The sequence below is a fragment of the Heterodontus francisci genome, chromosome 29 (genome assembly GCF_036365525.1).
Source record: "Heterodontus francisci isolate sHetFra1 chromosome 29, sHetFra1.hap1, whole genome shotgun sequence".
NCBI classification, from domain to species: domain Eukaryota; kingdom Metazoa; phylum Chordata; class Chondrichthyes; order Heterodontiformes; family Heterodontidae; genus Heterodontus; species Heterodontus francisci.
This window is the reverse complement of record NC_090399.1, coordinates 10,470,313-10,531,260: the sequence shown is the minus strand read 5'-3', so window position 1 is coordinate 10,531,260 and position 60,948 is coordinate 10,470,313. Positions and strand designations below refer to the sequence as shown.

Here is a 60,948-nt window from a genome sequence, read left to right as displayed (position 1 = left end):
CAGGAGTAGGCCATTCAGCCCATCGAGCCTGCTCTGCCATTCAATACGATCATGGCTGATCATCCACGTCAATGCCCTTTTCCCACACTATCCCCATATTCCTTTATGTCATTGGTATTTAGAAATCTGTCAATCTCTGCTTTAAATGATTCACAACCCTCTGAGTAAACAAATTTCTCCTCATTTCAGTTCTAAGTGGCTTCCCACTTATTTTGAAATTGTGTACCCTGGTTCTTGACTCCCCAACATCTTAGCTTCATCTAACTTGTCTATCCCCTTAAGTATTTTATAGGTTTCAATTAATTCACCTCTCATTGTTCAAAACTCTAGAGAATACAGGCCCAGTTTCCCCAATCTCTCTTCATAGGATAGTCTCGCCATCCCAGGAACAAGTCTGGTGAACCTTCGTTGAACTTCCTCTATGGCAATAATATCCTTCCTAAGGTAAGGGGACCAAAACTCCAGGTGCGGCTAACCAAGGTTCTATACAATTGAAGCAAGACTTCACTACTCCTGTACTCAAATCCTCTTGTGATAAAGGCTAACATACCATTAGCCTTCCTAATTGCTTGCTGCACCTGCATGTCAGCTTTCAGTGACTTATTGACGAGGACACCCAGGTACCTTTGTACAGCTACACTTTGTAATCTCTTACCATTTAAAAAATACTCTACACATCTATTCCTCCTACTAAAGTGCCTAACCTTACGTTTTTCCACATTATATTCCATCTGTCACATTCTTGCTCACTCACTAAGTCTGTCAATCTGTCCAAATCCTCTTAAAGCCACTTTGCATTTTCCTCACAACACACATTCCCACCTAGTTTTGTGTCACTGGCGAACTTGGAAATACTACATTTGGTCCCCACATCCAAATCATTGATATATATTGTGAACAGCTGGGGCCCAAGAACTGATCCCTGCCGTACCTTACTAGTCACAGCCTGCCAACGCGAGGATGACCTGTTTATTCCTACTCTCTGCTTTTTGCCTGTTAACCAATCCTTAATCCATGTCAGTATATTACCTCCTATCCCATGTGCTTCAATTTTGCGAACCAACCTCCTGTGGGGGATTTTATCAAAAGCCTTCTGAAAATCCAAGTATACTACATCCATCAACTCAATTTCTGTTAGTAACATTCACAAAAAACTCCAACAAGTTCGTCAAGCATGATTTCCCATTCATAAATCCATGTTTACTATGCCCAAACAGTTCATTATTATCCAAGTATCCATTTATCACATTCTTGAGAATAGATTCTAGCATTTTCCCTACTACTGATGTAAGGCTAACAGATCTGTAGTTCTCTGTTTTCTCTCTCCCTCCCTTCTAAATAGTGGGGTGACATTTGCGACCTTCCAATCTGCAGGAACCATTCCAGAATCTATAGAATTTTGGAAGATGATCACCAATGCATTCACTATCTCCATAGCTACCTCTTTCAACACTCTGGGATGTAGAATATCAGGTCCTGGTGACTTATTAACCTTCAGCCTCATTAATTTCTCCAATACAACCTTCTTACTAATACTAATTTCCTTCAATTCACCATTCTTCTCAGTCCTTTGGATCTCTAATTCTGGGGGATTTCTTGTATCTTCTTCACTGAAGACAGACACAAAGTAACCATTTAGCTTCTCTGTCATTTCTCTATTCCCCATTATAAGTTCTCCTGACTTTGCCTGTAATGGACCTACATTTGTCTTAGTCAAACGTTTCCTTTTTATGTACCTGTAGAAGCTTTTACAATCCATTTTTATGTATTGTGCTAGTTTACATTCATAGTGTATTCTCACTTTTTTTTTATCAGTTTCTTGGTCCTCCTTTGTTGCATTCTAAAATCCTCCTGATCCTCAGGTTGAGTGAGTGTGCAGAAATTGTTGCCTTTGGCGGGAAGAATATAAAAGCAGAGTATTACTTAAACTGCAGAGTCCCGAGGTGCAGAGGGATCTAGGTGTTCTAGTGCATGAGTCAAAAAATTAGTATGCAGGTACAGCAAGTAATAAAGAAGGCTAATGGAATGCTATCCTTTATTACGAGAGGAATAGAAAATAAAAGTAAGGATGTTATACTTCAATTATACAGGGCATTGGTGAGACCACATCTCGAATATTGTGTGCAGTTTTGGTCTCCCCCTTTAAGGAAGGATGTAAATGCCTTGGAGGCGGGTCAGAGGAGGTTTATTAAATCGATACCTGGAATGAGCGGGTTGCCTTATGAGGAAAGGTTGGATAGACTGGGCTTGTTTTCACTGACGTTTAGAAGAGTGAGAGGAGACTTGATAGATGTTTATAAGATTCTGAACGGTCTTGACAAGGTGGATGTGGAAAGGATATTTCCTCTTGTGGGTGAGTCCAAACCTAGGGGGCATTGTCTTGAAATTTGAGGTCGGCCTTTTAGGATAGAGATGAGGAGAATTTTTTTCTGTCAAGGGATTGTGCGACTTTGGAACTCTCTGCCTCAGAAAGTGGTGGAGGTGGGGTCATTGAATATATTTAAGGCGGAGGTAGATAGATTCTTGTTAGGCAAGGGAATCAAAGGTTATCGGGGTAGATGGGAGTGTGGAATTCAAGACACAAACAGATCAGCCGTGATCTTATTGAATGATGGAGCAGGCTAGTGGGGCTGAATGGACTACTTCTGCTCCTAATTCATATGTTCATATGTTTACTACTATTTCTGGAATCTTTCTGGACCTTTTCTTTTAATCTTATGCAATCCTTAACTTCCTTTGTTATCCACGGTTGGCTGCCTTTACTTTTGGGGTTTTTGCGCCTTGAAGGAATGTAGAATTGCTGTTAACTAGGCAATAATTCTTTAAAGACTATCCGTTGCCTCTGTACTGTCATACTTTTTCATGTATTTTTCCAATCCAACCTCAGCCAATTTGCCCCTCATACCTTCATAATTAACTTTGTTCAAATTTAATATCCTGGCTTCAGATTGAACTACCTTTCAAACATAATATAAAATTCTATCAAATTATGGTCACTTATCCCTAAAGGATCTTTTACAACAAGATTATAATTAACCCTTTCTTATTACATAATACTAGATCTAAAATAGCCTGTTCTTTAGCTGGTTCCTCAACATACTGCTCTAGAAAATCATCCCAAACACACTCTAGAAATTTGTCCTCCACAGCATTAGTGCTCATTCGGTTAACCCAGTCTATATGCAAATTGAAGTCACCCATGATTACTATATTACCCATGCTACATGCGTCTCTAATCTCCTGATTAATACCAGGCCCCCACTACCACTACTGTTTGGTGGTCTATAAACAACTGCCAATGTTTGATGTCCCTTGCTCTTTTTTAGTTCTACCCAAATAGATTCCACATTTTGTTCTTACGATCTGGGATCCTCCCTTACTAATGTACTGATCCCATCCCTTATTATTAGCACAACACCACCTCCTTTTCCTTTTTGCCTGTCCTTCCTAAATATCGAACCACCTTGACTATTCAGTTCCCAGTCTTGGTCACCCTGTAGCCATGTTTCCGTCATGGCAATTAGATCACACCCATTTACCTCTATTTGTGCCTTTAAATCATCTACCATGTTGCGAATGCTGTGTGCATTCAGTAGAGTGCCCTTACCCTTGTTGTCTTGATATTATTTTGCAGTCTAAGCCTAGTTGATGCTCGCCTTTGTTTCGCCTGCCTTCTAATGTCACTTGCTACTTTTCTACTTCCTGTTTCCAGCTTTACTTCCTTCCAATTTGAGCTACCCCTCAGGTTCCTACCCCCCGACAAGCTAGTTTAAACCTTAGTTCCAGTCCTGTTAAGGTATAGCCCATCCATATTGTACAGGCCCCACCTTCCCAGAACCGGTCCCAATGTCTCAGAAATCTGATGCCCTCCTTTCTACATCAATTCTCCAGCTAAGTGTTCCCACGATCAATCCTCCTATTCCTATGCTTACTAGTATGTGGCACTGGGAGTAATCCTGAGATTACTGCTCTTGAGGTCCTGCTTTTTAATTTCCTTCCTAACTCCCTAAAATCTGCTTTCAGGACCTCTTCCCTCTTCCTACCTATGTCACTGGTACCAATGTGGACCACGACCTCTGGCTGTTCACCTTCCCCCAGAAGGATGTCCTGCAGCCGCTCCGTGACATCCTTGACCCTGGCACCAGGGAGGCAACAAACCTTCCTGCAGTCATGTTTACTTCTGCAGAAACATTTTTCTGATCCCCTATCAAATCTCTATCACTATTGCTCTTCCGCTCTTCTTCCTCACCTCCTGTGCAGTTGACCCAACTGTGGTGTCACGGACTTCGCTCTGGCTGCACTCCCCTGAGGAACCATCACCCTCATCAGTATCCAAAATGGAAAACCGATTAGCCAGCAAGATAGACTCAGGGGGCTCTCGTACTACCTGCCTGGTTCTCTTAGACTGCCTAGCGGTCTCCCATTCCCTCTCTGCCTGCATGCTCCGATCCTGCGGTGTGAACACCCCCCTAAACGTGTTATCCATATAGTCCTCCATAGAGGCCTGCTACCCGACCCGAACCCGACGGGACCCGACGACATGTATCGGGTTCGGGCCGGGTCGGGCCCATCTTCCGGAGCCGGCTTTCAGGCTCGGGTTGAGTCGGGCCGAGTCCAGATCGAGTCGGGTCGGGCCGGACACACACGGTAAGTACTCTGCTGGTAGGTATTAAAAATAAAAAAACTTACCTGAGCTGGCAGTCCGGGATGAAACTGAGTCTGCGCAGTGAGCGAGTGACGTCACTATGACGTAATCGCGCATGCGCTGCAGCTTCTTACAGGTTCGATGTCAGGAACATAAGTAAAGTGATGGTCGTGTCGGGCCGACTAATAGCGGGTTCAGGTCGGGTCGGGCACGGGGCAAAATCAGAGGGACTCGGGCCGGGTTGGGCCGGGCTCAGGCCCTCAGTGGTTCGGTCGGGTTCTTTTTCCTGACCTAGTCCTCCACCTCACGGATGCACAACAGTGACTCCAATCACCACTCGGGTTCTGAAACACAGAGCACAAGCTTCTGCAGCTGGTACTCATTAAATACTCTAGCCTTGTCTTGCACTCCCATGGTGCGTGTTGTCTTTATCCCTCATGGGCCCCACTCTGCCTCTCACTACCTGTTTACTATTTACATGCCAGTAGAAGATTTTTGAGTTCCCTTTTATGTTGCTGCCATTCTATTTTCATATTCTTTCTTTTCCAGTCCTATTTTCCTCTTCACTTCCCTCTCAACTTATAGTATTTGACCTGTTTCTCGTTTGAAGAATTCACCTGACTTGCATCATACACCAAATTTTTTTTTTGTTTCATCATATTCTCTATCTCCCTTGTCATCCAATGAGCCCGGCTTTGATTCCGCTACATTTCGCCTGTTGAAGTATACCTAGCCTGTACCTGAAGCATCTCCTCCTTAAAAATCACCCATTGTTCCATTACAATTTGTCCTGTCAATCTTTGGTTCCATTTTACACTGGCTATTTCCCTCTCATCCCATTGAAGTTAGCCCCCTTTTAATTTAGATGTTCTACTTTAAATTGTCGCTTGCTCTTCTCCATTACTAGTCCAAACCTTATGACACAATGATCATTCTTGCCCAAGGGTTCCCCCATAGCACTTGGTCCTCTTGGTCCACCTCATTTCCCAGCACTAGATCCAGCAATGCCTCTTTCCGAGTTGGACCAAGGACATACTAATCAAGGAAGTTCACCTGAACATTTTTCAGGAATTCATCCCCCTCCTTACCTTTTACTTTAATACTATCCCAATCAATATTTGGATAATGAAAGTCCACCAGTATCACCACTCTATAGTTCTTGCAGATCTCTGCGATTTCCCTGCAGATTTGCTCCTCCAGCTCGCTCGCATTTTGGAGGCCTATAGAATACCCCAGTAGTGTGATCATCCGCTTTTTTGCTTCTGAACGCTAAGCAAATGGATTCTTGCCCCCTCAAGAACATCTGCTCTTTCCAACACCACAACCCTGATCAGCACTGCCACCCTACCTCCCTTTTTTCCTTCCCTATCTTTTCTGAAAACTCTGTATCCTTGAATATCAAGTGCCGAGTCCTCATCAGCTTTAAGCCACATTTCCATTATTGCCACTACATCATATTCCAACATGGCTATTTGTGCTTGCAGCTCACCAACTTCATTCACTACACTTTGTGCATTTACATGCATTGTAAACCTGTCTTTGTGTTCTTCGAAGTCCTTCTTAGTCTGCTCCTGTCTAATATGGTACAACTCACTTCTCTAATGCTATTCAACACACTCACTTTGTTATTCACTTATTCCTCTTTTCTACTGTATTCTGGTGCCCATCCCCCCTGCCAATCTAGTTTTAGTTGAGTATTTTTGAAAAATCACGTTTACATTTTTAAAAATTCTTTCATGGGATGTCATTGTTGCTGGCTCGGTCAGCATTTGCTGCCTATCACTAACTGCGCTTGGCAACTGAATGGCTTGCTCGGCCATTTCAGAGGGCAGTTAAGAGTCAACCACATTGCAGCAGGTCTGGCGTCATATGTAGGCCAGACCAGGTAAGGACGGCAGATTTCCTTTATTAAAAGACATCAGTGAATCAGATGTTTTTTTTAATGACAATTGATGATAGTTTCTTGGCACCATTACTGAGACTAGCTTTCAATTCCAAGTTTTTTTTTAATTTAAATCTGTCATGGTGGGATTTGCACCCATATCCCCAGGGAATTAGCACAAGCCTCGGGTTAGTTGTCCAGTGACATTACCATGACGCCACCACCTCCCCAAATGAAAAATATCTGGAAAGGATCCAGTCAAGCTGATTAGAGTTGGACTTTCAGAGCTTGTTTTGTGCTGATGGTGTACTTCATGCAGCACTGAAAGTGGTTCAGGCAACCACAACCAAGATTTGCTGTGATAATGTTACAGATTTAATTGCAATAGGCATTGCATCAGCCCTTAAGTTGTCTTCTTGATCACGGAGTATAATGCATTCACAGTAACTGAATTTAAACTACCCTAGCATCATTAAAAAGCTCCATTTATACAGGTATAATAGCACAGCACTAGCTGCAATGAACTTTGTTACGGCATTATAAGGTTAACGTCTGCATGCGTCTCAAGATGACAACCACAACCATCAACATTAATTCCACAATTAAGATGGCCTTGCGATACATATTTAGACTTCAACTGCTACAGCAATTCAATTCAGATATAGTTCAGGGTTTTGCATGCACTGATTGACCCACTGGTGACGTGTAGCTTGGACTGAGGTCCCAGTTATTACATTAATGCCTCAATGGTAGCAGCCTCTCTTTCAGCTGTCTCCATCAATAGGTGCACCTCTCCATCCAGTGTGCTCGCTTCGTTCTTGTGTTGATCTTCAGCCGTAAGTTGCTGACTTCCTCAGCATCTCGTGGTTTCATGCAGCTTTCGCCAGATGTTATCCCTCCACTTCTCACTGCAATATCACCTTTCCTCACTCTAATTTCTTCCCTATCCCATTCATTCTTCTAATTCGATCACCTCACTCTGATTTCCACAAATGCTACTTCAAGCCTGCTGTATCTGCCCAATGATATGCAAAAATCCATCTTTTTAAGTTGATCAGATCCAATTAATTTGGGAATGCTGCTGACCGCCACTCGGCTGATGTTATCTCTGCTAGGAGATACCTGATTGTTGGTGAATGGGGAGTATTGGGAGGCGGGCATACTGAGTTGCAACATGATTGAATGAACAGACTGAATGAGCAGCCGTTCCTTTTCTCTATGTCCTTTTTATGTGCGTGTGAATAGAAACTGGGTTTCCTGTTGTTGCCCATCAACCTATAACATGATTTAACAAAAGATCGAGGGTTTTCCCTTAGCCACCCATACCCCTTCCTTCCTTATATCCATTATTTATTATACTGGGTGATCCAATGAGTGGAGGAGTCCAGTTCCTCAATAATTACAATTTTCAGCAATCATGTAAATCAGGCAATATGGGATCACCTGTTATATACACCTCGCCTCGCCTGATATTTCTCCCACTGATGGCCGATCCGATATTGTCTGTCTTACTCCATCGCCGTAAGTTGACATTGTGCCCAGCCTGGTGTAATAGTGTCATGAACAAATGCAGAAGGTCCCTCCTCCATTCACTGCTGAGGTCAGGGCCCATGGGTTGCTGTGGGTCAGTGCACACACGAGAAGCGGAAGTGATAAGCAAGGCAATATGAATATGAACGACCACTTACGCAGAAGCACAACTTGGGCCACCTACTATAGGCCCCAGCTGGTATTCAATTCTGTTAAAGTGAACGTACTGAAATGAAGCGGGACATACAATAAGCTGCCATTTGAATGCTGCCTGTTTTGCACTGCAGCCGAAGCTGCATTCCTGTCCCATTAATACTTCCCCCCCACATCGCTGCCATGGCCAGCATTTGTTGTCCATCCCTAATTGCACTTGATAACTGAGTGGCTTGCTAGGCCATTTCAGAGGGCAGTTAAGAATCAATCACATTGCTGTGGGTCTGGAGTCATATGTAGGCCAGACCAGGTAAGGACAGCAGATTTCCTTCCCTAAAGGACATTAGTGAACCAAAAGGGTTTTTACCACAATCGATGATAGTTTCATGGCACTGTTACTGAGACAAGCTTTCAATTCCAGATTTTTATTAATTAATTTAAATTCCACCAGCTGCTATGGTGGGATTTGAACCCATATCCCCAGGGCATTAGCCGATGCCTTTGGATTACTAGTTCAGTGACATTACCACTATGCCACCATCGCTGAGAGACAGGAGGTTGTGCGTGCAGTATTACTGGAACTACTGGACTTAACAAGCAAAATCCATAATTAAGCTGAATATTAGTTGATTAAACAGGTCCGACCTGTGATGAATGTTTTTTTTATTATCTTTAAAAGATATACAAGACCAGAACCTGTAACTGGTCTGTGGTGAGACTGTGATGGTGTTATTTGATGTAAAGGCATTCCTCTCAGATATCATTATGGGTTATCGATTCCTCTAATCTCCCAGGTCGAATGCTTTCTCACTCCTGCAACCAATGCCCAAGAAAGCCTCACAGCTCCAGCGACCCGGGTTTGGTTCCGGGTACTGCCTGTGCGGAGTTTGCAAGTTCTCCCTGTGACCGCGTGGGTTTCTGCCGGGTGCTCTGGTTTCCTCCCACCTCCAAAAGACTTGCAGGTTGATAGGTAAATTGGCCATTGTAAATTACCCCTAGTGTAGGTAGGTGGTAGGAGAATGGTGGGATGTGGTAGGGAATATGGGATTAATGTAGGATTAGTATAAATGGGTGGTTGATGGTCGACACAGACTCGGTGGGCCAAAGGGCCTGTTTCAATGCTGTATCTCTCTATGACTCTAAACTGCCTGCGCCTTTCATGAAGATTCTGTCCTTGCCCAAGCGTTAAATGGAGAGCAAAGCATCACTGATCGCAGCAGATCGTGGCTGCACTTGGCAGCTTGCACCTTGAACAAATTAAAGGGAGTCACCTATAACCAACTGTGTGGAAATCCCATGGGATCGAGTGGAATGCCAGTCTTAATCCTCACCCAATACTGATCTCCGTTAACTTCAACGGAGAATAAAAATCAGGCGTATTTATTAGACAGTAGAGTTGTGCAATTAGATTACAATCCGAGCACCGTGTGCAATCCTGGGAAGATACAAGAACAGAGCAAAGGGCGGCTTCAGAAGTTACCTGGGCTTCCATTTAACTTGAAAAATTGAGACAATATTTTTAAATACAACTGGGAAGCTTAAAATAGAACTGAAAGATATCTTGCACACTATAAGGCGCTACGAAAGTGGGAGGAGTTACTTTCAACGGGCAGCATAACGCAAGCCAAAAGAGCATAAACTTAACACATCGGTGCGTAAAGCAGAGTCAGATTGGGCATTGTCTGTCACAACCCTCAAGAAGACAAGAAATAGGAGCAGGAGTAAACCATGTGGTATATCGAGTAAGCTCCGTCATTCAATACGATCATAGCTGATTTTAGGCAACGTTAAGCCAAATGTTCTTTTAAAAGGGAATTAGGATAGCTGCTTCAAAAAGATGGATATTATAGTATGTGAAAGGAGAGGGTATGAGATGAAGATTAGTCTAGGGTATCACGAAGAAAGACACCAGCACAGACACGGAGGGTGAAATCGGACAAGGGTGGTAATGCAGAACAATTTCGCATTCATTGCCTGTTACACATCCTGCCCAATATTCAGCCTCACGATTTCAGTAGGGCAGAATATTGGGCATGTAGTACAACTGGCAGCAAAAGCCCTTCCGCCTGCTTTGCCTTCTCCCTCCTGTATCCAATTTCAACACCCGATGAGCCAAATGGTCCATTTCCGGGCTGTACAATTCCTTGACTTAATGAAAGGATGAGAGGGTAAAGAAAACCTGAAGGGGAGCCTTAAAGATCATTGGGATTGAGCTTCTCGGCATTAGTGAAATTTGGATTGGCAGATTTTCAGTGGTTCTGAGTTTTCCCCGTGCCCACTCAAACACGGACTGAAGAAAGGGTAAAGTTTTTCAGTGAAAAGGTCGGTGAAAGTGTGAAGATGGGTCATGTTGTCCGCATTGTAAAAGGACACCTGCCCTCCTTCGTAGTCCAGGTACACCCCGATCTTCCGAGGCCTCACACTCGGCCTGAGGCGGGTGCGAGGCAGAGAACCAGCCTTGTAATCATTGCCGTTTCTCAGCCACACTATCCAATATCCAGCCTGCGGAATGGCCGTGATATCCCCTTTCCTGTTAATGGACTCTTTCACCACTCCCACGTCCCACTCGGCGCTCTCTCCCACCGCCACCTCCCAATAATGCCTCCCCGAAGCGAATCCTTGAGACCCCAGTACACAGAGGGAGGGATTGAACCTCTCCGGGGTGTCGGGGAGCTGTTGCTGCTTGTTTGCATATCTGACACTGGTCAGGTCTTCTGATATGATGAGCCAGGAGTGGGCTGTCTTAGGGTTCAGGGTCACCGAAGCTGGAACTGGCAGAGAGAGAAAAACAAAAGAAACAAGAGAAAGTAAGAGGTTCGTACAGTTACACCTCAATTTATCCAAACTCTAAATGGTTTTACTTGTTAAAAGATTACATTTCACTTTATAACAAAAGCAAAATATTGCAGATGCTGGAAATCTGAAATAGAACAAAAGAAACAAATTGTCAGAAATGTTCAGCAGGTCAGGCAACATCTGTGGGCAGAGAAAGAGTTAACATTTCAGGTCAATAACCTTTCATCAGAACTGGGAAATAGTTGAAGATGTAACAGGTTTTATGCAAGTACAGAGGCATTGAAAAGGGAGGGAGCAGGAGAAGAACAAAAGGGAAGGCAGGAGAGACTAAATGACAAAAGGGATGATGGTGTAAGGCAAAAGGAGATGGTGAGAAAAGAAGGAACAGATGGATCTAGAGGAGGTGTAAATGGCAATAGCAAAACCATTCACATCATCAGTACATTCTGTTCTATAACTAGCTGGCCAGTCCTGGAGGCACCACTTTCATGGAACTCTCTCCAAATTTATGAACTACAAGACCCGAGTGTAAAAATTGTCATGACTGGGAAAAGATCAGCCATGACCTTATTGAATGGCAGAGCAGGCTCGAGGGGCCGGACGGCCTACTCCTGCTCCTAGTTCTTATGATCTTTATGACCTGAGTGTAAAAATTGTCACGACTGGGACTTTTTCATTTCTAGAAAAAATTTTCAACAATGACATATATAAATTTTTCAAATTTTGCATCACATATTCACCCACACGCCAAAAATGTTTTAGTACCGCATGGTTACTACACTGGGACACTCCTACAACACGGTCCATTGGGTACCTATCTCAACAGTATGTTATAGGCGAGACTGCATTCTAATGAGGTTCATTCAAAAGTGCCAAACCAGTAGCCAGAATAATGCACAACTACTGATAAACAGCTTCATAAACTGATAAACCATCTGATCTGATGTAAACAAATAAAATTAAGACAATTCAAATAAATAACATTTTATGAAATGTAAATATACATGTACAATTGAACACCAGGCAGCCATTCAAGGAATGGATTGACGTGATGAAGAAATCAGAAATTTTTAACTGCTCACATTTATTCCTGGCTTCTGCCTTTGCAAGATGTAGGATCACAGAATAATACAGCGCAGTAGAGGCCCTTCGGCCCATCGAGTCTGCACCGATGCATTAAAACACCTGACCTGTCTACCTAATCCCATTTGCCAGCACTTGGCCCATAGCCTTGAATGTTAGGATGTTCTGAAGTTATGTCACACTTGGAGCAGTTGATTTTTTTTTGTTGGCTTCTAACCTTTTTTTAAATTCTTTCAAGGAATGTGGGTGTCGCTGGCCAGGCCAGCATTTGTTGCTCATCCCTAATTGCCTTTGAGAAGGTGGTGGTGAGCTTTCTTCCTGAACCGCTGCAGTCCATGTAGGGTAGGTACACCCACAGTGCTGTTAGGAAGGGAGTTCCTGGATTTTGACCCAGCAACAGTGAAGGAACGGCGATATAGTTCCATGTCAGGATGGTGTGTGGCTTGGAGGGTTACTTGCAGGTGGTGGTGTTCCCATGCGTCTGCTGCCCTTGTCCTTCGAGGTGATAGAGGTCATAGGTTTGGAAGGTGCTGTCGAAGGAGCCTTGATGAGTTGCTGCAGTGCATCTTCTAGATGGTACACACTAAAGGCTGGCTCGCATCTGCAAATGAAACCCGACCCGAGCCCGACAGAACCACATCCGACCCCGAGCCCAACCCGGCCCAAGTCCTTTCATTTTATCCCGCACCCGACCCGACCATCAGTTAACCTACCTTCCATTTTTCACTTTGTTGCTTATCTGCACAAGCTTAAAAAAACTGTAACAAAACCACCTTTCAAGTCCAAAAAGTACATTAACATTGGAGCCACTTACCGGAGATGGTGATAGAGCATGTCCGACCCGGCTAGACCCAACACCAGCCCAAATGCCGGACCAGGAAATGCTACCCGACCCAAACCTGACACATGTCATCGGGTCCCATTGGGTTCAGGTCAGGTAGACATGCTCTAGAATACACTGCTGCCACTGTGCGTTGGTGGTGGAGGGGCAAAGGTTTGAAGTTGGTGGGGGTGCCAATCGAGTGAAGTGCTTTTACCTGGATGGTGTCGAGCTTGTTGTTGGAGCTGCACTCATCCAGGCAAGTGGAGAGCATTCCGTCCTACTCCTGACTTGTGCCTTGTAGATGGTGGACAGTCTTTGGGGAGTCAGGAGGTGAGTTACTCATCGCAGAATTTCCAGCCTCTGACCTGCTGTTGTAGCCACAGTATTTATGTGGCTGGTCCAGTTCAGTTTCTGTCAACGGTAACCTCCAGGATGTTGGTGGTGGGGGATTCAGCGATGGTAATGCCACTGAATGTCAAGGGGAAATGCTTGGATTCTCTCTTGTTTGAGATGGTATTACAATCACCTGGTTCATGCTTTGTATTAATTTTCAAGAGGTAACTTTTAATTTGGGAACTGATATTTTATTTTTAAATGCAAGACAAAGATTTGGAGTTGGAAATAATTAGTTTAAATTGCTATCTGGGACATCCCACATCTATCACTGCTTTGGGGACAGATATTGCTGGGGAAATGCCTTTTGGGTCAGGTTTTGTTTGGGTGCTTGCTGATTCAGGCAGTCAGTTGGCTTTTGGAAAGCTGTTGGCTTTGAAAGCAACTGGACCTAGGAGCAAAGAGGTCATCAGGAAGCAGCGGTGTTTTTGTATAGAGGCAGGTCCGTGCTCAAGCTGGGAAGTCCAGTTTTGGGAGGTGATCTCATACCTCGGAAGATAGCTGAGAAACTAAGCAATCGAAGTGAAATCCTTGGAGTTGTGGTACACTTTTGATTGGCCCCAGGAGAAGTGAACAAACCGTCAAAATCCTGCAACGTCCAGGGGACTCAGAGCCAAAGTAAAGTATTTGTCTTCATGTTCTGTTAAGATTTTAAGTTTAGTCTTTTGCTTTGTTTAAATCTTGTACAGTAAATGTTTTTGTTTCAAACGTAAAATCTTGTGGTGTAATTCTTTCAGTAATAACGGGAATTTAACTTTCTCTTTTTAGAATTTAACGGTCCCTAACAGGATCGTAACAACGGTCATTGCCTGGCACTTCTATGGCGCAAATGTTACTTGTCACTTATCAGCCTAAGCCTGAATGTTGTCCAGGTCTCGCTGTATATGGACACACTGCTTCAGTATCTGAGGAGCCGCGAATGGTGCAGAACATTCTGCAATCATCAAACAATCCCACTTCTGACCTTATGATGGAGCGAAGGTCATTGATGAAGCAGCTGAAGATGGTTGGGCCTAGGACACTACCCTGAGCAACTCCTGCAGTGATGTCCTGGAGCGGAGATGATTGTTCTCCAATAACGACAACCATCTCCCTTTGTGCTAGGTATGACTCCAACCAATGGAGAGTTTCCCCCCAATTCCCATTGACTTCAGTTTTGCTAGGGCTACTCGATGTCACATTCTGTCAAATGCTGCCTTGATGTCAACGGCAATCACTCACATCTCTCATCTTGAGTTTTGCTCTTTTGTCTATGTTTGGACCAAGGCTCTTGTGAGGTCAGGAGCCAAGTGGCCCTGGCAGTAGGAAGGTTATTGCTGTGTCAGTACCACTTGATAGCACTGTCGATGATCAAAAGTAGACTGGTGGGGTGGTAACTGGCTGGGTTAGATTTGTCCTGTGTTTTGTGGATAGGACTTACCTGGGCAATTTTCCACATTGCCGCGTAGATGCCAGTGTTGTAGCTGTACTGGAACAGCTTGGCTAGGGACGCTGCTAGTTCTGGAGCAGAGGTCTTCAGTACTATCGATGGGATGTTGTCAGGGCCACCTACAAGTTCCCCTCCAAGCCACACAACATCCTGACTTGGAACTAAATCGCCCTTCCTTCACTGTCGCTGAGTCAAAATCCTGGAACTCCCTTCCTAGCAGCACTGTGGGTGTACCTACCACACATGGACTGCAGCAGTTTAGGAAGGCAGCTCACCACCACCTTCTCAAGGGCAATTAGGGATGGGCAATAAATGCTGGCCTGGCCAGTGACGCCTACATCCATGAAAGAATTTTTAAAAATGGCCTTTGCAGTATGCAGTGCCTTCGGCCATTTCTTGACAACACATGGAGTGAACTGATTTGGCTGAAGACTGGAAAGTGTGATACTGGGGACTTCAGGAGGAGGCAGAGATGGATCAACACTCGGGACTTCTGGCTGAAGATTGTTGCAAATGCTTCAGCCTTATCTTTTGCACTGATGTGCTGGGCTCCCCCCATCATTGAGGATGGGGATATTTGTTGAGCCTCCACTTCCAGTTAGTTGTTTAATTGTCCACCACCATTCACGACTGGATGTGACAGGACTGCAGAATTTAGATCTGATCCATTGGCTGTGGGACTACTTAGCTCTGTCTATTGCATGCTGCTGACGCATACATGTAGTCCAGTGTTTTATCTATACCAGGCTGACACCTCATTTTTAGATAAGCCTGATTCTGCTCCTGGCATGCCCTCCTGCACACTTCTTTGAACCATGGTTGGTCTCCCGGCTTGATGGTAATGGTAGAGTGGGAGATATGCCGGGCCATGAGGTTACAAATTGTGTTTGAATACAATTCTGCTGCTGCTAATGGCCCACAGTGCCTCATGGATGCCCAGTTTTGCGTTGCTAGATCTGTTTTGAATTTATTCCATTTAGCACAATGGTAGTGCCACACAACACGATGGAGGGTATCTGCAGTATGAGGACACTACTTTGTTTTCACAAGGATTGTGCAGTGGTCACTCCTACTAATACTGTCATGGACAAATGCATCTGCAATTGTAGACTGGTGAGGACACGGTTTAATATGTTTTCCTCTCTTGTTGGTTCCCTCACCACCTGTCGCAGGCCCAGTCTAGCAGCTATGTCCTTCGGGACTCAACCAGCTCGGTTAGTAGTGGTGCTACCAAGTCACACTTGATGATGGACACTGAAGTCCCCCACCCAGAGTACATTCTGTGCCCTTGCCACCCTTAGTGTTTCTTCCAAGTGATGTTCAACATGGAAGAGATCTGATTCATCAGCTGAGGGGAGGGTGGTAGGTGGTAATCAGCAGGAGGTTTCCTTGCCCTGATGCCCTGAGACTTCATGGGGTCTGGAGTCAATGTTGAGAACTCCCAGGGACAACTCCCTCCCAACTGTATACCACTGTGCTGCCACCTCTGGTGGGTCTGTCCTGCCGGTGGGACCGGACATAACCCGGGATGGTGATGGAGGAGTCTGGGTGGCTCTAAGGTATAATTTGGTGAGTATGACTATGTTAGGCTATAGCTTGACTAATCTGTGGGACAGCTCTCCCAATTTTTGGACAAGCCCCCAGATGTTGATAAAGAAGTTACAGGGTTGGGTGTTCTGTTGTTGTTTTCAGTGCCTAAGTCGATACCAGTAGTCTGTCCGGTTTTGTTCCTTTTTGAACTTTTCTGTAGCAGTTTGGTACAACTGAGGGCAGTTAAAAGTCAACCACATTGCTGTGGGTCTGGAGTCACATGAAGGCCAGACCAGGTAAGGACAGCAGATTTCCTTCCCTAAAGGACATTAGTGAACCAGATGGGTTTTTACTACAATCAACGATAGTTTCATTCTCACCATAAGACTAGCTTTATAATTCCAGATTTATTAATTAATTGAATTTAAATTCCACCATGGTGGGATGGTGAGATTTGAACCTGTGTCCCCAGGGCATTGGTCTGGGCCTCTGGATTACTGGTCCAGCGACATTACCACAACTCCACTGTCTCCCCTTTCAGCAATTCTTCCAGGTCATGGATAACTGTCATAACTGGATAAGGGCAGTGGCTTGATCTCAGAATTATCATCATCATCATCTTTTCTACTTGTTGAACGTCTCGAGGGTTTAGATCTGTTACACTGGTCTATATTTGATCATCTGTCATTGTCTCCTTGTTACCTTCTTAGGTGTCGATATTCAGCCATGTGTTGATGTTACTAGTATCTAATTCCGCTCCAAGTATGCAACTGGCATTGAATCCATCAAAGCCGACATCTTGCTTCTTCCTATCATATATTTAGTTTTCAGTGAAGCCTTAAGAGATCCTCCTCGTCATTGCTGCTGGTTTCCGTCTCGAATACAGCACCCAGGTCCCGTTAGCAGGAGTTTTTGATAGTTGATTATCATTTCTCACCAGGCATGGCCGTTGTGTTTCTTCAGGCAACTGGTCACATCGTCCTTACTGTCCACCATTCTGTTGATCAGTTCTCTTCCGTAGATACGTTTGAAGGTCGATATAATGTCTTGGTCAAGGGGTTAAATTTTTGATGTCATGTTTTCGGTTGACACATTTAATTTTCCCATCTCATGTCTTTTTCTGTTAAATCTGGACATTTTGTTGGTGTTGTTTCTTGCAGCTTGTGTCTTCTCCGGTAGTATTTTGTCGTTCAGGGCAGTTTTTACACAGTTGTAGATTTGCTCTTCGGTATATCCTCCTTTGTGTAAAATCATCTTTAATTCAGCAGGAAATGATAGCTGGCTCGCCTGTGCATCGTTATCCTCCTCTTAACGTTACCTGGGAAATTCCATGCCAGTTCGTGAATCTTGCTAACCACCCTTTGCTGGCTCCAAACTCTACTGGGACGTTGGTATTTTCATTTATTTAGTAGCAAAACTTCTTAGCCTGAGCTTTAACACTAGGACTGGATGTGACGACGCCTTCAACTCTCTGCTGGGTGAGCCACGCGTATACGGCCATATCGAGAGGTGTGTTGTCGGCATTTCGGACTTTTCCTTCTTGCTTAGCCACCTTCATGCATCTCCATCGACACCATTCTCAACTTCTCTTCCTCTTTAAGCCACCCACAAAGCGTTGATTCAGCGATCTCCATTCTTTACAAAGCAGATGTGTGATCCAGATGATGATTTCAGCTTCTTGGTGATGGTGTAACATTTTCCCTTTCATGATTTAGGACACAAGATTTCCCGTTGATCGTTATTTGGGCATCAGAGCAAGTTTGACCGGTATTTATACAGGGGAAAATGGCACATTAATTAGTCAGGCAGCTGCCATCTCATTGGCTGGTTCTAAATCATTTGTGGAGCATTTATATCTCAATGTTCTGAAAGGATAAATTTAAATGAAAATGTTGGGGTCCAGGATGGACCCGCATTATAACACGTTCCGTGCTATAGCAGGATCCCAGTGTATTTAGTCCCTCAAAAATATTACGACACTGTTCAAACCTCTACATTTTGGAGAAAAGGTAAGTTATAAAATGAGCACAGAACTAGTAACTGGAGATATATGAAATGAAATGTGCGGGCAACATAGTAATCTAACTCACCAGGTGGGAAACTCACTATAACAGGTGGAACACCTGACTTCAATACGGAGTAAAGTTCCGCGTGGCATAGAACTCGCGTTGCTCCCGATCTCGTCAGTTTCCTGACAGACAGGCTAAAATTGCCCAAAATTTAATCGCTAACTCACACACGAGGATTGTTCACTGGTTTAAAAGGAAAAGTGATAACCTACATGATGTCAAATTAGATGTTCTTTTTTTATTCGGTCCCCATGAGATGTGGGCGTCACTGGCCAGGCCAGCAATTATTGCCCATCCCTAATTACCCTTGAGAAGGTGGTGGTGAGCCGCCTTCTTGAACCGCTGCGGTCCTTGGACTGTGCGTACACCCACTGTGCTGTAAGGGAATGAGGTCCAGGATTTTAACCCAGTGACAGTGAAGGAACGGTGATATAGTTCCAAGTCAGGATGGTGTGTGGCTTGGAGGGGAACTTGCAGGTGGTGATGTTCCCATGCATCTGCTGCCCTTGTCCTTCTAGGTGGGAGAGGCCGCGGGTTTGGAAGGTGCTGTCTAAGGAGGCTTGGTGAGTTTGCTGCAGTGCATCTTGTAGATGGTGCACACTGCTGCCACTGTGCATCGGTGGTGGAGTGAGTGAATGTTTGTGGATGGTGTGCCAATCAAGTGGGCTGCTTTGGCCTGGATGGTGTCGAGCTTCTTGAGAGTTGTTGGAGCTGCACCCATCCAGGCAAGTGGAGAGTATTCCATCACACCCCTGACTTGTGCTTTGTAGATGGCAGCTGCAGCTTATGAAAAGCTGAAAGCACAGTGCAAATAAAAGTACCCAGAGACAGGTCGAAACCAAGTGTGAGAGGTCTATAAAAAGCAATGAAGCGATTGTTCTAATTATGTATAGCTATGAACAAAATATTTTGGTTTGGTGCACTAAGGACTAATACAATGGCAAAAGAAAAAGTAGCTGAAACCTTCCACTTAGTCCTGTTACATTCATTGTTAGGAAGCCTGAAAATGATGCCCCTGTTCAGAGTTTCCATCATGCAGTCTCACACTGCCCTCTGATGGTAATATAGATCTACTACAAGATTACTATTATACTCCAATAATAAACATAGAATCATAGAATGGTTACAACACAGAAGGAGGCCATTCGGCCCATCATTTCCATGCTGGCTCTCTGCAAGAACAACTCACCTAGTACCATTCCCTTGCCTTTTTCCCATAGCCCTGCAATTTTTTCTCTTCAGATAATTATCCAATTCCTTTTTGAAAGCCACGATTGAATCTACCTCCACCACACTCTCTGGCAGTGCATTCCAGGTCCTAACCACTCGCTGTGTACAAATGTTTTTCCCCATGACGCCTTTGCTTCTTTTGCCAATCAATGTTTCTTCAGCCTTCCGCCAATGGAACGGTTTCTCTCTATCTACTCTATCCTGACCCCTCATGATTTTGAACACCTCTATCAAATCTCCTCTCAACTTTCTTTTCTCCAAGGAACAGGCCCAGCTTCTCCATTCTATCCAAGTATATGAAGTTCCTCATCCCTGAAACTATTAGCCTAAATCTTTTCTGCACCCTCTCTAATGCCTTCACATCCTTCCTGAAGTGTGGTGCCCAGAATAATCCAGTTGAAGTCACACTAGTGTTTTATAAAGGTTCGTCATAACTTCCTTGCTTTTGTACTCTATGCCTCTATTCATAAAGCCCAGGATCCTTTAACCTCTTTCTCAACCTACCCCACCACCATCAATGATTTGCACACTTATACCCCCCAGGTTAGGTTGGATGTGTTATATTGACTTAGATTGAGATTTTTTTGCCATTTTGGTCAAGGAGGTGTCTGACAGGAGCTGTAACCAATGCTACAAACTATAAACAAATTCACAAGCGGCACAGCTTCCATTTGCACATCACGGATTCCGCACACTCTCCCTGTGGAGAGGTACCCGAATAGCCCTGATGAATGAAGAACATTTTCAGCACAGGCTGGCAAGAGTTAAGAGGAACTTAACTCGCACTTGTAAGCTTTCTGTTGTATATCCCGCACCAGTTAGCAGGTTAGTGTGCAGGGTTTATCTGAAGCCAAATGAAAGGAATCTCAGTTCTCCACATCAGTCCCATCCTTCCAGATCCCATTAAAGATCCCATTACACACATTGAGGGGGTGGAAGGTTATCGGGGCTAGGTGGAAATGTGGAGTAACCAGTTCAGCCATGAACTTATTGAATGGCGGAGCAGGCGCGTGAGCTCGAGTGGCCTAATCCTGCTCCTAATTCATATATTCCTATGTTCGTATGTACACATCGACTAAACCAAATTTCATATGATGTACCAAAGTATGCCACAGCAGACAAGGCTACAGGCCAAGTGCTGGAAAATGGGATTAGAATAAAAACATAGAAAAACATAAACATAGAAAATAGGAACAGGAGTAGGCCATTCGGCCTTCGGGCCTGCTCCACCATTCAAAAAAGATCATGGCTGATTGTCTAATTCAGTACCCTGTTCCCGCTTTTTCCCCATATCCCTTGATCCCTTTCGCATTAAGAAATATATCTATCTCCTTCTTGAATATATTCTGCGGTAGAGAATTCGCAGGTTCACCACCCTCTGAGTGAAGAAATTTCTCCTCATCTCGGTTCTAAATGACATACCACAAACAAATAAATAAATAGTTAGGTGCTTGATGGCTGGCACGGACATGATGGGCCGAAGGACCTGTTTCTGTGCTGTATAACTCTATGATGCGAGTGGTCTTGAAGCAAGTTCTGTTGGCATGTCAATTATTGTCAATGTTTTCATTTTCAAGTTAGATGAGGAGAGTGTACTGCACACTTGGGCAGGAATTTTACTTTTGTCGGACCGGAGCCGTCCACCGACCGAAATGTTTGTGGCGATCCCACCTCCATCTGGTCTGGGGATCCGTGCCACATTTTACGGTCCCCAGGCCCTTAATTGGTCTGAGGCAGGAATGCCACCTCATTGAGGCAGGAAGCTCTTAGTCCCACAGCGCCACCGGTAGCTGTGACCACTGCTGGGACTGCGACCCAGCTTCAAGAAGATGAGGAAGGATAGCCCTGGGGAAAGGAAAGGAAAGACCCTTGGGGCCTCGCCAGGGTGCTTGGTCGGACCCCGGCAAGGCTAGGGTGGTCAATGGGGGGTGGGGGTGGGGGAGGTGTGTTGGGCATTCGGGGTGGTTGGGGCATTGGGGGCAGCCCTCCATTGGGCACAGGGTGCCGGATCAGGAGGGCCACCCAGGCCATCGGAAAGCCACCTGCTTTTAGTGTAATCCCCGTGGCAGTGGGCAGAAGCTTTTAAGTGGCTGTTAACTGGCTTCTTAAGGGCCTTGATTAGCCTGGGGTGGGCGGGCCATTTTTCGCCGTCGCCGCCTCGCGTAAAATAGCGGTGAAGGTGGAAATAGGTCAGGAAGTGCCCCCCACACCCCCGAGCCTCCCACTCCATTTTACACCCCCTCCCCACCCCTACCACCATCCTGCTCTTTGGGGTGGGGGGGGGGGCATAAAATTCAGCCTTGTTGCCTGATCCTGTGTAGGATTGCCCAGTATACTGGGGAAGGATGACTGCTTTCTGTGAACTGGAGAATTCTCCCCCGGACTAGATTTCCCCCCCCCCCTCCCATCGCCATCACTAAAACAGATCATCTGGTAGTTCATCTGATGTTTCTGGGATCTTACTGTGCACAAATTGGCTCCTGCGTTTCCAACACTACAAAAGGACTTTTTTTTTAAATTCATGGAATGTGGGCGTCGCTGGCTAGACCAGCATTTATTGGCCATCCCTAATTGCCCTTGAGAAAGTGGTGGTGAGCTGCCTTCTTGAACCACCATAGTCCATCTGGGGTAGGTACACCCACAGTGCTATTGACTTCGTAGCGGTTAGATACAACTGAGTGGCTTGCTCGGCCATTTCAGAGGGCATGCAAGAGTCAACCACATTGCTGTGGGTCTGGAGTCACGTGTAGGCCAGACCAGGTAAGGACAGCAGATTTCCTTCCCTAAAGCACATTAGTGAACCAGATGGGTTTTTACAACAATCGACAATGGTTTCATGGCCATCATTAGACTAGCTTTTTAATTCCAGATTTATTAATTGAATTCAAATTCCACCTTCTGCTATGGTGGGATTTGAACCCATGTCCCCACACTAATACCCTGGGTCTCTGGGTTAATAGTCCAGCGACCATACCACTATGCCACCGCCTCCCCTTACTTAATTGGCTGCAAAGTCCTTTGGGATGTCGTGAGGTTGTGAAAGTTTCTATATAAATGCAAGTCTTTCTCTCCAATCTTCCTGTCAGATATGCCATTTTAGAAAGAATCCCAGTTTACTTATCTGCCCCTCCCAAAGGGCGGTCGGTTAAGAATTTATGCTCCTGTTACTGTATGAAGTATTTAAATCTATGATATCAATGACCAGCAAAAGAGGTTTGTGGTCAATGGTCAGCCCCTGAATTCCTTCCACCAGCCTGCCTCACAACTCGGGAGAAAGTGTGTCAAGTGGGATGAATCCTCAGGTCCCAAGGGGAGGTGGCGAATTTTCACTGTTGGCGGGCGGATCGTCCATTTTACACCAGAATCCAATTTTCGTTTCTGTAAAAGAACAGTGGAAACTTCCACCCTAGGCAGAGAGCAGTGGTAGCCGTGCTGCCACTGCCTGTGATTCAAATTCACCCTTTTATGTGACAAAGTCAATTTGATGAGACGGCAACAGCCAAAATGCTGACAATCCACCTCCAGAGCAAATGGACATGGATACCCTCTCTCTTTATTCTGTCATCCAACTTTAAAGAGGAAACACTGAAGCTTGTTGACATCTCAACCCCAACTTGCTTCATCTGTACTCGCATTGTAATTGTGCTTAGTAACACCGTAAGTACAAGTGGTTTAGTCAGCACGTAACAATGTATTAGAAAGATCAGATTGCTCACTGTGCATAATTTGAAAGGACAATTTGTTCTTGAATGGATATTTGTAGAATGCCTTCAATCGCTGCAAATCCATACAGTTTATTCTCAGGGAGTAGGATTATCTTTTAGCCTTGAGTGTGAGTGTGCTGCTTTAAATGGTCACATTGTTCGGACATTGTGGACAATTCTTAGTAGGACAGCTTATTAGATACATTCAACAGGACACATTGTCAACAGGTCATGAACACATGATTGAACGTTCTCCTGTTTTTGTCCATTCACTAAAATGCATGAGAATTAGGGTGGTTAAAGAGGGAGAATGGAGAAAACTTCTCTCACCAGGGCTGATGTTATCGGCCATTTCCTTCCAGGCTGCGTACTGCAAAGGTCCTCGGAATATTCCCAGAGGCAAGCGATCAGCGGCTAACAAAAGCTGCCCAGTGTCCTCACTGGTAAAAGAGAACATTATCATTACACAGTGGAAATGAGCATAATTGAACGTGCCAGGCTGTGCAGAATCTCTATAAATAACACCACATACCTCATCTGTTGATCAGCTTGATCCTAAAAAAAAAAATCAACAAGAGGGGGAGTTGAGTTCCGGATCGAAGTATGATAGGATATAAGACGAGGCAGAGAGGCGCAGAAGTGTACAGCCAAGCTGTGCTACATATTATGGGAACAGAGAAATAAAAGAGGCCATTCAGCCCCTCGAGTCTGTTCTACCTTCAATTAGATCATGGTTGATCTGCATCGTCACTCCATCTACCCATCTTGGTTCTGTAATCCTTAATACGCTTTGTCAAATAAAAATCTATCAATCTCAGATTTAAAATTTTCAAATGACCCCTCAATCTCAACAACTTTTTTGGGGGGAGGGAATTAGAATTAGAATTAGAACATTACAGCGCAGTACAGGCCCTTCGGCCCTCGATGTTGCGCTGACCTGTGAAACCATCTGACCTACACTATTCCATTTTCATCCATATGTCTATCCAATGACCACTTAAATGCCCTTAAAGTTGGCGAGTCTACTACTGCTGCAGGCAGGGCGTTCCACGCCCCTACTACTCTCTGAGTAAAGAAACTACCTCTGACATCTGTCCTATATCTATCACCCCTCAACTTAAAGCTATGTCCCCTCGTGTTTGCCATCACCATCCGAGGAAAAAGACGCTCACTATCCACCCTATCTAACCCTCTGATTATCTTATATGTCTCTATTAAGTCACCTCTCCTCCTCCTTCTCTCCAACGAAAACAACCTCAAGTCCCTCAGCCTTTCCTCGTAAGACCTTTCCCTCCATACCAGGCAACATGCTAGTAAATCTCCTCTGCACCTTTTCCATAGCTTCCACATCCTTCCTATAATGCGGTGACCAGAACTGCACGCAATACGCCAGGTGCGGTCTCACCAGAGTTTTGTACAGCTGCAGCATGACCTCGTGGCTCCGAAACTCGATCCCCCTACTAATAAAAGCTAACACACCATATGCCTTCTTAACAGCCCTATTAACCTGGGCAGCAACCTTCAGGGATTTATGCACCTGGACACCAAGATCTCTCTGTTCATCTACAGTACCAAGAATCTTCCCATTAGCCCAGTACTCTGCATTCCTGTTACTCCTTCCAAAGTGAATCACCTCGCACTTTTCCGCATTAAACTCCATTTGCCATCTCTCAGCCCAGCTCTGCAGCCTATCTATGTCCCTCTGTACCCTACAACATCCTTTGGCACTATCCACAACTCCACCGACCTTAGTGTCATCCACAAATTTACTAACCCACCCTTCAACACCCTCTTCCAGGTCATTTATAAAAATGACAAACAGCAGTGGCCCCAAAACAGATCCTTGCGGTACACCACTAGTAACTAAACTCCAGGATGAACATTTGCCATCAACCACCACCCTCTGTCTTCTTTCAGCTATCCAATTTCTGATCCAAAGCTCTAAATCACCTTCAACCCCATACTTCCGTATTTTCTGCAATAGCCTACCGTGGGGAAAGAGAGTTCCAGATTTCCACTGCCCTATATATGAAGAAGTGCTTCCTGACATCATCCCTGAATGGCCTACCTCTAATTTTAAGGTTAACAATACAGTTTTCCTCGAAACATGTGCACAGCACTCCCGACGACTGCTTACTTGTCACTGCACGTGGTATCTTGTCATTTCAATATTACCATGCCTTGGTCCACACAGAGATTGTGTTAAAGCTAAATACTTGGCTAAGACCTCTGGGATGTAGTGATATCTCCAGCTGTATAACGCACACTGCAATCCTCCAACACTTGGCCTATCACACATTTCCCTCTACCGTCTCCCTATCAGTGACAGTCGTGCCTTCAGCTGTCTAGGCCCCAGCTCTAAAATTCCCTCCTATAAGATGCTGCTTATAACCTACTTCTTTGAACACGATTTTGGCACAGTACTAAGGAAGTTCTGCACTGTCTGCCATACCATCGATTGGATGAGAGGTTAAACCGAGGCCTCGTCTGATCTTTTCACAAGGACATATAAGATCTCACTACATTATCAATGAACGGTTACAGCACAGGAGCAGGCCATTTGGCCCGTCATGTCTGCGTCTGCTAGTCCCACACCCCTGCCTTTTCCACATAGCCCTGCAAATTTTTCTCTGCAGATCATTATTCAGTTCTCTTTTGAAGGCCTCGATTGCATCTGCCTTATTTTGAAGAGGAGGATTTATCCCCTCGTGTCCTGTTCAATATTTATCCATCAGTCGACATCACTATAAAGCTTATCTGGTTGATTTCACATTGCTGTTTGTGGGAGCTTGCTGTGCACAAACTGTCAGCCGCATTTCCCACATTACAACAGCAACTGCACTTTCAAAGAGTGCTTCGTTGTCTGTAGAGGCTTTTGGGCTCCTGAGCTCATGAGAGGTGTTGTGTTTTCAAACCAACTCCATCCAAATCAAGCTTTTCGTCACCTGTCTTAATGTTTTCTTCAAAATTAAATAACGACAAGAAACACTGGAAATACTCAGCAGGTCTGACAGCACCTGTGGAGAGAGAAGCAGAACTAACGTTTCAGGTCAGTGACCCTTCTTCGGAACTAGCCAATGTTTTATTCATTGGCTGGGAGTTAATTGCTTGGTAAAGCTCTTGTTGGGCGCGATATAAATGCAAGTTGTTGTTGACTTGTGCAATTTATGTGAGGAACTGGTCCACACAGAGGCTACCTTACAACTAAATCCCTGGATAGGCACAGCTAGGATATGTCCAGTGGGCAGTCGCTCTTATCAGTTCAGTTGGTCTCTGCATGTGCGTGAAGCAAACGGTCAATGGAATAAAGGAACCGTTAACATGTCGAAACAGTATGAGCTGCGCTTGATGCTTTACTGCCGAGGTGGATTTTCTGATCCGGATTGAAAGCACTTACTTTTAAGAAGGCGACGGTGTCTTCCTGGTCCAGCTGTGTCTGCGACCTGGACAGCTTTTCCTGGATGGTGTTTAAATTTTGCTGAATGTCCAGCAGGTTTTTCTCCAGTCTTTCCGAGATCCTCTCCACATTCTCCTTCAGCTCCGAGATCAGCCGCTTCTCCATCCTAATGAGGATCTGGTGCATTTTCGCAAATTCCGATGTAACGAAGATCTGCAATTGACTTGTCTGATCCTATGAATGAAAACGTTATCAGACCAACATAGAGGAGAGGAGTGGAAGGGGGAGGCGGGGGGAGTATAATCCGCAAGAAGTCACTAAAACAAAGGTCAGACAAAACCTACCCCGACTTCTAACACCTGCTTCTGCGTTAGTTTAGCCTCCAGAAGTGCAGACTTGGCCCTGAGGATGTCAGACAAGGCTTTCAATTTATCCTGAAATTCAAAACAGTTGCACAGGGTGAATTGAACGCGCTTGTTCGCCAGAAGCGAATTGAAAAGGGGTGAAGTTTGGGACGTGAATTTCCAGCGGGGAGGCGGAAAACTTCCACCCACTCGGCGAGATCCGCCGTGACATTGGCGGAAAGCCCCAATACTAGCCCCCCCAGGGGAAGGGTCATTTTTAACCTAATAGAGTTTCCAGACGGGCGCAGTGCCTCCGCCAGTGTGTGCCCACAGCGGCTTTACGCCGAAGTTAGTGCGGTGGAGGAGCCGGGAGGGAGATTTCCCCTCTTACCTTGTACATCTCCACGGCTTCACTGATGAGCATGAAGTTGTGGGAGCGGTGGCTCTGGCCGTCTCTGCCGTTCAGACACATCACACAGATGAGCTCCTTGTCGGTCTCACAGAAGAGTTTCAGCTCCTCCCGGTGTTCGGCGCAGTAAAAGCGCAGCCGGTTGTCCCCGGGGCTGTCTGGCTGAGTCCGGGGCTCCGCCTGTATGGGCTGCTCGGGGCCGCCCTCCTCGGCGCCGGGACCCTGGATCAGGTTGCGAGCCTTTTCGGCCAGGTTGCCCAGCGCCCGGTTGCCTCGCAGGCTCCTCTCCCGGAAAACCTTGCGGCACTCGGGGCAGGAGACGGCCTCGCTGTCCTGCCAGTAGCGCTGGATGCAGGCCTGGCAGAAATTGTGGCCGCAGTCCAGGATCACCGGCTCGCAGAAGAGGTCCAGGCAGATGGGGCAGTTCAAAAACTCGGCCAACCCTTCAGCCTGCTGCTTGCAAGCCATGTCCAGGTCCGGCGCAAAGTGCAGGGTCGGGGGGGCAGCAGCTGCTCGATTCCAGCGCTTCAGTATCCTGCTGCGCCAGAAATCCGTCCAGAGGCAAGAGGTTGTGTCCACTGTGTGGACCCTGTAATAACCCCAGAACAGCAACAAAGTACTTCCAGAATATAGTCAGCAATTCTATTGGCCCTTGTTATGCTGACTTTTTGCAAAAAAGAGTCAGATCATTACTATTGGTTACAACTGCTCTTAACTGTACAGTGAGATCACAAGTACTATGTATCATTTTGGTCTCCTTATTTAAGGAGGATATACTTGAATTGGAAGCAGTTCAGAGAAGGTTCATTCGGCTGATCGCTGGGATGAAGAGTTTGTCTTATGAGGAAAGGTTGGGCCCAAACTCATTGGAGTTTAGAAGGAGAGGTGATCTTATTGAAACGTATAAGATTCTGAGGGGGCTTGACAGGGTAGATACTGAGAGGGTGTTTCCCTTCATGGGGGAATCTAAAACTAGGGGTAAGAGTTTCAGAACAAGGAGTCTCCCATTTAACACGGAGATGAGGAGGAATTTCTTCTCTGAGGGTGGTGAATTGTTGGAATTCTCTACTCCTGAGAGCAGTGGGGGTTGGATCATTGAATATTTTCAAGGCTGAGATGGAGAGATTCTTGAACTATCGGGGATTCTTGCTACATGATGCAGAGTTGAGGCCACGATCAGATCAGCCATGATTTTGTTGACTTTTAAGAGAAAAAGCTAACAGAAGGTACATTTACAACCAATTACATATTAAACATAGAATGTTGAATAAAAACGTGATGTATATAAAAATAAACAAAATGGGGGGGGGGGGGGATTTCTTGGAGGCCTCACAAGTACATATACTTCAAGCTACAGATCGTGCATGGACTTAAAAGATTCTCCAGTTCTGCCTTTATCCAGATTCATCTTGTGAATTGTTCTTACTAAATATTTTTCTCCCTCGCCCTCCCAATCCAAATTCTGTATCCCTTTTACTCCCTCTGACAGGTACCAGTGTGTTTAATTCTATCCTGATTGTTTTAAACTCAATTTCTCTGTAGAATATGTATCAACGCCTTAATAATTCAAAACATTGCGACAAATTTTACAGCCTCCCTGATCTTGGGGGTCATGGGGAGGTGGGGGGAGTTTTTTTTTCCAAAATATACTTTATTCATAAACATCTGTAAAAATTACATTGCCAAACAGTTTCCAAACAGCACCAAAAAATACAAACATTGCAAGGGAGATCAGTTTCCTTCAATACTGTCATGAGTTTCTTCCCAACCCTTCCGTTTCACAATTGTCATGTCAATTACAATTTTACATTTACAGCAATTGAGAATATTAACGATACAGTTCGAGGGGTTTCCCATGGATCCAGCCCCTCAGTCCAGCTTGGTGGGGGAACCTTACACTGTGGTCTTTCCCCATTGAGCCTTTGCTGCGGCTGCCCCAAGCTTTAGTGCGTCCCTCAGCACGTAGTCCTGGACCTTGGAATGTGCCAGTCTGCAACATTCGGTGGTGGACAACTCTTTGCGCTGGAAGACCAGCAAGTTTTGGGCAGACCAAAGGGCGTCTTTCACCGAATTGATAGTCCTCCAGCAGCAGTTGATGTTTGTCTCGGTGTGCGTCCCTGGGAACAGCCCGTAGAGCACAGACTCCTGTGTTACAGAGCTGCTTGGGATGAACCTTGACAAAAACCACTGCATCTCTTTCCACACCTGCTTTGCAAAGGCACATTCCAGGAGGAGGTGGGCGACCGTCTCTTCCCCACCACAGCCAACGCGGGGGCACTGTGCGGAGGGGGCGAGACTTCGGGTGTGCATGAAGGATCTGACGGGGAGGGCCCTTCTCACCACCAACCAAGCTACGTCTTGGTGCTTGTTTGAAAGTTCTGGTGATGAGGCATTCCGCCAAATGACTTTGACGGTCTGCTCGGGGAACCATCCGACAGGATCCACCGTTTCCTTTTCCCGTAGGGCCTTGAGGACATTCCGTGCAGACCACTGCCTGATGGACCGGTGGTCAAAGGTGTTTTTCCGCAGAAACTGCTCCACGAAGGATAGGTGGTACGGCGCCGCCCAACTGCATGGTGCGTTCCGCGGCAATGTGACCAGGCCCATCCTTCGCAACACCGGGGACAGATAGAACCTCAGCACGTAGTGACACTTGGAGTTTGCGTACTGGGGATCTACACATATCTTGATGCAGCCGCACACGAAGGTGGTCATCAGGATGAGGGCCACGTTGGGTACATTTTTCCTGCCCATGTCCAGAGATTTGAACATCGTGTCCCTCCGGACCTGGTCCATTTTAGATCCCCAGACGAAGCGGAAAATGGCTCGGGTGACTGCCACGGCGCAGGAGTGGGGTATGGGCCAGACCTGCGCCACGGAGAGCAACAACGTGAGCGCCTCGCACCTGATGACCAGGTTCTTACCCACAATGGAGAGAGATCGCTGCCCCCACATGCCCAACTTTTGTCGTACCTTGGCTACTCGCTCCTCCCATGTTTTGGTGCACGCCCCGGCCCTTCCGAACCATATCCCCAGCACCTTCAGGTAATCTGACCTGACGGTGAAGGGGACAAATGATCGGTCAGCCCAGTTCCCAAATAACATGGGAGGTGGGGGGAGTGCCCGCCACGGACCTCAATGCCAGGAAGCCCTGGCCCGATATTGGCGCCGGCGGCACGGCCTCATGGCAGCCCCCCCACTGCTTGGCGATGGGAACCCAATTTAAATATGTAAATTAATTTAAATAAACAAATGAAGTAGCTTCATACTCCTGCCGTCCAACCCTGGTATGATATTGGTGGTGGCCGGCACTCCCATGCCTTCAGATCCCTTTCCAGGGATCCAAGGTGGAACATTGGTGGGGTGGGGGAAGCAGGTAAGTTTTTCAGTGTGGGCGGGGAGCGGAGTCAAACTCATCTCATTGGCGTAAGGGATGGTGGGAAGGGTTACAGTGCAAAGTTTATGAACTTTGTGAGGGGGAGGGTCATGCGCACAAGATAAGTGTTTTCGGGGGGGGGGGGAGGGCAAGGAATTAAATCTATGATTATTGAGGGGGTGGGAGTGGGTCAAGATCAATTTATTTAATGTTTGAAATCAATCTAGCTGATTACAACAGCGGGACCATAAATTTCTGCCCATTGTCTTGCTGTGCTGGCCACATGAATCATTTCATATTGTACAATTGTCAATTAACTGACCATGTCTGATCCGGTCCTTTAGACTAAATTCACCATGCATTTCAGCATGTCAGTTGCTTCACATGTAACCAATTACATCTACACACACACACACACAAACCATGGTCTATCAATATCACGCAACACATGCCATCTGATACAAGCCATTCTTGGACTTGCAGGTGATCCGATCAAAAAATTCAGGGCATTGTCTGTCTGGAGATCTTTGCTTTTTTTATTCATTTTGTGGGATGTGAGCATCGCTGGCCAGGCCAGCATTTCTTGCCCATTCCTAACTGCCCTTGAGAAGCTGGTGGTGAGCTGCCTTCTTGAACCGCTGCATTCCATCAACTTTTGTGTAGTGGTTTTGTACAACTGAGTGGCTTGCTAGGCCATTTCAGTGGGAAGTTAAGAGTCAATTACGTTGCTCTGGGTCTGGAGTGACATGTAGGCCAGACCAGGTAAGGACAGCAGATTTCCTTCCCTAAAAAAATCATTAGTGAACCAGATGGGTTTTTCCAACAATTGATGGGAGTTTCATGGTCACCATTATAGACAGCAGCTTTCAATGCCAGATTTTTAAATTAATTTATATCCCACCCACTGCCATGGTGGGATTTGAACCTGTGTCCCCAGAATATTAGCCTAGTCCTCTGGATGACTCATCCTGTGACATTACCACTAGGCTATCATCTCACCTTATCTCTCCCTGTATGGTCCTGATGCCTCAGGTAGAGGTCAGACTATCAAATGCAGTTTACATAAGAGGTTCATAGGCAAGGGAACAAACGTCTCCAAGAGAAAATAATCAATTTACTAGTCTCACTTGCACTATCCTGACTTTCAGTAGAATGTACATTAATTGGCTATCCTCTTCACTATCAACTACACAGCCAATTTTTGTGTCATCTGCAAATTTCCTAATCATGCCTCCCATATTTAAGTCCAAATCATTAATATTACCACAAACAGCAAGGGGCCCAACACTGAGCCCTGTGAAATGCCACTGGAAACCGTTTTCCATTCGCAAAAACATCCGTTGACCTTTTTTTTCCTGTCACTGAGCCAATTTTGGATCCAACCTGCCACATTCCCCTGTATCTCATGGGCTTTTACATTTCTCGTGTCTGGAGCTAAAGACTGTGACATAATTTAACATATTACCCAGAATTTCACTCAATGGGTTTTCACAATTTAACAGGTTAGTTAACCTCAATAATTCTAATTTGATTCAGACCAACAGTTTATTAACCGAACACAGAAGTGATAAAACAAAAGAAATTAACATGTGTTTACAAAAAATTATGAATTTTTCCTGTTCTTTATCAGACGCCTTTTCAAATGACTGAAAAATAACTAAAAAAAAGTTTGCTTTCACAGTTTAACAAAACCTTAAATATTCTTATACCAAAGAACGAAAGAGGCTTGTGGGCTCCAAACATTCATAAAGGCTTTTTTTTAATGTATCAGAGTCTTTCCCTTTTCTCCTTTACCCATTAAAGAATAAGTTATATAATAAAAGCAAAATACTGCAGATGCTGAAAATGTGAAATAAAAACAAGAAATGCTGGAAATACTCAGCAGGTCTGGCAGCATCTGTGGCGAAAGAAGCAGAGTTAACGGTTCAGGTCAGTGACGCTTCATCAGAACTGGCAAAGGTTAGAAATGGAATAGGTTTTAAGCAAATAAAGCGGAGGTGGGCAAGAGATAACAAAAATGAAGGTGTTGATAGGACAGGGTCACAGAGAATAATATACCCTCGTTCACTCAAACAAATTTTCAATTTCTGATATTTGTTATTTAACCTTATTTGGAAAAAAAAGTCGTAAGCAGGTATGAAGGTAGCAGCTCGTGACTGAGTGCAGCTCGAGACAGAGTGTGAACTTGGGAATGTGGTAAGTGTGGGAATTTGGTGCAGTGAGGGAGGAGGTGCTGCTCTGACAGAGCTGAAGCATAAGTAGATGGGCAAGCAGGTGAGAGCATAGCAGAAATAGAGGGTAATCTAGAAACAGCAGTGAGAGTTTGAAAGAGATGGAGGGAGGGTTGAGCCTGTGGGTTCAGAGCATTCTAAAGAAAATCTAAGTGTGATGTAACAGGAAAGAAGGTAAATGATTGTTTGGTAAGTATTTTTCTCTTATTTAAACAAGTATAACATTAATCAAACTAATAAGTCTAATAAGAATACAAGCACAAGCATGACTCGAGGTATTAATTAAAATCTAATAAAGAAAATAATTAATTAGTTCATTAAAACACAACAAAAATGGCAGGACAGGTGATGTGTTGCATCTGCAGTCTGCGGGAGCTGGTGGACGCCAGTGTGATCCAAGGTAAACATATCTGCAGTAAGTTTTTTTTTTTGGCTCGAGGAACTTCAGCTCAGAATTAATGAGCTGGAGGCTGAGCTCGGGTCTTCCCATTTGGTCCATGGCCGGGGACAGGAGGGTGTGACTGTGAGTGAGGGGATCGAGAAGGTAAAAGTGGAGGAGCCTCAGCCCTTGGCCAAGCATTCAAACTCAGGAAATATCCATAAATTCAAACAAAATTTCACGCAGACTGAACATCATTTCAGGTTTACTTTCACGCAGTAATTTTCATCTTTCATATTTCTCGCCACAGAAGCTGGCAGAATTTTAGATCAGATTCAGTGACAGTTTTAACTTTTTCATTTCTTTTGCCTTTTGAAATATCATCTCAGCAGCTGCACTGCCCTCAGCAGTTACAGTTGAGACCACAGCTGTGCAATGCCACAGCTGACCACCATTTCCTACGTTTTTAACTTAGACACAGAATTTATAGTAAATAACATTCAGTTAACCACTCCTTCACTTCCCAGAGCTTTTCCTCTCTCAAGTCTCCACGCAGTGCACACAAATGGGTCACGCACTCCAATAGCTACCTGCTTTTATCCAATTTAAACTTGCCCAGGGTAATCTGACCCTGGGCCCAGTCGACTGCTTTCATGGACGAGTCTCCATCCAGACTCTTAAGAAACAAGACTAAATCACTGGCAAACAGTTTCACAAGCTCCTTGTGCCTAGCATACAAAACCAACCAGCCATGTTTATTCCTCAATCAACTCACTATTGGTAGGTCAAATTCCCTGCACTCCCAAAGGTTGCCATCCTAAGCTGCTAGGTGATCAGTCACACACCCAAGGATCCCATGTACACTGAATAATATTTTAAAATAAAAAGCAATGCCTATCACTCCTGCAGACTCACCAATTCTGTTACAATTTGGGCCTGTTACCACTGTGATCAAGAAAGGTGGTACCATCAGAGCATGTTGATATCCTGCAAGGTTAAACCAAGCACTCAAAAGATATCCTCACAAAACTCCTACTTTAGAAGAGTTAAATCCAACAGAGTCAATTGACCCTAATTCTGGACTCGCCCACAAGAGGAAACATCCTCTGCACATTCACCTTCTCAAGACCATTCAGGATCTTACAAACTTCAATCAAGTCTCCCCTCACTCTTCTAAACTCCAATGAAAACAAGCCCAGTCTGTCCAACCTTTCCTCATAAGACAACCTGCTCATTCCAGGTATCAATCCAGTAAATCTCTTCTGAACTGCCTCCAACGCATTTACATCCTTCCTTAAATAAGGAGACCAAAACTGCACACAGTACTCGAGATGTGCTCTGACCAATGCCTTGTATAACTGAAGCATAACATCCTTACTTTTATTTTCAATACCTCTCATAATAAAGGATAGCATTCCATTAGCCTTCTTTATTTCTTGCTGTCCCTGCAAACTAACTTTTTGTGACTCATGCTCTAAAATACCTAGATGCCTCTGCACCTCGGAATTCTGTAGTCGTTCTCCGTTTAAGTAATACTCTGCCTTTTTATTCTTCCTGCCAAAGTGAACAACTTCAAATTTTCGCACATTATACTCAATCTGCCAGATTGTTGCCCACTCAGTCACTCTATCTATATTGGTCTGCAACTCCTTATGTCCTCTTCGCAACATACTTTTCCTACCTATCTTCTGAAAATTTAGCTACCATACCATTGCTCCCCTCATCTAAGTCATTGATATAAATTGTAAAAATTTGAGGCCCCGGCACAGACCCCTGCAGGACTCCACTCGTCACATCCTGCCACTCAGGAAAGGACCCAGCCAGCCAATCTTCTATGCTAATATGTTACCCCCTGCACCATGAGCTCCTACATTGCGCAATAACCTTTTATGTGGCACTTTGTCAAGTGCTTCTGGAAATCCAAGTACAGTACGTCAGTGGGCTTCCCTTTATCCACAGCACATGTCACTCCTTCAAAGAACTCCAACAAATTGGTTAAACATAATTTCCCTTCACCAAAGCCATGCTGACTATTCCTGATTACCTTGTGTTTTTCTAAGTGCCCAACTATAACCTCCTTAATGATCGATTCTAACACCTTCCCCATGACAGACATCAAGCTAACTGGCCTATAGTTACCTGTTTTCTGCCTCCCCCCAAACTTCTTGATTGGAGGGGTTTTATTTGCTACTTTCCAATCTGATGGAACCTTTCCAGAATCTAGCAAATTTTCAAAATTAACGCCAACGTATCTACTACCTCATTAGCCACCTCTTTTAAGACCCGAGGATGAAATCAATCAGGACCTGGGGCCTTGTCAGCCCGCAGCTCCATCAGTTTGGTCAATACCGCTTCCCTGGTGATTATAATTTCACCCAGTTCCTCTCTTCCTTCCACCTCCTGATTTACAGCTATTACTGAAATGTTTTTTGTATCCTCTATAGTGAAGACAGAAGTAAGTGAGTGGGGAGTTCAGTGAAGGGGAGAAGAGGTGTTTCTTTTTTCGACTTTTTTTTACCCCTCCAGCATTTGGTTCTTACTTCAGTGCAATGGAAGGAGCTGGTTGGTGAGTAACTGGTAAGCTATTCAATTTATAATAAAGAGTCTGTAAAGTTAAGGTAAGGCAGGGCAGCTCGGCCAAGTGGAATGTACACGCTGTGGCATGTGGGAAGTCATGGATGCACCATGTGTCCTAGACAAACACATCTGCAGGAAGTTCACTGGCACAGTGGCGCAGTGGTTAGCACCACAGCCTCACAGCTCCAGCGACCCGGGTTCAATTCTGGGTACTGCCTGTGTGGAGTTTGCAAGTTCTCCCTGTGTCTGTGTGGGTTTTCTCCGGGTGCTCCGGTTTCCTCCCACAGCCAAAAGACTTGCAGGTTGGTAGGTAAATTGACCATTATAAATTGCCCCTAGTATAGGTAGGTGGTAGGGAAATATAGGGACAGGTGGGGATGTGGTAGGAATTTGGGATTCGTGTAGGATTAGTATAAATGGGTGGTTGATGGTTGGCACAGACTTGGTGGGCCGAAGGGCCTGTTTCAGTGCTGTATCTCTAAACTAAACTAAACAAGCTTGAGCTCCGGGTTTCGGAACTCAAGCGGCGACTGGAGTCACTGTGGTGCATCCGCAAGGCAGAGACCTACGTGGATAGCACATTTAGGGAGGTGGTCACACCGCAGGATAGGAGCATGCAGGCAGATAGGGAATGGGTGACTGCCAGGCAGTCGAAGAGAACAAGGCAGGTAGTGCAGGAGTCGCCAGAGACGATCTCGCTTGCTAATCGGTTTTCCATTTTGGATACTGTGAGGTGATGGTTCCTCAGAGGAGTGCAGTCAGACCCAAGTCCTTGACACCACAAGTGGCTCAGCTGTACAGAAGTGAGGGAAGAAGAGTGGAAGAGCAGTAGTGATAGGGGATTCGTTAATTAGGGGAGCAGACAGGCGTTTCTGTGGCTGTAGACGGGACTCCGGGATGGTGTGTTGCCTCCCTGGTGCCAGGGTCAAGGATGTCACCTATCAGCTATAGGATATTCTTCTGTGGGAGAGAGAACAGCCAGAGGTCGTGGTCCACATTGGTACCAATGGCATAGGTAAGAAGTGGGGGTGAGGTCCTGAAAGCAGATTTTAGGGAGCGAGGAAGGAGATTAAAAAGCAGGACCTCAAAAAGTAATCTCAGGATCACTCCCTGCGCCACATGCTATTGACCATAGGAATAGAAGAATTGAGCGATTGAACACTTGGCTAGACAATTGGTGTAGGAGGGAGGGCATCAGATTTATGAGGCATTGGGACTGGTTCTGGGGCAGGTGGGACCTGTACAAGATGGATGGGTTGCAGCTTAACAGAACTGGGACTAATATCCCAGCAGGGAAGTTTGCTAATGCTTTTGGGAGGGTTTAACAGGGGGATGGGAACCTGAGAGGGAGCTCAGATTGGAGAGAAGCAAAACTGGTAACTTGTCAGGGAACCAGGAGGAAATATCAAAGAGGAATACCAAGGTGCACAGAATACGGGGAGAGATGGATAGAACTAGAGTAGAAAATAGTAAGTTATTAGGTGGGGTCAGAGTAAGGGAGAAAATATTAAGTCTAAATCAGGGTTAATGTGCATGTATGTGAATGCATGGAGTGTAGTTCATAAGACTGGTGAGATATAGGCCCGGATTGCAATGTGGAAATATGTTGTGGCTATTACGGAGACCTTGCTCAAAGAAGGGCAGGACTGGGTGTTAAATATTCCTGGATACAAGGTGTTAAGGAAAGATATGAAAGGGAAAAAAGGCAATATCGATTAAGGAGACATTGCAGTGCTGGAGAAAAAGGATGTCCCGGAGAGTCGAGGACAGAATCAATTTGGCTACAGCTGAGGAACAAAAAAGGTGCAGTTACATTGCTTGGTGTTGTCTATAGGCCACCAGCTCGTGGGAAGGATGTGGAGGAACAAATTTGCAGGGAAATTACAGAGGTGTAAAAATTATAGAGTAGTTATAATGGGGGATTTTAATTATCCCAACATAGACTGGGATAATTGTAGTGTAAAGGGCAGTGAGGGGCAAGAGTTCCTACAGTGTGTTCAGGAAAATTTTCTACAACAGTATGTTACTAGTCCAACGAGAAAGGAGACACTGCTAGACCTGGTTCTTGGGAATAAGTTGAGCCAAGTAGATAAATTATCAGTAGGAGAGCATTTAGGGGAGAGTGATCATTGTATCATAAGGTTTAGGCTGACTATGGAAAAGGACAAAGAGCAATCCAGGGTAAGAATAATTAACTGAGGGAAAGCCAACTTCAATGGGGTAAGAACGGAGCTGGGGTGAATAAATTGGAATCAAAAGCTGGCAGGAAAACTGGGAGGACTACCTTCAAAGAATAGATAGTTTGGGCACAGTCAAGGTATGTTCCCTCGAAGGGGAAAAGTAGGGCAAACAAATCCAGAGCTCCCTGGATGACAAAAGAGGTAGAGATTAAGATAAAGAAGAAAAAGTGTGCTTATGACAGATGCCAGGTAGAAAATACTATTGAGAACCAGGCTGAATATAGAAGGTCCAGAGGGAAAATGAAAAAGCAAATAAGAGAAGCAAAGAGAGAGCATGAAAAGAGATTGGCAGCTAACATTAAAGGGAATCCCAATGTTTTCTATTGGCATATAAATAGTAAAAGGGTGATAAAAGGAAGAGTGGGGCCGATTAAGGACCAAAAAGGGGATTTATATATGGAGGCAGAGGGCATAGCTGAGTTATTAAATGAATACTTTTCATCTGTCTTTACCAAGGAAGAAGATACAACCCAGGCAATGGTGAAAGAGGAGGTACGTCAGATAGTAGAGGGGATTAAAATTGATAAAGAGGACGTATTATATAGGCTGTCTGTACTTAAAGTGAATAAAGCACCAGGACTGGATGAGGGGGAGGCATTGGCGTAATGGTATTGTCACTGGACTAGTGATCCAGGAGTATTTTATGTACGCATCCAGACTGAGGGAGGCCTTTTCAACTTCAGGCATCTTCAGGCTCACACAAAGACACAAGAAAAACTCATCCGTGAACTCCTTTTCGCCGATGACTGTGCTCTCCTGATCCACAGTCAGTCAGACCTGCAACGTATAACAACACATTTTTCCGAGGTGGCACAATTTTTCGGACTAAAAATCAGTTTAAAGAAAACTGAAGTCCTGCGTCAGCCTGCACCCCAAGAAGAATATAGACCACCAAGCATTGTCATCGAGGGAACCGTACTGAATGATGTCAGACTATGTACCTTTTTGGGGAGCGTCACCTCGTTTGATGCCATCATAGGCAAGGAAGTGGACAATAGGCTCTCAAAAACACACAGTACATTCGGCAAACTGTACAAACGTATGTGTGTGTGGAGCAACCACAGCCTCAGAGCACAGACTAAACTTAAAATATACAAAGACATAGTCCTCACCACCCTTCTAAATGGCGCTGAGTCATGGGTCATACCGCCAGCATGTACTCCTTCTCGAGTGCTTTCATCAGCGCTGACTCCCCAGCATCTTCAAGATCCGCTGGCAGGACTGCATCTCAAACATTGAAGTCCTGGAAACAGCTAACATCACCAGCATCGCAGCCATCCTCCTGCAAAACCAACTACGTTGGGTGGGTCACAATGCCTGGATGGACGACAGTCATCTGCCCAAGGTCTCATTGTATGGAGAGCTGATCACGGGTAAACGTTTCAAAGTCTCTCTGAAGAAGTCCCTCTCTGTGTGCCACATCGACCATCGCCAGTGGGAAGTGCAGGCCATAGATCGTGATACCTGGAGATGCTACATCAGGAGGGCGACAGACACCTTTGAGACTGAGCAAAGAACCAGCATGAAAGAGAACAGGAGGAGAAGGATAGATCCAATTGCCCCCAGCAGTGACTACACCTCCAGTTATACCCGCTGTGGGAGAATCTGCCAGTCATGGATAGGCCTGACGAGCCACCAGCTGGCCTGCAGCCGATGACCACAACCTTCCCAAAATCTTCGTCCACAAAGAAATGCCAAGAAGGAGAGGTGATCCAGGGTATTGCTCTGGGGACGTGGCTTCAAATCCCACGACGGCAGAAGGTGGAATTTGAATTCAATTAATAAAAAACATCTGGAATAAAAAGCTAATCCAACGATGGCCGTGAAACCATTGTTGATTGTTGTAAAAACCCATCTGGTTCACTAATGTCCTTTAGGGAAGGAAATCTGCTGTCCTTACCTGGTCTGGCCTGGCTTATGTGTGATTTGAGACCCACAGCAATGTGGTTGACTCTTATATACTCTCTGAAATGGCCGAACAGGGCAATTATGGATGGGCAATAAATGCTGGCCTAGCCAGTGACGCCCACATCCCTGGAACGAATAAAAATAAAGACGCACCCAAGGATACTGAGGGAAGTGAGGTTGAAAATCGCAGAGGCACTGACCATAATTTTTCTGCCTTCCTTAGACTCAGGGGTAGTTCCAGAGAACTGCAGAATTGCAAACTTACACCCTTATTCAAAAAAGAGTGTAAAGGTAAGCCCAGTAACTACAAGCCAGTCAGTTTAACTTTGGTGGTGAGGAAACTTCTAGAAAGAATAACTGGAGACAAAATTAATAATCACATGGACAAATGTGCGTTAATTAAGGAAAGCCAGCATGGATTTCTTAAGGGAAAATCATGTTTAACTTGCTGGAGTTTTTTGAGGAGATAACAGAGAGGGTTGATGAGGGCAATGCTGTTGATGTGGTGTACATGGACTTTCAAAAGGCATTTGATACAGTGACGCACAACAGACTTATGAGCAAACGTGTAGCTCATGGAATAAAAGGAACAGCAGCAACATGGATACGGAATTGGTTGAGTGACAGGAAACAAAGAGTAGTGGTTGATGGATGTTTTTTAAGCTGGAGGAAGGTTTGTAATGGAGTTCCCCAGGGATCAGTGTTTGGACCCTTGCTTTTCCTGATATATATTAATGACCTAGACCTTGGTGTACAGGGCACAATTTCAAAGTGTGTGGATGAACTGAAACTTGGAAGCATTGTGAACTGTGAGGATGATAGTGTAGAACTTCAAAAGGACATAAACAGGTTGGTGGAATGGCTGGATAGGTGGCAGATGAAGTTCAATGCAGAGAAGTGTGAAGTGATTCATTTTGCTCAGAAGAACATGGAGAGACAATACAGTATAAAGGGTACAATTCCAAAGTGGGTGCAGGAGCAGAGGGACCTCAGTGTATGTGTGCATAAGTCATTGATGGTGGCAGGACAAGTTGAGAGAGTGGTTCATAAAACATACAGTAAAACATACAGTATTAATAAGGGAATAGAGTACAAAAGCAAAGAAGTTATGTTGAACTTGTATAAGACACTAGTTCAGTCTCAGCTGGAGTATTGCGTCCAGTTCTGGGTGCCACATTTTAGGAAAGACATGAGGGCATTGGAGAGAGTACAGAAGAGATTCACGAGAATGATTCCAAGGATGAGGAACTTCAGTTATGAAGATGGATTGGAGAAGTTAGGACTGTTTTCCTTGGAGAAGAGAAGGCTGAGACAAAAACAAAAAATGCTGGAAATACTCAGCAGGTCTGGCAGTATCTGTGGAGAGAGAAGAAGAGTTAACGTTTCAGGTCAGTGACCCTTCTTCAGAACTGGCAAAGGTTAGAAATGGAAAAGGTTTTAAGCAAATAAAGCAGGAGTAGGGCAAGAGATAACAAAAGGGAAGGTGTTGATAGGACAAGGTCACAGAGAATAACTGACCAGAAGGTCATGGAACAAAGGCAAACGGTATGTTAATGGTGTGGTGAAAGGAAAAGCGTTAGTGCAGAGAGGTTGAGAGGTGATTTGATAGAGGAATTCAAAATCATGAGGGGTCTGGACAGAGTAGATAGAAACTGTTTCCGCTCGTGAAAGGATCAAGAACAAGAGGGCACAGATTTAAAGTATTTGTTAAGAGAAGCAAAAGTGACATGAGGAAAATCTTTTTCACGCAGCGAGTGGTTAAGGTCTGGAATGCACTTTCTGAGAACGTGGTGGAGGCAGGTTCAATTGAAGTATTCAAAAGGGAATTAGACTGTTGTATGAAAAGGAAGAATGTGCAGGGTTATGGGGAGAAGGCAGAGGAAGGGAACTGAGTGAATTGCTCTTTCAGAGAGCCAGTGCAGACACGATGGGCCAAATGGCCCCCATCTGCACTATAACAATTCTGCGATTCTGTGATAAGTTTCCGTGCTTGCTGGTTCAACCTGCTGGTGTGTTGTTTCTGTGGGTGGATCCAGCCCCGTTTTCCAGTCACAGATCACTCGAGTCACTGAAAGTCCTGTTCACATCTGGATAAAACACAGAGAAAAGACAGTTTGTGACATTTCAGGATGATCCCATTATCAGACTGAGAGGCAGACCGGCATTTTACTGTGAATCTCAGGAGAGAATGAGGAGGTGAACAGAGGAGAGATTAATCCTTATTGGGAAGAGATTCTTTTGCACAGATTTTGTGTTTAATGCTTCATACAAACTGTTCCCTTTCTGTCATCATATTCATCATTGGGCAGATTTTAATCTTTACCATTGGCCATTAGATATCACCTGGGTGGGGAGCAGAGAGGGAAATCTGGTCGGTGGATCACAGGCTGGTAACAGAGCCCAGCATGAATTTCTATTGAAATGAATGGAAGGAAAATCAGGCGGGTCCTGTTATCATAGTCTGATCCTGTGTGTCTCATTTCCCTTCCCGTGCTCTGCCAAGCAACACCGTCCTGATCACGTGCAGACCGTTTCATTGACGAGATTGCACGAATGATCAGGTATCGCCCCTTACCCTGGATTAAGTGGTGTAGGCTATTTATCACACCCTGTGTCTGTGTGGGAATCTTCCTGTTTCATCTTCCCATCACAAGTGGCATTTATATAGCTCCTTCAAGGTCCCAAGGTGCTTCAAAGAGTCATGATAAAATAACATTTGACACTGATCCCAATAAGGATATATTAGGACAGATGACCAGGTTAAAGAAGTAGGTTTTAAGAAATGACTGAAAGGAGGAAAGAGAGATAGAAAGACGGAGATGTTTAGGGAGCTTAGGGCCTAGACAGCTGAAGGCATGGCCATGAATGGTCATAGAATCATAGAATGGTTATAACACAGGAGGCCATTCTACCTGTCATGTCCTTGCCAGCTCTCTGCAAGAGCAACTCACCTAGTTCCACCCCTGTGCCTTTTCCTCATAGTGCTGCAAATTTTTTCTCTTCAGATAATTATCCAATACTTTTTGAAAGCTATGACTGAATCTGCCTCCAATCAATTCTCAGATAGTGCATTCCACATCCTAACCACTCGCTGTGTAAACATGTTTTTCCTCATGTTGCTGTTGTTCCTTTTGTCAATCACTTCAAATCGGTGTCCTCTGGTTTTGGATCCTTCGGCCAATGGGAACAGTTTCTCCCTATCTACTCTGTCCAGACCCCTCATGATTTTGAACACCTCTATCAAATCTTAATCTTCTCTTCTCCAAAGAGAACAGCCCCAACTTCTCCAATCTGTCCACGTAACTGAAGTTCCTCATCCTTGGAACCATTCTCGTGAATCTTTTTTGCACCCTCTCTAACGTCTTCACAAGTGTGATGCCCAGAATTGGATACAATACTCCAGTTGAGGCTGACCAAAAGGTCATGAAGCAAAGGCAAACAGTATGTTAATGGTGTGTTGAAAGACAAAGCATTAGTACAGAAAATGTGTTAACGGACTGAATATTGAACAGCAGCAAGTGCAAACATGAAAAAAAAACAGTGGGTAAGCAAACTGAACAAACTAAGATGAAATGAAATAAATGCAAACAAAAAGGCTGTAAAAAATGTAAAAAAGAGAAAAAGAAAAGAAAAAAGAAAAAACAACTAAAAATGAAAGTAAAATGGGGGGCTGTCATGCTCTGAAATTATTGAACTCAATGTTCAGTCCGGCAGGCTGTTGTGTACCTAATCGGTAGATGAGATGCTGTTCCTCGAGCTTGCGTTGATGTTCACTGGATGTTCAGTCCAGTTCAGTTAACACTTTTTCTGTACTAATGCTTTGTCTTTCAACACACCATTAACATATTGTTTGCCTTTGCTGCATGACCTTTTGGTCAGCTATGTGGCCTTGTCCAATCTACACCTTCTCCTTTGTTATCTCTTGCCCCACCCCTACCTCACTTGCTTATAACCTGTGACATTTCTAATATTTGTCAGTTCCGAAGAAGGGTCACTGACCCGAAATGTTAATTCTGCTTCTCTTTTCACAGATGCTGCCAGACCTGCTGAGTGGTTCCAGCATTTCTTGTTTTTATTTCAGATTTCCAGCATCCGCAGTATTTTGATTTTATTTTAGTTAAACACAATTTGCCTTTAGCAATTGTGTGCTGGCTATTCTTAATTAATCTGCATTTGCCCAATTGACTGTTAATTTTGTCCTGAATTTTCGTTTCTAAAACCTTTCTAAACACTGAGGTTAAACTCACTGGCCTGTGGTTGTCCGGCTTATCCTTATTTTCTTTTTTGAACAAGGGTGTAACATTTGCAATTCTCCAGTCCTCTGGCACCACACCTGTATCTAAGGAGGATTGGAAGATTATGGCCAGTGCCTCTGCAATTTCTACCCTGACTTCCCTCAGTATCCTTGGATGCATCTCATCCAGTCCTGGTGACTTATCAACTTAAAGTACAGCTAGCATATCTAATACCTCCTTTATTTCAATTTTTAGCCCATTCAGTGTCTTGATTACTTCCTCTTTCATTATGATTTGAGCAGCATCTTCCTTGTTAAAGACAGCTGCAAAGCACTCATTTAGTACCTCAGCCATGCCCTCTGCCTCTCTGCATAAATCCCCTTTTTGTTTCCTAATCAAATCCACTCCTCATTTTAGCACCTGTTACTATTTATGTGCCTATCGAAAACTTTTGGATTCCCTTTAATCTTAGTTGCCGGTCTTTTACTCTCGCTTTGCTTCTTTTATTTGTTTCTTTTTCATTTCCCTTCAGAACCTTCTATATTTAGCCTGGCTCTCACTTGTATTATCCATCTGACAAAGATGTGGTGGAGTACTGCAGGAGTTGCCACATGTACCAGGTTGAGGGGAAACCCCAACCTACAGTGAAACCTGCACCCCTAAGTCCTGTACCGGTGTTAGGAGGACCCTCCAGCAGAGGGCTGCTGAACTGTAAGGGACCCCTGCCGAGAACAAAAGGAGACAGGCAGGCACACAGCTGGCAAAAGTTTAGACAGGGAAGGGGAAAAAGTGACCAAGAGAGCAGGTAAAAGGAAGTCTGGGAGGAATCCTGGATGAAAACCCCTACTGTCCGGTCAGCCAACCCTGAAAAATATGAAAGGTTAGACCCCACATCCTCCTACGTAAATGCACACACTAGAAGCATCCCACCAGAGTTGATAACAGCATTCACAGGAAGATGTAGAGGCAAAGAAAGACTTGTAGGGGGCAGAGAAACCGTGAGGGTGATGCCTCACCTAGTCAAAGTGCCACAGGGGAGTGCAGTAGAGTCTGCAAAATACCTGTCGGCAGGAGTGTCCCAGAGGACAAAAGGGAGATTAGCAAAGAATCCTGCCCACAGTCTGGAAAAAAGAGAACCACTCATCCTCAAAAGCCTTTGCATGACTCAGCAAAGCACGGAAGGAGAGTTCAGGATAGACCCGCCCACTACTGAATCTCCTGAAAAGAAATTCCAACTCAGGGCTAATTAAACCTAACTATCAAAGACCTTAGGCAGCCATGGAAATGGGCAAACTGAGGAAAAACTTCCCCCCAAAAAACATGTTTATTGGGATGCCAAAAAGGGGCAATTTTAATAAGTTTTAGGATTTGTGAGTGAATGAGAGAAATGCATGTTTTTTTATGTATCTATATTTTTTTCTAAACTCTTTTAATGAAATGCACTTTTCTTAAATCGCATTTCATTCTGCTGGGTGTGGAGGTGTTTGCAGAACCCCCACCTGCTAAGAATGAGGCACATTAATTGTCATATGACCATTGATTTTAAACTGTTACTGGAGTGAAGAAAGGATTTGTTAAACAAAATCACCAGGCCCTTGGCTGGGAAGACATTTGCATATTAACAGACAGTGCTTGGAAGGACAAAGGACCATTCCCTGATACATTCAACCCACAATGTACTTTGATCACCAGACATCGAAGGTGAAGAAGCTCACATTCCAGGATGACTGCTAAGATGGCCAAATCCACACAACACGTGGTCTGACCAGCTAGTCACATGACTAACCTGTTTGGCAACCTGGGTTTTTTTCTGAGTTATACAGAGAGCTTGAACTCAGAAAGACTGTTTGAAGTGATTTATGACTTTAACCCTTATAGGGACTAAACCAAATCAGGAGTACATCCCTATGAATCTCCTTTAATCAAGTTCAAATGAGACAAATTCTCATCGACACTTATTTGGCTCCAAAGAATTGTACTAGCTTTCCCTCAAAGAAAGAAAACCAACAGAAAATATTGCCATCTTTCGGATAACCTATTTCTAATAATTATGGCTAAGTCATAAATATCGCAGATATTGTAAGGATCTGGGAACTCACTTCATTACATATCTCTCCACTTAAAGAGAAACAGAGAGAGGGTTCTTTGTAGTTTTATACAGAACGTTACATGAGACGATTTATTAACTTTTATAGATTTATTAAAGAATTTAACATGCAATAGACTTCTAAGTGGATAAGTATATCACAATATCAAATATTACTAAAAGATATAACACATCATCTTATTTCTAACATAGAATCCAAAAGTTGAACCTTGCTAATGTTATAGCAAAACACTTCTAATCTTTGCTTCAAAACCCCTCATATTTTTACTGTTTCTGAAGTGTCATCTAACTTTTAGGATATAGATGTGACTTTCCTGTGTGTGTTGATTTTCCTTTTAAAATCCATATCTTTAATTACCATTTCCACTTAATGTTTTACTGGAATTTGAAGTTGTAAGCATTTATCTGGTCAAAATGTTTATATTTGTGTTTACTTGACCTCTCTTGTTCCTGTAAGTCCATCCTGTTTATTGTTTCATTATTTATAATTGCCCTTTCCATGGCACCCCAAAGCAACCTCTGGTCTACACAGACCAATTAAGTTTATTGCTATTTCTTACTGACAGGATATTTCAATATGTGTGTTTATCTTCCAAGTCCCTGACAAAAGAGACACAAATCGACTTGTTTCTGGTTCATAACAGGGACCTTGGAATTGTTTAACTCTACCTTCCTCAAGGGGAATGTCAGTGAGTCTTGAAAATATGACCTTTAATTCTAAAAGTTATAATATTTTAACTAATTCTAAATTCTACCTAATTAAGCCTATTATACCTATATTCTATCACATGTTTGCTCCTGGACTGAGAAGATCGCTCCTGTCTGCTCCTATCTCTTTCTCACAAGCCTCCGTACCCACTGAAGTCACATGAACCCCAAGAGAGAAAAGTCTCCTACAGTGAACAAGGTTTATGAAGAATACTGGGCCCCAACAAAAGGTAAGATCTACCTACAATCAGAGGTGCAGAGGAGGTTTACCAAAATGGTTCCAGGGATGAGGAATTTTATCTACAAGAAAGGTAATATTGATGAAGCTGGGATTTTTCTCTTTGGTGGAAAGGAGGTTGAAGGGAGATTTGATAGAGATGCACAAGACTCTGACTTAGATCAGGTAGACAGAGAAAAGTTGTTCCCATTAGTTGAAGGTACAGGGGCTAGGGGACACAGATTTAAGGTTTTGGACAAGAGATACAAGGGGGAATGTGAGGAAGAACTTTTTCTTTTACACAGCAAGTGGTACTGACCTGGAACCCACTGCCTATGATGGAAGTGGAGATGAGGAATGATTTCAAAAGGAAATTGCAAGGGCAACGGAAGGAAATAAAGTTTACAGGGCTTCCAGGATAGAGTGGAAGAATGGGATTGACTGGATTACGCTACAGAGAGCGGTCTGGGCTCGATGGACCGAATGGCCTCCTTCTGGGCCATTGGCCATTATACCTCTATGACTCTGAGTAAATCATATTATCTGGTTTAATAAGCAAATAAATTGCATACTGGGTAGCAAACAGCTATTGGTGCTGACGTTGTTGTAAATAAATTTCACAGTTTTAATGTTGTTAAATTTAAATAATTACTCTTATTTATTTACTCACAACTTGTATTTAGCTTTAATAGTTTAGGGAGTGTTTGATAAATTAATTACTTTGCTGAGTTCCTGAGGTTCTGCTGCTCCTCCTGCTTCCCTGTGTTGTCATTTTTGCCTTCGACTTGCTTCCCCGCGCTCTATTTAAATTCTCCGCCTCTCTCCGATGTGATTGGCTGCCTGGTTCCCCGCGCTCTATTTAAATTCTCCGCCTCTCTCCGATGTGATTGGCTGCCTGGTTCCCGCGCTCTATTTAAATTTTCCGCCTCTCTCCGATGTGATTGGCTGCACTGTTGCTGTGGCCTGGTTGACCCACTACTTCGGAGACTCCCATAAAATTCAATTACAGATTCTCAAGAACACCGAGAATCATCAGAGCGAGGAGCCAGAGGATGAATTAACACATGGGCAGCGCTCCCTCAGTACTGCAGCTATTTTCAGCCCCATTCACAGAGTGTGCCTTGACCCACTGACAGTCTTCATTCAGTGGGAGTTCTGTTCCTCTCATCCACTCCACAGACTTGAGCACAGAATCCACTTCAGTGAAGATAAAGCAGAAAAACCGAGGAGAATAAACACAATGCTCATTATCACCAAACAATACAGATCAGCCATCAGGAAGCTCTTGGGATGTTGAACTATCAGCTGTCTGGAGAAGCTGTAGTAAAGGCTGGATTTGGGAATTCTGGAGGATCTCTCGTTCCCCTCCCAATCCCATAGTCATGAAGGGGAACATTTCTTTGGGATCCTCTTTGGCAGGGCTGCCAGCTGATAGTGCTTCGAGTGTGCACGTACAGGGCACACTCCGTCCAACTCACTCAAAAACTGGCAGTCAGGATCGGATGTATACCACTAAAATAAAAGCAAAATACTGCAGATGCTGGAAATCTGAAATAAAAACAAGGCATGCTGGAAATACTCAGCAGGTCTGGCAGCATCTGTGGAGAGAGAAGCAGAGTTAACTTTTCAGGTCAGAACTGAGTTCTGAAGTAGGGTCACTGACCTGAAGCGTTAACCCTGCTTCTCTCTCCACAGATGCTGCCAGACCTGCTGAGTATTTCCAGCATTTCTTGTTTTTATTTCGGATGTATACCATCTATTTTCTATGTAAAATGGGCCGACCTACTGACTCGGACTGCCCGGCTGTACCAGACAACCAGCAATAGGTCCGGGCAAATATTACTGTGGCCAGCATAGCCTGATGGTACGTTGTGAGCCTCGAGTTTTGGAATACTACCACGTGTTTCCAGTAGTGGGAGATCTGAAAATTCACACGAAATAGTCACCAACATGTGGAGAGAAGTTCCAAAATGAGTGATGGAGACAAAATCCCTGGAATTATTTAAGAGACAATTCGATGGTACAATGGTCATAGCGAGTTGGGGGCAGTGGGGGGAATGTTAAGATCTCCCTTGATGGATGAACAAATAACAGTACAGCACAGGAACAGGCCATTCGGCCCTCCAAGCCTGCGTCGATCTTGATGCTTGCCTAAACTAACACCTTCTGCACTTCCAGGGCCCATATCCCTCTATTCCCTTCCTATTCATATATTTGTCAAGATGTCTCTTACACATCGCTATCGTATCTGCTTCCATCACCTCCCCTGGCAGCAAGTTCCAGGCACTCACTACCCTTTGTGTAAAAAACTTGCCTCGCACATCCCCTCTAAATTTTGCCCCTCGCACCTTAAACCTATGTCCCCTAGTAACTGACTCTTCCACCCTGGGAAAAAGCTTCTGACTATCCACTCTGTCCATGCCGCTCATAACTTTGTAAACCTTTATCATGTCGCCCCTCCACCTCCGTCGTTCCAGTGAAAACAATCCGAGTTTTTCCAACCTCTGGTCATAGCTAATGCCCTCCAGACCAGGCAACATCCTGGTAAACCTCCTCTGTACCCTCTCCAAAGCCTCCACGTCCTTCTGGTAGTGTGGCGACCAGAATTGCATGCAATATTCTAAGTGTGGCCTAACTAAGGTTCTGTACAGCTGCAACATGACTTGCCAATTTTTATACTCTATGCCCTGACCGATGAAGGCAAGCATGCCATATGCCTTCTTGACTACCTTATCCACCTGCGTTGCCACTTTCAGTGACCTGTGGACCTGTACACCCAGATCTCTCTGCCAGTCAATACTCCTAAGAGTTCTGCCATTTACTGTATACCTCCCACCTGCATTAGAACTTCCAAAATGCATTACCTCACATTTGTCCGGATTAAGCGCCATCTGCCTTTTCTCCGCCCAAGTCTCCAACCGATCTATATCCTGCTGTATCCTCTGACAATCCTCATCACTATCCGCAACTCCACTAACCTTTGTGTCGTCCGCAAACTTACTAATCAGACCAGCTACATTTTCCTCCAAATCATTTATATATACTACAAACAGCAAAGGTCCCAGCACTGATCCCTGCGGAACATCACTAGTCACATCCCTCCATTCAGAAAAACACCCATCCACTGATACCCTCTGTCTTCTATGACTGAGCCAGTTCTGTATCCATCTTGCCAGCTCACCTCTGATCCCATGTGACTTCACCTTTTGTACCAGTCTGCCATGCGGGACCTTGTCAAAGGCTTTACTGAAGTCCATATAGATAACATCCACTGCCCTTCCTTCATCAATCATCTTCGTCACTTCCTCAAAAAACTCAATCAAATTAGTGAGACACGACCTCCCCTTCACAAAACCATGCTGTCTCTCTTTAATAAGTTTGTTTGTTTCCAAATGGGAGTAAATCCTGTCCCGAATAATCCTCTCTAATAGTTTCCCTACCACTGACGTAAGGCTCACCAGCCTATAATTTCCTGGATTATGTTTGCCACCCTTCTTAAACAAAGGCACAACATTGGCTATTCTCCAGTCCTCTGGGACCTCACCTGTAGCCAATGAGGATGCAAAGATTTCTGTCCAAGGCCCCAGCAATTTCTTCCCTTGCCTCCCTCAGTATTCTGGGGTAGATCCCATCAGGCCCTGGGGACTTATCTACCTTAATGCTTTGCAAGACACTCAACACCTCCTCCTTTTTGATAATGAGATGACTGAGACTATCTGCACTCCCTTCCCTAGGCTCATCATCCACCAAGTTCTTCTCTTCGGTGAATGGATTGATGGATTGCGATGGGCAGAATGGCCTTCCTCATCTGTAATTATCTTGGAATCTTGTTCCCATTTACATTTCCAAGTGTCAGTGGGAATAATTTCATGTCAATGCCCAACATCCATAGAAATGTACCATTCCAGATATATTTCATTTCAGTCATTGTCCCACTGGGAGTATCGAGGAGTTGATAGTCTTGCACTCACGTTGATAGTTGACCAGCCTGACAGTTTGTTAAGCACAGGACACTCCCAGTTTGAGCAAACTTCTGTGTTTATTAGTTTGGAATGTAGCTGATCAGAAGAGGAGCTAATGCATGAACTTTGCCTCAGTTTTAACAAACTCAATAACTTATCAAAATGTTTCTATTCCCATTTTATTATGCCAACAATGTGGAATTAAGAAAGCTTAGTGGCTATGACTAAGTTTTGTCATCAGTCTGCCCTTTGATAAAACTTAAAAAATTAGAATTTAAGTGGGAAATATTCAAAACATTTCTAAATATTTTCACAAGGGTCTTCAGTTTGGTTTATTAAAGCTGCCTAAACATCACCAGTGAAGCAACATCTGATGCATTGCAAGGTCCTGTATGTTTTCCTGATTTTATAACCCTCATATTGCAATGTCCAATGCACTGCAGCACTGTTGGTTGGAGGCAGGGTGGGCGGAGGAGATCTTGATAAGATTGTCAATGACACCTCCCATCACTTTACCGATGATCGAGACTAGACTGATGGGGCGGTAATTGGCTGTGTTGGTCCCGTCCTGCTTTTTGTGGATAGGACATACCTGGGCAATTTTCCACATTGCTGGGTAGATGCCAGTGTTGTAGCTGTACTGGAACAGCTTGGCTAGGGATGCACCAAGTTCTGAAGCACAGGTCTTCAGTACTATTGCTGGAATGTTGTCAGCGCCCGTAGCCTTTGCAGTATCCAGTGCCTTCAATCGTTTCTTGATATCACGCGGAGTGAATCAAAGTGGCTGAAGTCTGGCATCTGTGATGCTGGGGACTTTAGGAGGAGACCGAGATGGATCATCAACTCGGCACTTCTGGCTGAAGATTGTTGCAAATGCCTCAGCCTTATCTTTCACACTGATGTGCTGGGCTCCCCCATCATTGAGGATGAGGATATTTGTGGAGCCACCTCCTCCAGTTAGTTGTTTAATTGTCCACCACCATTCACGACTGGATGTGGCAGGACTGCAGAGCTTATATCTGATCCGTTGGTTATGGATCGCTTAGCTCTGTCTATCGCATGCCACGTACGCAGTTTGGCATGCAAATAGTCCTGGGTTGTAGCTTCACCAGGTTGACACCTCATTTTGAGGTATGCCTGGTACTGCTCCTGGCATGCTCTCCTGCACTCTTCATTTCGGATTGGTCTCCTGGCTTGATGGTAATGGTAGAGTGGGGGATATGCTGGGCCATTAGGTTGCAGATTGTGGTTGAGTACAAGGCTGCTGCTGATGGCCCACATGGCCTCATGGATGCCCAGTTTTGCATCGCTATATCTGTTTGAAATCTATCCCATATAGCATGGTGGTAGTGCCACACAACACGATGGAGGGTATCCTTAATGTAAAGGTGGGACTTCGTCTCCACAAGGACTGTGCGGTGGTCACTCCTACCAATACTGTCATAGACGGATGCATCTGCAGCAGGCAGATTGGTGAGGATGAGGTCAAGTATGTTTTTCCCTCTTGTTGGTTCCCTCACCACCTACCGCAGACCCAATCTAGCAGCTATGTTCTTTAGGACCCGGCCAGTAGTGGTGCTACCGAGCCACTCTTGGTGATGGACATTGAAGACCCCCACCCAGAGTACATTCTGTGCCATTGCCACCCTCAGTGCTTCCTCCAAGTGCTGTTCAACATGGAGGAGTACTGACTCATCAGCTGAAGGAGGGCGGTAGGTGGTAATCAGCAGGAGGTTTCCTTGCCCATATTTGACCTGATGCCATGAGACTTCATGGGGTCCGGAGTCGATGTTGAGGACTCCCAGGGCAACTCCCTCCTGACTGTATACCACTGTTCCGCCACCCCTGCTGGGTCTGTTCTGCCGGTGGGACAGGACATACCCGGGGATGGTGATGGTCGTGTCTGGGACATTAATCTCCACTTAAACATCTCCGCTTCTCGACCTCTCTCCCCTTTTAAAATGCTCGTTAAAAACTAAATCTTTGACCAAGCTTTTGTTTATCTGTCCTAGTTATTGCCTGATGTAGCTCGGTGTCAGATTTTCTTTGATAACGCTCGTGCAAAGTGTCTTCGGATGTTTTACTGTGTTATCGGCGCTATATAAATGCCACTTGTTGTGATGGGGTGGGTACTGTGATTAGGACGGTGTTGCTTGGCAGAGCACAGGAAGGGAAATGAGACATACAGGATCAGACTATGATAACAGGACCCACCTGATTTTCCTTCCATTCATTTCAATAGAAATTCATGCTGGGCTCTGTTACCAGCCTGTGATCCACCGACCAGATTTCCCTCTCTGCTCCCCACCCAGGTGATATCTAATGGCCAATGGTAAAGATTAAAATCTGCCCAATGATGGATATGATAACAGAAAGGGAACAGTTTGTATGAAGCATTAAACACAAAATCTATGCAAAAGAATCTCTTCCCAATAAGGATTAATCTCTCCTCTGTCCACTTCTTCATTCACAGTAAAATGCCGGTCTACCTCTCAGTCTGATGATGGGATCATCCTGAAATGTCACAAACTGTCTTTTCTCTGTGTTTTATCCAGATGTGAACAGGACTTTCAGTGACTCGAGTGATCTGTGACTGGAAAACGAGGCTGGATCCACCCACAGAAACATCACACCAGCAGGTTGAACCAGCAAGCACGGAAACTGAGAAAGTGGTGGAAATACTCAGCAGGTCAGGCTGCATCTGTGGAGAGAGAAACAGAATTAATGTTTCATATCGATGAGCTTTCATCAAAACTCATAACTCTGTTTCTCTCTCCACAGATGCTGCCTGACCTGCTGAGTATTTTCAGCATTTTCTGATTTTATTTCCGATTTCCAGTATTTGCAGTATTTTGATTTTGTATCACTGAAACTGATCATAGCTCCAGACAGCAGCTTGACATTTCTGACACTTTCTGTTTTAGGGTGAGAGGCTACAATCATTAAGACAATTCAGTTTATGGATCTGGGTCTAACACCATGTTTCACCACAGGGTTTGTAGTCGGCAGCGAGTTCGGTTCTGAGCAAAGTTCACTGGAATCTCTGTCCCCTCCCACCTCCACCTCCTCCCTGTCACACTGCAACTCTCCATTCACCCTCCCCGCCTGGTTTCAGTTATTCCTCTCCGTCCTCTAACTCTGTTTATCTTTTGTACTGCTCTAGGTTTTGTCTCCCTGTGTAACAGTTGACAGGAACTAGACCAGGGTGCAAAAAATAATTCCCGAAGTACTGTGATGAATTGAATCGGGAATCGCTGAACTGAAGGTTTTGGGCAGGGCAGTAAAGTTGAAACTGAAAGCGGTTTAATCAGGAGGTGCCGAGTGTGAACATGGCTTCCAGACAGCAGGTCCACAGTTTGTCCGAGGAATTAATTTGTCCCATTTGTCTTCATTTCTTCACCGATCCGGTCACACTGGACTGTGGACACAACTTCTGCCGCTCCTGTATCACCCAGTGTTGGGCAAAGGAGATAAACTCCTGCCCGGAATGTAAAGCATACAGAATTCTGCATTTTATAATTCGTGTATAAAAGCAAGGAAGTTACGATGAACCTTTATAAAACACTGGTTCAGCCTCAACTGGAGTATTGTGTCCAATTCTGGACACTGCACTTTCAGAAGGATGTGATAGATTTAGATAGGGTGCAGAAAAGATTTACAAAAATGTTTCCAGGGTGGAGGAACTTATGGATAGGGTGGAGAAGTTAGGACTGTTCTCCTTGGAGAAGAGAAAGTTGAGAGGAGATTTAATAGAGTTGTTCAAAATAATGAGGGGTCTGGACAGAGTAGATAGAGAGAAACTGTTCCCATTGGCAGAGGGTCGAGAATCAGAGGACACTGATTTAGTCATTGGTAAAAGATCCAAAGGAGACTGAGGAAAACCTTTTTTATACAGTCAGTGGTCAGGTTATGGAATGTTCAGTGTGAGAGTGTGGTGGAGGCAGAAGTGAGGTGAGAGTGACTGCCCTTGACATCAAGGCAGCATTTGACTGAGTATAGTATCAAGGAGGCCTAGCAAAACTGGAGTCAATGGGTATCAGGGGGGAAACTCTCCACTGGTTGGAGTCAGAACGTAAAGGGAGATGGTTGTGGTTATTGGAGGTCAATCAACACAGCTCCAAGACATCACTGCAGGAGTTTCCTCATATTAGTGTCCTAGGCCCAGCTATCTTCAGGTGCTTCATCAATGACCTTCCCTCCATCATAAGGTCAGAAGTGGGGATGTTCACTGATGATTGCACAATGTTCAGCACCATTTGCAACTCCTCAGATACTGAAGCAGTCCGTGTAGAAATGCAGCAGGATCTGGACAAGATCCAGGCTTGGGCTGATAAATGGCAAGTAACATTCATGCCCCACAAGTGCCAAGCAATGATCATCTCAAACAAGAGAGAATCTAACCACCTCCCCTTGATATTCAATGGCATTGTGATCACTGGATCTCCCACTATCAACATCCTGGGGTTTAACATTGATCAGAAACTGAACTAGAGTAGCAATATAAATACTGTGGCTACGAGAGCAGGTCAGAGGCTAGGAATCCTGCGTCATGTAACTCACCTCCTGACTCTCCAAAGCCTGTCCACCATGAACAAGGTACAAGTCAGGAGTGTGTTGGAATACTCTCCACTTGCCTGGATGGGTGCAGTTCCAACAACACTCAAGAAGCTCAACACCATCCAGGACAAAGCAGCCCGCTTGATTGGCGGCCCATCCACAAACATTCACTCCCTCCACCACTGATGCACAGTGGCAGCAGTGTGTACCATCTACAAGATGCACTGCAGCAATGCACCAAGGCTCCTTAGACAGCACCTTCCAAACCCACAACCTCTACCACCTAGAAGGACAAAGGCAGTAGATGCATGGGAACACCACCACCTGCAAGTTCCCCTCCAAGCTACACACCATCCTGACTTGGAACCATATCGCTGTTCCTTCACTGTCGCTGGGTCAAAATCCTGGAACTCCCTTCCTAACAGCACTGTGGGTGTACCTGCCCCACATGGACTGCAGCGGTTCAAGAAGGCAGCTCATCACCACCTTCTCAAGGGCAATTAGGGCTGAGCAATAAATGCTGGCCTAGCCAGTGATGCCGACATCCCTTGAACAAATTAAAAAAAAATCAATTGTGGCTTTCAAAAGGGAATTGAAAAATTATCTGAAAGGAAATCAATTGCAGGTTATGGGCAAAGGGCAGCGAGTGGGACTAACTGGAATGCTTATGCAGAGAGATAGCCTGGGCTCGATGGACTGAATGGGCTCATTCACTGATTCTTGAACAAATCAGATGATTATTTCATCATATTTTTATATTCTAACACATTTATTCTGCAATTTCTCCCAATCCCAGGATCAGCTGAAATCTTCCTAGATTCTCTCACAGAGAATGAATCTCTGATTCTTGAAATGAAACAGAAACAGAAAGAGAAGATTTCTGAAATTAGGGTAAGGTTTTCCTGTGCTGATTTTCTGGGCTCTCAGTTTTATTCCCTTTATTGTGGTACATTAATTACATTTCACATTTCATTCTGTAGGAACAGTCAAGCAATCAGCAAACCCACATCAAATCAGGGTTCACGAAAATGCACCAGTTCCTTACTGAGAAAGAGCAGAGTTTAATCAGAGATCTCAAGGAACAAGAGGAGAGGATTCTAGAACCATTGGAGAAAAACCTTCGAGATATTCAAGGGAAATTAAATTCTATTCAGCAGAAACTTTCAAAGTTACAAAAGCAGATGGAGCAAAAAGACGAAGTGATATTTCTGAAGGTGAGGGATTATAATTCAGTTTAATTCAGTGAAAGTACACAGTCACAACATGATGGATGAGAATTTTGAAATAAATGTAGAATTATCCCAATAATTCGGACTTGATTTAAACCAATCGATTGTTTTGTCAATTCTGGGGCGGATCTGCTATTGTCACCAAACTAATTTTTACAGAATCCTGGGAATACCTGCAACTTCCCTGGGAATGAGTTATCATGATCTTGGCATTTAGCTTGAAATTATTTTGGTGAAGTCCAAATTTAATATTCTCCTGGAACACACATTACAATCCAGTTACAGTTACATGTTGTGAGTGTGTCTGATATGGTGGGTGTTAGAATCATTGTGTCTCTGAGTGAGAATGATGTTGATTTCAGGAACCTGACACACAAATAGAATTTTTCATATATATTCTGTTTAACAAAGAAACAACGTATGAAAGTTGCATAGAACGAGGCCATTAGGCCCATCCTGTCTGTGCTGGCTGAAAAAAAACAGCTCTCAAACCTAATCCCATTTTCCAGCTGTTGGTCTGTTGCCCTTTAGATTACATTGGTACAATCCCATTAGAGACCAATCACGTTTTTAAAAAGATATTTGAACTCCCAGTTATTACTGAAAAAATTATGCCACAATATTTCATGTTTTAAACAAAAACTTTACTGTATGTGTTAAACAAAGCAAAACACTACCAACTTAACACTACAATTTGCGATCACTTTCTATTAAACTTAATATCTGAACAAAACATGAAGACATATACTTTAAACGCTAAATCTCAACAAATATTCCTGTTTGACTTTTACTTCCACCCCAAGAGTTCCTCTATAATTTACAGGATTTTGGCAGCTTGTTCACTTCTCCTGAGATCAACCAAAGTATACCACAGCTCTTAGGAATTCACTTTGATATTCCTTAGTTTCTCAGCTATCTTCTGAGGTATGAGATCCCCTGGAAATTCTCCCTATAGCATCCGACGAGGCAACTCTCCATCTTTCTTTCAACACCTCACGAATCTGGATTTCCCAGCCTGAGCACAGACCTTACTCAAATCAGAAACACCCTAGTTCCTGGTGGCCTTCCTGCTCCTGAGTACAGCTGCTTTCAAAGCCAACTGCTTTTCTAACATGACTTTGTTTTTTTTGGTTTTTCAGTAGATTTGTTGGGAATTTGGAATAGTGGGAATGGAGGTTAAGGCAGTTGCATGTTCCTCCTGCAGAATGTGGGAGGTAAGGGTCGCCAAGAGTGTCCCTGCTGACTGCATCTGTGGGAAGTGCACCCAACTCCAGCTCCTCGAGAACCGCGTTAGGGAACTGGAGCTGGAGCTGGATGAACTTCGGATCATTCGGGAGGCGGAGGAGGTTATTGAGAGGAGTTATGGGGAGGTAGTCACACCTCAGGTAAAAGAAGTAGGTAGATGGGTTACCGTCAGGGGAAGGAGAGGGAACCAGCAGGCAGTGCAGGGATCCCCTGTGGCCGTTTCCCTCAACAACAGGTATACCGTTTTGGATACTGTTGGGGGGGACGACTTACCAGGGGTAAGCAATGGGGTACAGATATCTGGCACAGAGTCTGTCCCTGTTGCTCAGAAGGGAAGGGGGAAGAGGAGCAGAACATTAGTCATTGGGGACTCCATAGTTAGGGGAACAGGTAGGAGGTTCTGTGGGAAGGAGAGAGACTCACGGTTGGTATGTTGCCTCCCAGGTGCCAGGGTTCGTGATGTCTCGGATCGTGTTTTTGGGATCCTTAATGGGGAGGGGGAGCAGCCCCAAGTCGTGGTCCACATAGGCACCAACGACATAGGTAGGAAGAGAGATGGGGATTTAAGACAGAAATTTAGGGAGCTAGGGTGGAAGCTTAGAGCGAGAACAAACAGAGTTGTTATCTCTGGGTTGTTGCCCGTGCCACGTGATAGCGAAGCGAGGAATAGGGAGAGAGAGGAGTTGAACACGTGGCTGCAGGGATGGTGCAGGAGGGAGGGTTTTGGTTTCCTGGATAATTGGGGCTCTTTCTGGGGTAGGTGGGACCTCTACAAACAGGATGGTCTTCACCTGAACCAGAGGGGTACCAATATCCTGGGGGGGAGGTTTGCTAGTGCTCTTCGGGGGGGTTTAAACTAATTCAGCAGGGGAATGGGAACCTAAATTGTAGTGCCAGTGTACAGGATGTTGAGAGTAGTGAGGTCAGGGATATGGTTACAAGGACGCAAGAGGGCACTGGCAAGCAAGAACCTGGTTTAAAGTGTGTCTATTTCAACGCCAGGAGCATCCGGAATAAGGTGGGTGAGCTTGCAGCATGGGTTGGTACCTGGGATCTCGATGTAGTGGCCATTTCGGAGACATGGGTAGAGCAGGGGCAGGAATGGATGTTGCAGATTCCGGGATTTAGATGTTTCAGTAAGAACAGAGAAGATGGTAAAAGAGTGGGGGGTGTGGCATTGTTAATCAAGGAGAGTATTACAGCGACAGAAAGGACGTTTGAGGACTCGGCTACTGAGGTAGTATGGGCTGAGGTTAGAAACAGGAGAGGTGAGGTTACCCTGTTGGGAGTCTTTTATAGACCTCCGAATAGTTCCAGAGATGTAGAGGAAAGGATAGCGAAGATGATTCTCGACAGGGGTGAGAGTAACAGGGTAGTTGTTATGGGGGACTTTAACTTTCCAAATATCGACTGGAAATACTATAGTTCGAGTACTTTAGATGGGTCAGTTTTTGTCCAGTGTGTGCAGGAGGGTTTTCTGACACAGTATGTAGACAGGCCAACCAGGGGCGATGCCACATTGGATTTGGTACTGGGAAATGAACCCGGCCAGGTGTTAGATTTAGATGTAGGTGAGCACTTTGGTGATAGTGATCACAATTCGGTTAGGTTTACCTTAGCGATGGGCAGGGACAGGTATATACCGCAGGGCAAGAATTATAACTGGGGGAAAGGAAATTATGATGCGATTAGGCAAGATTTAGGATGCGTAGGATGGGGAAGGAAACTGCAGGGGATGGGAACAATCGAAATGTGGAGCTTATTCAAGGAGCAGCTACTGCGTGTCCTTGATAAGTATGTACCTGTGAGGCAGGGAGGAAGTTGTCGTGCGAGGGAGCCGTGGTTTACTAAAGAAGTTGAAGCGCTTGTCAAGAGGAAGAAGAAGGCTTATGTTAGGATGAGACGTGAAGGCTCAGTTAGGGCGCTTGAGAGCTACAAGCTAGCCAGGAAGGATCTAAAGGGAGAGCTAAGAAGAGCAAGGAGAGGACACGAGAAGTCATTGGTGGATCGGATCAGGGAAAACCCTAAGGCTTTCTATAGGTATATCAGGAATAAAAGAATGACTAGAGTTAGATTAGGGCCAATCAAGGATAGTAGTGGGAAGTTGTGTGTGGAATCAGAGGAGATAGGGGAAGTGTTAAATGAATATTTTGCGTCAGTATTTACAGTAGAGAAAGAAAATGTTGTTGAGAATACTGAGATTCAGGCTACGAGGCTAGATGGGATTGAGGTTCACAAGGAGGAGGTGTTAGCAATTTTGGAAAGTGTGAAAATAGATAAGTCCCCTGGGCCAGATGGGATTTATCCTAGGATTCTCTGGGAAGCTAGGGAGGAGATTGCAGAGCCTTTGTCCTTGATCTTTATGTCGTCATTGTCGACAGGAATAGTGCCGGAAGACTGGAGGATTGCAAATGTTGTCCCCTTGTTCAAGAAGGGGAGTAGAGACAGCCCTGGTAATTATAGACCTGTGAGCCTTACTTCGGTTGTGGGTAAAATGTTGGAAAAGGTTATAAGAGACAGGATTTATAATCACCTTGAAAAGAATAAGTACATTAGAGAT

The 60,948-nt window shown here is 44.7% G+C and overlaps 1 protein-coding gene across 2 annotated transcripts; it reads right to left on the bottom strand.

Annotated features, from left to right (window-relative positions):
• Nucleotides 1-8,927: 8,927 nt before the first annotated feature.
• On the bottom strand, nt 8,928-27,949 carry LOC137346112 (zinc-binding protein A33-like). Of its 2 annotated transcripts, XM_068009421.1 has the most exons (6): nt 27,400-27,949; nt 27,009-27,098; nt 26,665-26,898; nt 23,800-23,822; nt 23,598-23,707; nt 8,928-10,981 (listed from the first exon to the last, which is right to left on the bottom strand). In XM_068009421.1, the coding sequence occupies exons 1-6, from the start codon at nt 27,883-27,885 to the stop codon at nt 10,434-10,436; spliced, it is 1,491 nt and encodes a 496-aa protein (XP_067865522.1). In that variant the 5' UTR covers nt 27,886-27,949; the 3' UTR covers nt 8,928-10,433. The 2 variants fall into 2 exon arrangements, with proteins under 2 accessions (XP_067865522.1, XP_067865523.1); XM_068009422.1 differs by lacking the exon at nt 27,009-27,098.
• Nucleotides 27,950-60,948: the final 32,999 nt, after the last annotated feature.

Coding starts and splice junctions, on each gene's coding strand:
- LOC137346112 (XM_068009421.1), bottom strand. CDS start 27,885: ATGGCTTGCAAGCAGCAGGCTGAAGGGTTGGCCGAGTTTTTGAACTGC. Junction 27,099..27,399: donor AAGCCGTGGAGATGTACAAG/GTAAGAGGGGAA, acceptor TTTGAATTTCAG/GATAAATTGAAAGCCTTGTC. Junction 26,899..27,008: donor AGCAGGTGTTAGAAGTCGGG/GTAGGTTTTGTC, acceptor TTTCATTCATAG/GATCAGACAAGTCAATTGCA.